The sequence below is a fragment of the Culex pipiens genome, chromosome 2, assembly GCF_016801865.2.
Source record: "Culex pipiens pallens isolate TS chromosome 2, TS_CPP_V2, whole genome shotgun sequence".
Lineage (NCBI taxonomy): Eukaryota > Metazoa > Arthropoda > Insecta > Diptera > Culicidae > Culex > Culex pipiens.
Window position 1 is genome coordinate 57,165,945 of NC_068938.1, and position 72,089 is coordinate 57,238,033.

General features: G+C 38.4%; 1 protein-coding gene and 1 pseudogene across 1 annotated transcript; one reads left to right on the plus strand and one right to left on the minus strand.

Moving 5' to 3' along the window:
* Positions 1–317: 317 nt before the first annotated feature.
* Positions 318–1,038, minus strand: LOC120421265 (proteasome subunit beta type-5-like; annotated as a pseudogene).
* Positions 1,039–2,052: 1,014 nt separating this feature from the next.
* LOC120421259 (poly(A) polymerase gamma-like) lies at positions 2,053–9,449 on the plus strand (the record flags this gene model as incomplete). Its single annotated transcript, XM_052706912.1, has 4 exons — positions 2,053–2,658; positions 7,340–7,468; positions 7,529–7,744; positions 8,366–9,449. Coding segments are annotated over 3 exons (915 nt in total), but the record flags the coding sequence as incomplete, so codon positions are not given.
* Between the last annotated feature and the right edge of the window lie 62,640 nt (positions 9,450–72,089).

Consider the following 72,089-nt stretch of genomic DNA (forward strand, 5'->3'; position numbering starts at 1 on the left):
GCTGGGCCGGATTGGCGTCGTTACCTGAGAAGAAGCTACGTTTAGCATCGGATTGATTAATGTTCTGACCGGCAATATGCTGTCGTGTAAAAAAGGTGTCAAACTAAAAAGTGACCCCGTTCGTTTGACAACAGTTGGTGTCAAACCATCGGGGTTTGAGTGTATATACAAGCACTGGTCCGCATTAAACGAGTTGACACAACCAGTCAGAAATCTTGCCCTGGAATTTGGGTTCCTACGTCCCAGAAGCAGAACCGTTTTCATTGCAACCGGAAACATCTTTTTTCCAACTTCGAAATAAAAAAAAAAAACAACCGAAAAATAAATATTTATTTCGCTTCATGTTGCTATTAGATACAATAATTACAAATGAACAAACTACTTTGCCCTCATTTACCAACAAAACTTCTAGTTTTTCTCGTCCTGGTCCTTGAAGTGCTGATCCATGCATTCCTGGTTGGAAATGTTGACCAACCCGGCTTGGTTTGATGTGGTAAACGCGCACGATGCCACCGGAGAACGCATTCCGCTTCGTCACTTGGTAGATGCCGCGCCGTGCCAGGTCCTGCCCATCCTTGTCTGGCAGGCCGCGGCAACCGAAATGCGTTCCTTGTTGAGCAGCTCGTAGATTTGGCACTCCTTGGCCAACACTCGATCCCAGTACACAAAATCGGCCGCAGAAACCGCCAACGTTTCCAACAGATTATCGACAACCTCATCGTCTGCGAACCGATGAACAGACCGCCGGTGGCAAGGGAATCCACCGCCAGAATAACCAACACCACCCTGGCACCGGAACCCGAGAGGAACCGCCAGCAACAAACTGTTTTCCAGGTTTTGACTGCCTAGTGCAATGTCCCGCTGGAAGGATTGATAGTCCACGGGGCCACCGGCCAGCAGCGAGCAGCTGGAGTGTTCGCAAACGTCGGCGAGAACCATTTTTCACCGAAATATCACAAAAAAAAATCAAATATTTCAGCTGCTGAACAACTTTTCCGGATTCGTCTTGCACACACACGGTTTGACAGTTTGCTCTGACAGAAGTTGTCAAAAAGTTGGAGAGAGCGAGAGAGAAACAAGAGAAAAATGAGCATAGAGTTATCTAAGGCCCATCTCACGCACACTAGCACCCCATTTGATTTGCTGGCGGGTACAAAATTTAACCTCAATCTTTTTCGTGTACATACACGCAATACATGCGCACGTAGATAACTCTATGATGGCAGCTGTCACGCGAGTGGTAAACTGCATTTAAAATGTATGGGGGAAATCATGAAAAATTAATTATTTAAATATCTATACTGCCCATGTTCGCATAAATGTCCCATATGCAAAAACAGCAAGCTGAGAAAAACGCATTTGAAGTTTGTCCCACACATAAGGCTACGTGTTAAGTTTTCACGGAAAAACTGGATTTCCTCCTGATTTATAGATCAAAGTACTGGATGTTATAGGCTTTTCGGAAAGAGCACACGATTTTAAACGAAACTGCATCATTAACTTAAAAGTGATGAAAATGCATATGGGACATTTATGCGATCAGGGGCAGTATATATATAAAAAATTTCGACGGTTTTGTTCGAACGCGAATCACTTCAGTACGGAGCGTCGGATCGAGGTGCTTTTTGTTGCGTTGGGTTCGTATAAGCCCAAGGAAGGTTCTTACGCCAAAAAGTTACAACTTTGGCCACTCTGGAACCGATTCCGGAAAATCTGCAGATTGTATGGGAAAAGTTACGTAAAATCAAATTTAGATCACAGGAGGCTGAAGAAGCAAAAAAGTTAAAAACGTCAACAAACGAAAAAAAAGGCAGAACGAAGTTTGTCGGGTAAGGCTTGTTTTGAATATAAATCAAAACTGAGGCTTGAAAAGTAGACGTAGTGATAGGTTATTTTTTTATCTACTTACCAGGAGAAATTTTACTCGTCTCCCTTGCATGGTTTCGGAGATTTTTGAAAAAAAAAAGCTGGCGCTGCGTTCGATCAAGCTGTGGGCGAAGAGTGAGTTGAGCTTTGGTTGGTATTTATCTTTTGGGGTTTTTGTTAATACATATTGGGGTGTTCTTCTTTTCACTGTTTTTTCTGTTTTCAGAGCATGGAATCTACTCCAACTCTTTGGGTTACTTTGGAGGTGTGTCGTGGGCTATGCTGGTGGCCAGGACGTGTCAGCTCCCGAATGTCGTCGCGGCCACGCAGGTGCACAAGTTCTTTCTGGTGTTTTCGCGCTGGAAGTGGCCCCAGCCGGTGTTCCTGAAGCGGCCGGACACCGTGAATCTGGGCTTTCAAGTGTGGGATCCGCGGGTGAACGTGCAGGACCGGTTCCACCTGATGCCGATCATCACGCCGGCATATCTGCAGCAAAACTCGACCTTCCACGTGTCTAGCTCGACGCGGAAGGTCATGCTGAACGAGTTCAACCGCGGCATGCAGATCACGGACGAAATCATGCTCGGCAAGGCCGGCTGGGACAAGCTGTTTGAGGCGCCGAGCTTCTTCTTCAAGTATCGCTACTTTATCGTACTGCTAGTGACCTCGAACAACACCGACGACCACCTCGAGTGGTGCGGACTGGTCGAGTCCAAGATCCGCTACCTAATCCAAAAACTGGAGCGAATCCTGCACATCAACCTGGCCCACGTCTGTCAGGATCTAACCCCTGTATGAAGACAACACAGGCAAGATAGATCAACTATAGTTCAGAGGTGGACGATGCAAGGGAAGACAGATCTGAGTTAGAGTGTAAGGCGGACGGACGCACGAGTGGTGGCGGCAATAAATGTAATTATTAGCCGCCAGTGAAATCTTTTATTTATATCCGTTTCTTCTCCCGACCAAGACTCTACATTGGCGACGAGGAGAAAAGTCAAGAAGTGTTTTGTGTGATTGTTTTGCGCCTTCAGGAATCAATCGAAATCGGTAAGACTACGGCATTTTTTACTGGAGGAGGAGGAGAAGTTGCAAAGTGACGGATGGTAAATATATTTATGTGTGTATGTGTTGGGTGTGCATATTGCAAGGTTGTGAACAAGAGATTGTATTCATAGGTGAGGGGCGACTTTCCTTATGGAGGTGTTAGTGGGAAGTATACAGAGACATAGGTGTAAGGTGAATGTAAACACCCAGTTGACGGAAGCGGTAAATTTCTTTTGTCCATGCACAGTTCTGCACACTCAGTCGTTTTTAGAAAAAGTTTATGAGCTGCTGCTGCTCTTCCCAGATTCACGACCTACACGCTGATGGGGAATCAATCAATCGTTGTTGTTTTTTGGTAGTGCTACTCAAATTAGGGTTTTGTCAAATAAGTCTGGCTTTAGTAATATAGTTCGCGGTATCTATTTTTTTTAACTAAGGGAGATTCGTAATATCTGGAACAACATGTGAAAAGGGGGCATGAGCATTTTTAGACAATTGTTGTATTTAATTGTTGGAGAGTTTTGAGGGGGATTTAGGTATGTTTTGTTATGTTACGAGTTGGCCGTTTGTTTCGTTCAAACCTTGGGGTTAACAGAAGCTTGAATGGAGTACCGGATTCGAGTTGTAAACAGACAGTTTTCCCATAAGGAATGTATTGTAGGAAAAAGAAAAATTGCTGGAATGTAATTGGTCCATTGGGTATATATTCGTCGCAGCACCAAACTAAAGTTCAGAACTCTTTTGTTACGCATTGGATGCGTAAGTATTTTGTCGAACAAAAGTGAGTAGTTTATAGTGCTGGATTTGGCTTTATTATGATTTTGGTCTGTTTTTCAATCAGATGTAAATCTTATATAAACATGATGGGTTAAGTAGATAGTAGTTGTTGGTAATTCTTAATTTCTGGCAGATTAAATGCGTGGTCGTTCGCTGTCCAGGCTAGGTAGATGGTAATGGTCATTTGGTCGTAATGGATGAAATTTATTGTTTTCAACGATCATCTAGTTTTGAAGGTTATGTTATTGCAGATTGGTTAAAGAACAGCACGATGGTTAGGATTCACATGTAGAAGACTCTCAGCAAACTATTTTATAATTAATCGATTGTGTTTGTTATGTTTCCTCTGTGAAAGTCATTGAGTGACAAGTAAATTGTGATTAGTGTGATATTAACCAGTTAGCTCATTACAGTTTATGATATGACACGTGTTTAGTGTTTAGTACCAATGAATGAACGAAAAGTGGATTAGTGTCACATATTAGTGTTCAAGCAGTGGTTCAAGTGTATAGTGTCTTAGGGTATTAGTGAGACGGTAATGAAATTACTGTCCAAACAAATTTCTATGAAAGGAGAAGGCTTGTGGATGTTCACTCATGCCTGGTGGAGAGATGGCTTGTGAATATCCACTGGAAGGCCTGTGGGGGAAGAGGCTTGGGAAGGTCCACTTTAAATGCTTGACGGAGAGATGGCTGTGGATGTTCCTTGGCCTGTTATAGAGAGGGCATGTGGATGTTCACTTATGCCTGGCGGAGAGACGGCCGTGAATGTCCACTGGAAGCCCTGAGGGGGAAGTGGCTTGTTAATGTCCACTCATGCCTGGCGGAGAGATGGCTTGTGGATATTCACTATACAGCCTGGGAAGGGGTTGGCTTAGTGCCGGGGTTGGCTTAGTGCCGAGGGAGGCTTAGTGCCGGGGGAGGCTTAGTGGCTTAGTGCCGGGGGAGGCTTAGTGCCGTTGGCTTAGTGCCGGGGGAGGCTTAGTGCCGAGGGAGGCTTAGTGCCGGGGGAGGCTTAGTGCCGTTGGCTTAGTGCCGAGGGAGGCTTAGTGCCGGGGGAGGCTTAGTGCCGGGGGAGGCTTAGTGCCGGGGGAGGCTTAGTGCCGAGGGAGGCTTAGTGCCGGGGGAGGCTTAGTGCCGGGGGAGGCTTAGTGCCGGGGGAGGCTTAGTGCCGTTCTCTTAGTGCCGAGGTTGGCTTAGTGCCGTTCGGCAAGATCGTATACACAATATATCGTATTAACAATAGAACTTGACTGTTACGAAATTCTAGTCCTGGATAAGTGTTTTACGAATGTTTCAGTGTCAAAAAAAAACAGAAGTGACGAAATTTCAGGAAAAAAGTGTGTTTGACAGGAAGAGTCTCAAGTGTTCAAGGGGGTGGTTGCCAAATTCTCATATGCAATGCGATATCAGTGGATCTTGTTCAAGATGGTGATAAGGAAATCTTTACTAAAATGTATGGCGTACGTATAAGGAAAAACGGAGATTGTGATTAATACAAGTGCGTGAAACGTCATAAAGCTCTAAAGAAAGGACGGTTTGCTACAGTTCTGTCTTGTTTGAGTAGGAGCTACTGGATACAATTCTGGATGTGTCGGTTTCTTTAAGGTTCGTTTCAACCTGGATGAACTTGATCAAAATGCAATCTGCTAGGGCTAGAGTCGTTGGCCGTTGTTGGGAGTTGGAAGGAGGAACCGTCGGCCGAGTGGAAGGAGGAGTTTTGCAATATGGATTTATGAACCAAGCAGATTGAGATTCAATTTGTATTGGTCTATCCACGATTATTTAGCTAGTGCGACGTTGTGGGAGTTTTGGTTGCTTTCTTGAATTATGTTTCATTACTCTCATGGATCTGTTTTGCAAAAATGGGGAAATCATCTTGCTCATAAATTCACCTAGGACGAAGTATGTATCCCTAAGAATTTTAACACGCGATGGCATCGTAGCAGGCGAGCTGAATTGTTAGTCAATCACTTTGAAAGGGGAGGATCATGGGTTCGATTTCCATCTGCTCTAGTCTTCCATCGGATGGAGAAATAAAATGTCGGTCCCGGTCGCAGTTGTTGTTGAAGAATTAGGCAGAGCAGTTTAACAAAAAGTCTTTATTCTTCGGAGGTTACAAGAAAAGAAAAAGATTTATCTGACAAACTAGAATGGCTTACTAAGATCTGTTTGTCGGTTGCCTAGAGCACCGTTAGCCGTAACTAGGGGCGTCCACTACACGGTTGCTTATCAACAGTTGTTGGGCCGCTAAGTCGTTCAGATGGAGGAGTCGTATCTCTGGTATAAGTACAGACAGCACACCAAACCAGACCTACTCCGGTTGGATCGCTGGTCGGTGGTTGGCCTCGCAATCCAAAGGGTCGTCAGGTCGAGTCGTGCTGTAGGTTCCTTGGAGTAAGTGAAGGTTTTGGGTGTTTTTCCGCATTCAAGCGAAGGCTCCTGATTTCAAACAGAAACTTGCAATAGAGATCACAAAAGACCTGTGGGTCGTTGTAGTAATTGTTTTTTCTTTCGCTGGATTCGCTGAAATGATCTATACTGGAAATTCGGAACTGGGACCCGTGTTGTAGGGGTAAGCGTGGTTGCCTCTCACCCAGTCGACCTGGGTTCGATCCCAGACGGTCTCGGTTTATCGGAAGAGATTTGACTGGCCACGCTTTCCGTCGGACGGGGAAGTAAATGTTGGCCCCGGTCTAACTTAGAGGTTAGGTCGTTAGCTCAGTCCAGGTGTAGGAGTCGTCTCCCTAGGTCCTGTCTCGGTGGAGTTGCTTGTAAGCAGTTGGACTCTCAATCCAAAGGTCGTCAGTTCGAATCCAGGGGTGGATGGAAGTTTAGGAAAAAAAAAAGGTTTGCAATAGTCTCAACAATCAAGCCTTCGGACACCTAGTTTCGAGTAGTTATCTCGCAATCGAGAACGCCAAGGCGGCAATGCTGTAGATCGAATAATTTGATTTATTGATTGGAAAATTCATTTATTGGCCTGTTGGAGGTCACTTTGAAATTATTTATTTCATTTAATAGATTGAAGGAGGGGTACATGGATCGGTCGGGAAAGTAAAGGATTCAGAGGATAAGGATGTGACCAGAATATGACGGCCAGCATAACTACAATGACAGGGGAGTATTCAATTCATGTTTCTGAGTTGTATGATTTCTTGTTATGTTTTCTTTTGTTTCAGTAAAATACAAATCACCAACGCCAATCAAAGGAGGAGCTAATGACATCTGGAGACTTATGTTTGGTTAATTTTAAAGTTAATGTTTCTATGTAATCAAAATTAATAACAGGAACAAAATCCACTCGTACGTTCCGATCCATGCAGAGTTAGGATAATTTCGATTTCTTATTGAATATTTTAGAAATAATATGTCAAACACTATTTTGAAGGAAGAGAGGGATGTCAGGATCTAACCCCTGTATGAAGACAACACAGGCAAGATAGATCAACTATAGTTCAGAGGTGGACGATGCAAGGGAAGACAGATCTGAGTTAGAGTGTAAGGCGGACGGACGCACGAGTGGTGGCGGCAATAAATGTAATTATTAGCCGCCAGTGAAATCTTTTATTTATATCCGTTTCTTCTCCCGACCAAGACTCTACAACGTCAACCCGAAGTGCTTCGAGCAGCATGAGTAAAACCAAAAGGACGACGGCGGCGAGTGCGCAGACAACACACTGCTCGCTCTAATTCATGGGGTCAGGAGGTCAGAGATCCTGAACGTGGACCTGACCGAAAGCATCCAGAACTTTACCGATGTTGTGCACAAACATGCGGTGCGTTGAGCGATTCTACAGCCAAAAAAACGCGTCTTTAACCGAGTTGTTTTCTGTCAGGTGCTCATCAAGGTCCTCGAGACGACACGCGACGGCACGAAGATCGAGGCGCGGCACGTCCGGCGGAAGCAGCTCAACCAGTACCTCGACTCGAACCTGCTCAAGCGGGAGCGCAAAATCAGCGACTCCTTCGCCGTCGCAAATGCGCAAACGACCTACTCAGAAGAAACTAGAAACTAGAGCGAAATTCGACGGGTTTTGATTCGCGGTGTTTCGGTGAGTGATCGTATCACTATGGCAGCGTTGGGTTTTTGGCCGCCGTGGATCTAGCAGTTTTGCTCCACAATGTTAACACATTATGGCCAGAACAGAACAGTGTTTCTAGACTGGTTGGACGAAATCACTGGTGTCGTGGCACCTGTGCCGATGTCGATTTCGACTCTCCGCTAGGTCAGCGACGAATGTCTCGAGTGTGACGAGCGGAAGTTATTAAATTCGTTTGGACCGCTCTCTACCATCGCACGTCGATCTTCACAGCGTCAGGTCAGTTAGATTGACCAGCGGAATTACGGTTCCGTTCTCTAGCATCAACGGAATCGGTGATGTGGAGGTGTAGTGGGATATTTTAAACAAATAGTGCGTTTTGTCCCGGCGAAATTAAGTTTCAGATCCTCTGCGAAAGTTATTCATTGTTTCGCATAATCTACACCAACCATCAAAGGAAACACAATCTTCAAAAAAGTTAGGGCTTGCTTTCTTTTGAATGCAGAATCTCTTTTTGCATTAAATTTCTAAATCAATTTATAAATAATTTATATTCAACGCAAAATAATATTTGCCTTGCGCGTTCTCTCTTTTCTCTTCTCTCGCTACGCTTCGTTACCTGCTCTCGCGCAGGCAAGCGCTTAGCGCAGGCAAAAACAGTCTGAAGTGAAACGTTTGTGCGGCTGGTCGTTGTTTACGTTTTGTGCGCAGGTATAATTTTCAAACAAATCATTTAATTTACCAGATACTTTGTTTATATTTTTCTTGTTGATCATTTCAGCGCCGTGGAGAACTTGATAAAAACGGAACAGCTGGTGCTGGAGAACTCGATCGGTGATCAAAAGAGATTTTGCCGCCGGCCGACAATATTGTTCCGCCGAGGATGCGACCAAGCGAACAAACGATTGGCATCAATCAATCTGCATAATCAGATAAGTACATATGATATTTTGAATATTATATTCAACTTGATACTTTGTGATTTTTTTCTTCTTACTTTTTCAGGTTTGGACGATTTTGGCAGTATGATCAACTAAACAGAATCAACATTCAACTAGAATTTAAGCCGCTAAAGTTCAAATATTATTGCTGTGAACCATCCGTCAAAAAGTGAACAATTCTGTAAAAAATAGGTAGGTAAAAAATGTAAGAAAAACTTTCAAAAACTATTTCAAAACTATTTCTCAAAAAGTGTAAATTTGTATGATAAACTTTAATTTAACATTTGAAAACTATTTCTGAAATAGTGAAACTGGGAAAAAATGTAGGATAAACCTTAAATAACCATATGAAAACTATTTCCAAAATAGTAGCGCTAGGTAAAAATAGCAAGAAAAACCCTAAAATACCATTTACACACCATTTCTGAAATAGTAGACGCAAGGTTAAAAATTGTAAGAAAAACCTTAAAATACTTTTTAAAAACCATTTCTCAAACAGTAAAAACCGAGAGAAAAAGGTCGCTTTTTCGCGAAAATTTACTTTATTTTTACCATTACACAAATGGTAATTTGACGAAACGTTGTTCGGGAATTTTTAAGGTTACCGTTGCTAACCACCCTCAATTCAGATGGTCGAACTTTATGAAAAATGGTAGGGTACCATTTCCGATATGGTATTTTTAAGGTTTTCCTACCATTTTTCAAATAGTGGTTACGATCTCTGAAATGGTGAGAAAACCATTTAACACAAAGTTTTTTTAAGGTTCTCGTTTATGCGGGTAAACATAAGAGGTTTGCTTATAAACAGGGTTACCAGGACAAAATTTGGAAAATCTGTCAAAGTATCGATCAAAAATCTAGAAAAATCTGGCAGACGAAAATCTAACAAATCTCAATGGTGAAGATGGGGGAGGATATGAATGATTTCAAAAGTTTGTAGAATTTAGATGTTTTAACTGTTTTAAGGCCTAAAAAAGGTATAATATACCGTTTATTAAAGAAAAACACATTTCAATATTATTGATTTTCAATCAAATTTGTTCATTTTTATCAAAAAGTTGTACAAAATGGGCATAAAGTGAAAAATCTGGCAAAATCTGTCAATATCTGGCACTGAGAAGGATAAATCTTTATTCTGGTTGAGACTTGAAAAATCTGGCATTCCCAGATTTATCTGGCAACCTGGCAACCCTGCTTATAAACATCACAAGTTATCGCGATTTTACGTTTTTCAAAACTTTTTTTCGTAAAATCGCGATTATTCGTGATGGTTATAAGCAAACCCCTTATGTTTATTTGTAATTTTTTTTTGTAATTGTCTGATCTACAACTTTGTAGAACATTGTTACACTCTGAAAAATAACCCTGCAAAGTTAGAAAAAACACGAAATTTTAAAATAAAAAAAATGTTCTAAATGAAAAAATGACCCTTCTGGGTCAATGTAGATTCGAAAAGTACATTAAATTTCCCTTAAAATGACATGTTCCAAAAAAAATTACAGTCGAGTAACGGAAAATGGCAGAGTTTTTAAAACTTTTTCAGTGTTTTTTTCGATGAAAAATACGTTTTTTCGGAATTCTGAGTACGCCATCAAATCGGGCGTCTAATTTTACATAAAAGTTCCTTTGACACCAAATTTCTATCTCATCACCGTTTCAGGCTACAAATTATTGAAAAACACCTCTTTTTTCGCATGTTCAAAAATGGAAGGGGTCGTACCGCCCCTCCGTCACAAGATATCAAAAAACGGACCTCGGATTCGTGATCAGGGACAAAAGTTACCCCTTAGGACAAAGTTTCACGCAAATCGAAGAGGGGTCGGGGCAACTGCTGTGGGAGTTGGCGGAGAGTTACCCATGGACAACTTTTTTTTTGTTTCATTATTTTCTCCGATACAGTTGTCCTCTTCTCTCTGTGTCGATACTAAAGGGACCGTTTTCCAATCTCTTATTTCTCGATAAACCTTACTGTTTCGAAGGGTTTGTAAGTCCATTCAACAGCATTCTTCGATAATATCATTCCATAACTTGATACCTTTCTGTCTCGACGGTCCCTTCTGTATCGCCGCAAAGAAGGAACTATTGCTTTTGAAGGAACTGACAGATCCAGTCAAAATGATCGAGGACTGTATTTACTTCTTTAAAAAATACTGAAGAATTGCAAAAAAACATGTTCAGGAATGCTCAGTTGTTTACACGTAAGTTTATAAGTTAGTCAGTGAATACAGTCCAAACTCAATTATTCAAAGATTCGATTATCCGAAGTTCGATTGTCCGATAAAAAATCGATTGCTTGAAGGTTGAAAGATTTACACCCAAAATTCAGAGTCGAGATAATCGTTCTCTCAAAATTTATTGAGGGCTCAGTGCCAAAATCGATAGAATAATGGTACCAACTCACACCATCATAACAAATGAGTTCATTCGTTAGTTGAATCAATAAATCTCCAACAAGTGTCATACATCGACTTCTGACTTCTCCTTGGTCACCAAGCTGTGGTGGCCGGGGCAGCTAAGTCATTGGATTGGTTTGTCAAAGGTCTCTGGTTCGATTCCCGTTGTCGACACTTTTGGTTTTTTGTTTGACGGATGAACTTTTTTTGCAAATGAACCTCGAGAGAATAGTTCTATCGCCCATCTCGAGCTGTGTTCTCTGCGTCCGTGAATGGTACCACTATTCTCTCGACTCGAGACCATCATTCTCTCGGACTAGCGCTGCCAGTTTTGGGTGTAGAATAATAAAAACATGAAAAAAAATGATTTCGTTTTTTTGTGTTGCTTTTAACATTCAATTCGAGTTTTGCGATTGCATTTTAGTCATAATTGAATAGTATATTGCCTATTAAGTTACAAAATGCATTTTTCAATATTAAATATTTCATCACTGCCATTTTGGATTTAAAAATTCACTTTATCTTAGTTTAAGGGTCCTTAGTCAAAATTAAGACAGCGAATTTTTTTTATCAGTTCGATTATCCGAAGATTCGTCCCCAGAAATTGTTCACTTTTTTGTAATAAAAATTAAAAATTGCTCTTAAAATAAATCATTTATCACAAATATCACCTTTTTTACTGTTTGATAAAAATACCTTAAATTGCTGAATAAGTCCGAAAAACTAAATAATTTTTTGTCCCTATTTCGGGTCTATCACTCCTAAGATCCGACCATCAATGTGCCTATTTGGTCGAAATTCCGAATCACGAAGCGATTTTTTTTGACGTACACGGCTCATATTCGCATTAATGTCCCATATACAAAAACATTAGACTGAGAAAACCGCAAGACAAGTTTGTCCCACACATAAGGCTACGTGTTAAGTTTTTACGAAACAACTGGGTTTCCTCGTGATTTATAGAATAAAGTCCTGGGTGTTTTAGACTTTTCTGAAAGAACACACGATCTTGAACCAAACTGCATCAATAACTCAAAAGCAGGCCCGTGATACCGACGTAGCTTGCTGAAGCCGCCACCAAATGTTAAGTGGCGCTGTTTCGGGATTAACATTTCAGAGGGTCACAAATCAAAATATAAACCCTATTTAATTTTTATTGAAAAAAATTCCTGTTGCTGCTCAGAATGATTCTTTTATGTCTAGCATCGGGTCTCAGGCAAAGCTTCCCAGCAGGTGTCTTTTTAAAATCCTCTGAAATGTCTTTCGCAAATTCTAATTTGGCCAATGAACTTACAGATCATCATAATGATAATTTAAATCTACAATTTGAGGCAGTTAAACCAATATGTGAGCTAAACCATGTTGTTGGGAAACCTTAAGAGCGAGTCCACGAACAGGGCATAGCCCATTGTTAGGGACGTCGTGGAGCTCTCCAATCTGCCTGGCATTCAGGGGTAGTTTAAACATATCTAACTAACATTTGGGCTAAATATGAGCACTACAACATTTGAACTTTGAAAAACCTAAAAAAAAAATTAAAAGAATCTGCGACTAAGGCAAATTTCAATTGAGCCTCAAAATTCTTAAACAGTGCTTAAAAAATGCTAAAAAATGAAGGGTGAAGCATCCCAATTGTTTAAATCTAACGGAAGTTATAAGTATTTTAGTGAAAAAATGCATTTTTCGACATTTAGACCTGGAGCTCATTGGCGACATGTAGGAATAGAAAAGTTGATTTTCAACCATTTATGCCTACTCTTTAAAAAATTAAAGTAAAAAAAATAAGAATCTGCTCTTGTCGGTTGCATTTGGATATGAACCTAATTTCCAATTAATGTGAATCGGCGATTTTTTTTTAAATTTTAGTTTAGTAAAGAATATAAATGAATAAATATAAACATTTTAATATATGTTATTCTGAAATTGGCTCAGGAATTCGAATTTGATATATCCATCTCCAAAAACTGGGATATCCGAGCAAAAATTTCCTCCTGAAACAATTCATTGTAACATTAAGTTTAGAGCTAGATAATACTCAAATCAACGTGCACTGAAAGCCCAACCATGGTTATTGCATCCATATTGTGGAGTTAAGTTGAGGCACGCACCGATGTATTTTGCTAAAAACAAACCGTACAAACTTGATTTGAATAAATTACGTTGTCAATTTTACGATGTCCAGTAGTGCATAGTAATTTTAACCCTCCAATACAGAAAAGATTATCATGATTTAGTATTCACTACCATGCAGTTACGAGGAAGCATGGTACATTTTACCACATTTGCGTTTTTTGAGTCAAACAAACCAACTTCTATGGTACCCCATGGTTTGAATGTGTTGGTAAATTTTCGATCAGAAAGCCTGCTATAAACAGCTGTTTTTAGACATAAAAGTTCAAATTTAGAAACTAATTTTGTTGTTTTGTGTCTATTCTAACTGAAACCAACAAAAAAATATCCAAATATTGTGCAAAAACATTGCTAAATTCACTTCCCAATTCGCCCCATGTGTCCCGATTGACCCCGGATAAAGGTACACATTTAACTTCATTTTAACTAACAAAACAAAAAATAAAGAAAAAAATAATTTTCGTCCTTTCGATTTTGCGCTCTTTTCGTTATGTTACTCCCCATCATTTTGACACTAGACACCAAAACTTTGGTACTTTTTAGGCTTCAGTGACATTGTATGCAGATGACAGCCGTAGCATCCCCGTGCTCAAAAGTGATGAAAATGCATATGGGACATTTATGCGATCAGGGGCAGTACAGTTCAGCCCTAAAAATTACGATCGCCAAACAGGATAAATCATTGCACAGTCCCATGACCTGGACCAGGACTAGGATAGTCCAGTAATCTTGGCATGTTGCGTTTCAATCGTCTTAATTTCCGCAGAGTAGGCTATTGCTAGTGTCCAATTAATGAAACAATCGATTCTGATCTGCCGTGACCGGTTTTAGGAGCCCCGGGGGAAGAATTTTCATCTTTGATCCAGTGAAAAGGGCATGATGCATGTCAAACTTAATGTTTTTCAAGTTATCCAAATTTTTCATTAAATTTTTATTTTTGCCTTAGGAATTGAGTCATGGAATACCCGTAATGTCGATTTTTTAGTGTCACCCTAATGTTTTATCATTTTCGTAATGAATGGCATAACATTTATGTGTTCTAAGAGTCTTCCATGTTCATAAATAAAACTAAAAATTGTGGATTTAATTTTCTGTTTTCGATGCTGTTTATAGCAGTTTTGCTGTCGGCCACGATTGTAGCTAATTATTTCACAATGCATCGACGTTGTTCAAGTTTTCCGTTGCCCCTCTTCCTTCTCTCTACAAAATATCTTTGTTTTCATTGTTGTGACCTTACCACCCCTAACCGCTGTGCGCTTGGCAAAGGAAAGGGAAACCAGCTAGAAAGGTCCTTTCAAAGTTTTTGTATGCTCAATTTTTGTATTGTTCCGCAATTCACAACTTCTCCCGGAACGGTCTGGGCCGTTTTGCAGTCGATGCATTTGAAGGTACACGCGGAAGTTTTTTTCTTCCCCCCTCCCCTGCAGGGCACAACTTTTCAGCTGGAAAATATAAGCTCAGCTCTCGGGGCTGTGTTTTCGTTTTAATGTTTCCGGTGCAATAGTTCAGCTTGCCGTGCCCTAGGTTGCAATCGCAATGCCAACATCATTGGCACATTTTTAGTCCTGGTTCAGGCCCTATGGGGTGAGTGGCTTTTTTTTATGCACAAATTTAGCGCCCATCAACGTTAGCCGGAAGTACCTGTTGGTAACGGCTGCTGATTTCAACGGCTAATGGTGAAACAGAGCGGTTTCGAGAAGCTATTTTTTGTTATGAATGGAGTGGAGTTGGTTTATTTAGAAGTTTGTTGGCATTGTTGAATTGTTTGCAGTTTATTTTGAGTTTTTTTTTCAATTTTTGTAAATTTCAACCCACATAATGTGTTTCAATGTTTTAATTAAATTCGATATGTTGTGTCCCTTGCAGATAATCCAATAAAACTTTCATGATCTTTTTTTTTTAAAATTGAGTAAAGGTCACAAAAAAGCTACATCGTCTTTTGCAATTTTAAATTTTATAAAAGTGATGTTACCGTGATGAAAAGAAGGGTCAATCATTCACTCTTTCAAATAACCGGATCAGCGGATATGGTACTAGTTCGATTACCGTCACGTTTCGTCAGTGTTGTCAGCATCCCAGGTTTACATGGAATGGGTTGGCGGCAAGATTCAAATCTACTGTGTACGTGTACAAAGCACTACAACGCCTGGCACACACAGACACACATTGTTGACTCGTCAAACATTCGCACGTACACTATAGGGTAGTGTGGGTGACATTGTTTAGATTAAAAAAAAATCAAGTTTGTATCAGTTTTGGGAAAATGGATTAGCAAGGATTTTTAAAATAAGTTTTTTTTTTAAACTCAAAATTGCATTTTTACTACATACCCCTATTTCAAAGGAGAAGGGTAGGTGCATTCAAGTGTTGCACAAAAAAGGAAGCATCACTAACATGTTAATCTCATCATCACCACGCGGCTTTCACACGACAGCTTGATCTCGTACCTCGAGTGACAAAATGTTTGTGATGCAGCATGGCAGCGACTGAAGCTGCTTGATATTTTACACTGCACCGGGGATGTGCAACAATGTGGAAAATGCATCGCAATGTAAAAGTGTTGCCTGCTCCACTTTTTTTTGCTCCTGGTCTATTTCTAGTTGTTGACACTTTATCTGCTCGGGGTGTAGGATGTATGATGCTCCTGTTTGTGATTAGTAACTTGTCAACGGTGATGATGAAGTTGTCAAAGCCAACAAAGAAACCATTTTATTGGAGTTTGATGGATTGCATTTGTCAAACAATGCTGTTAAAATTTTGTCTGAGCTTACTTTTTATTGCACTTTTTACTTGTTATTTAAGTTTAAGGAACCCATTGATAATCCTATTGTTTGATCATGCACGGAGATGTTTATTAAAGCAACTCGATCCATTATTGGCTAAATTTTTGTCCTGACCAATTATTTGGTTTGATAAGTTTGACAAACTGAAAAAATATCTGCAGAAGCTTCAATGCCAACTTCTACCTGGGTAATTCTCTACCAACTCACACGAAATCGGGAAAAGTTGCCCCGACCCCTCTTCGATTTGCGTGAAACTTTGTCCTAAGGGGTAACTTTTGTCCCTGATCACGAATCCGCGGTCCGTTTTTTTATATCTCGTGACGGAGGGGCGGTACGACCCCTTCCATTTTTGAACATGCGAAAAAAGAGGTGTTTTTCAATAATTTGCAGCATGAAACGGTGATGAGATAGAAATTTTGTGTCAAAGGGACTTTTATGTAAAATTAGACGCCCGATTTGATGGCGTACTCAGAATTCCGAAAAAACTTATTTTTCATCGAAAAAAACACTAAAAAAGCTTTAAAAATTCTCCCATTTTCCGTTACTCGACTGTAAAAATTTTTGGAACATGTCATTTTAAGGGAAATTTAATGTTCTTTTTGAATCTACATTGACTCAGAAGGGTCATTTTTCATTTAGAACAAAAATTTTCATTTTGAAGTTTCGTGTATTTTCTTACTTTGCAGGGTTATTTTTTAGAGTGTAACAATGTTCTACAAAGTTGTAGAGCAGACAATTACAAAAAAATTGATATATAGACATAAAAGGTTTGCTTATAAACATCACGAGTTATCGCGATTTTACGAAAAAAAGTTTTGAAAAAGTAACTTTTTGCGTTTCTCTTTGTTTCGTCGTCCGTGTCTGTCACGGGTGACCATGAACGGTCATGATCGATGACGACCAACTTTTTCTAAACTTTTTTTCGTAAAATCGCGATAACTCGTGATGTTTATAAGCAAACCTTTTATGTCTATATATCAATTTTTTTGTAATTGTCTGCTCTACAACTTTGTAGAACATTGTTACACTCTAAAAAATAACCCTGCAAAGTAAGAAAATACACGAAATTTCAAAATGAAAAATTTTGTTCTAAATGAAAAATGACCCTTCTGAGTCAATGTAGATTCAAAAAGAACATTAAATTTCCCTTAAAATGACATGTTCCAAAAATTTTTACAGTCGAGTAACGGAAAATGGGAGAATTTTTAAAGCTTTTTTAGTGTTTTTTTCGATGAAAAATAAGTTTTTTCGGAATTCTGAGTACGTCATCAAATCGGGCGTCTAATTTTACATAAAAGACCCTTTGACACAAAATTTATATCTCATCACCGTTTCAGGCTGCAAATTATTGAAAAACACCTCTTTTTTCGCATGTTCAAAAATGGAAGGGGTCGTACCGCCCCTCCGTCACGAGATATCAAAAAACGGACCGCGGATTCGTGATCAGGGACAAAAGTTACCCCTTAGGACAAAGTTTCACGCAAATCGAAGAGGGGTCGGGGCAACTGCTGTGTGAGTTGGCGGAGAATTACCCACCTATGACTTAAGAATTTTGAAAGTCAGGGACAAATGCTTTGAGTTATTTCATGTTTTCAAGTTACGTTCTAAAAATCAATCGACATTTAATATTTATATTTGTATGAAACTTAGTCCATTTTTTCCAAAAAATTGTCTAAATAAGCTATTCGCCATGCAAATGAAAGGCTTTGGATATAAAGTGCATATATATTTTTTAAATCTGTATTTTGAGTAGAGTTTTTTTTTTATCAACATCAAGTCTTTGGCAAAGTTGTAGGTTGTGATATGAACTTTTCAGAAAAAGGGTTTCTTAAAAACCCCTGATTTTTACCTTTATTTTTTACATAATAAGGCCGTTACACATATTTTTTGAAGTTTATGTACCTCTGACCAAAGTCGACGGGGGAGGGGGGCTAAAAAAAAAGAAAAGTACAAAAATTTAAATTGCGAGCCATGGTTTCAACATTTGAATGAAAAAAGTGTTTTAATAGTAGTTAATGCAACAAGTTGCAAAAAGAGGATTTTTTCAACACGGGTCGTACATTTATCCAACGAGGTTCACCGAGTTGGATAAGTAAGTTTTGCAACGAGTTGCTTACAACACTTTTTGCAATTCCGAAAAACACCCATTGAGTGAAATTTTAAGTCAAATTTCCATGTATTTTGTTCAACTTTTCAGCACCTATGTCAGTGCTGAAGAGTAGAACTTTTCAGCATTTATTTTGAAAAGTGTTACTATTCGATTCTGTTATTTTTGGAACAGAAAAGTAGGCTATTTCGTCGTTCAAGAATGACAGGAAAAGTAAGTAGTTTCACGACGGAATTGCAAAAAATGCATTATACACCTGTCCAGTTGTTTTGCAATCATTAGTTTTGATGAACAGTTTTGTTCTTTGAAATCTGAGTGTTGTAATTTGTATTTACCGGGAAAAAAGTGCGACAGGATCAACAGACGTTCTTATGTGCGCAATCACTGCCCTTTTTCTTACAATTTCAGCTTGCTTATTAGCTGCTTGTTGTATTTTGCTTTTATCTCAATTACAGGCAGTTTAAGGTAGATGTTTTGTATTTTTCCCAATCTGTGATAAAAATATTTTTAACAGGATGTCAAAAACTGGCCACGCTTGACTGAAAAAATGGAAAGTAAAAATTAAAACACTAACTGAAATAAATTCACAATTATTTGTTTGATTTTTGTCAAAAACAAATCAATCAATAAAACACCCTTTTGAAATGTTAGTTTTGATTTAAAAAAATGAATATATGGTATTCGAAAAGATCGGAAAATTTCACGAATGTTTAAAATTTTAATATTGAAAATCGGACCATTAGTTGCTGTTATATCTACATTAGGAAATAATAAATTTTCCTGTTTTTTAACCTTTGATTGGCAATATCTCAGCAACTAAGAGTCGTATCATCAAAATTTAATAAAGCAACATTTAGAGAATTTGCTCAGCTTTTCAAAAATATTTTTTTTTTCAAATGTGGGCAAACATGGGCACTAAATAAAAAAAAAAATGAAAAATGAATAACTGCGACTATTTTCAAAAAAGTTACCTAAAATGGCTATAACTTGAAAACGGTGCCCTTTATCAAAATTTCACTAAAGTACATTTTGATTGCAAATTCAATTTTGCATCGAAAAATGAAGTTGAAAATTTTGTGCGACCAATTTTTGAAAAAAACAGTATTCATTTAAAAATTCATAACTCAGTTAAAAATGTTTTGCTCATTCTGGAAATTTCTGAAAAGTTGATGTTTGATGTCCCTTAAAACATATCAGAAAATAAAAAAATAGTGTTTTTTTTTGCAAATCAAGCTTTAGTGGCAAAAAGTGAATTTAAAAATTCGCAATTCGCAATTTTCAGTGTAAGAACGGGCCTTGACCGATCTTATGCACCAGGTTCCCGACGAACACGCACTGCCCTTACACCTACATCTCACCCTTGCTCTGAGTCAGTACGAGCAACACGCTAGAACACGCTTTGAGTGTTCGTGCCAGGCATGCACACCTTCTTTTCCGGTTACGCATTTTAACTCGGCCGGGGGTGGTACATTACGTAGGGTTTGATGTAAGTATAAGCGCCTAACCATTCAAAGTGTGCCTATCAATTTTCATTAAAGCAAAAACTGTTTTATTTTTAGTTTGAATTCAAAAACAAATTGTTATTTTACTGTGTATTGTTTTCTCCTGAAATATTCCCTAATGTTGAGTCGTGTTAATCTGTTGCTATTTCTTTTGTCGCGGTGTTTTGTTACAATATTTTGGTCCTAAGCATTTTAGAAAAGTTTTTCAAAAGTACAATAGTAATATTTGTGTTAATCCTTTAATCATTCCATAAATTGAGTAAGGGCTCGAACCTCACTTGCTTAAGAAAAAGGTGAAGTTTCAAAACAATGAACAGTGAAGGAAATATACTATGTAAAGAAGCAATAGTAAAAGAAAGATAGTAATTTATGAAGTAGATCAAGAAATTAACAAACAAGCTAAGATTGTATTGAGGGCAATTTACAGGGAAGATGAGAAATTATTCAAATAGATAACTAAAGAAAAGAAAAGGCACATGATAAACAAAACAAAATTGACTTCGCTGCCAAATTAAGGGAAAGCAGACAGTTTGTTGCAGCAGCATCAATTGGTAAAATAGAGTGGAAAAGCGTTGAGAAATAGAGAATCAAATAAGTAAAATCGAAATCAAATGAAGGATAGTAAACAGAAGCCGATTTAGAAAATCAGTGAAACAAAATAAACAGAAGATAGCTGTTAGCTGAAATGAAAAGTAGAGAAACCCCGTTCTGCGATGCTCAGGTACATCCACAGCAGTTGACTCAACATACTGCGAATCAAAACAATACCGTCTACAATCACAAATTACTTCCCTTTCCCACATTGACGCGCCCCTTTCTTCTAGCCGTCTCTACTCTGACCCTCGCTGGTCAAAGGTTTACGAGTCGTTTCCACAGGCCACCAGCTAGGTTACACCTTAGGACACTTGCAAGGAACCAGAGCCATGCTGTTTTGTCCAAACAGCACTACGGATGTAGTTGGGCTCCTTCCGGGATGTTCCTCGCCTAGGTGTGTCAACCGACGAGTATCATCAGTATCATGCACCCCTGGCCTGCTAAAAAAAAAAAAAAAAAAAAAAAAGGGAATTTAAAAATCACCATAAAAAGTTTCTTGTAGCCTTTATCCATACTTACAACTTTGCTGAAAACACCAAATCGATTTAAAAAATTCCTTCAAAAGATACAGACTTTGAATTAAATATGTATCATTTTTGTATCGACTGCTGCCAACTTTGTATGGAAAATTATATGGACAAACTAATGATGCAAAATGGTTTTTTTGGGCTTACCGAAGGCACCAAAAAAGTTTGAGCCGGGTATAAAAAATCACTAAGCCTCTAAATTTTGAGTTGAATTTTCAATGAATTTATATTAGAGGCGAAATCAAGATTAATTTCATAATGTTTTGGATGCTTTTAAACATGATCAGTGTTCCAAGATTTGGGAAATATGTTTTTATTTCTGTTAGTTGATTGAAATGGACATAAATCTTAAGGGACCATCCACAAACCACGTGGACATCTTTTGGAAATCTCAACCCCCAACACCCATACAAAAAAAAAGTTGAATGGACAATCGCCATACCCCCCCCCCTTAAAGTGTCCACGTGGTTTATGGATGGTCCTTAAATAAAATAAAATGAATAAAATGAAAGGTTTGATGAATAATTAGTAAGGATTGTTTAGTTAGACTAAGAAAATAGTTTCGAATTGGTTTTCAATTCAAACATTCTTGAAAGTATGTTAATATTAATTAAAACGTAATATTATATAGTGACTTGACACAGTCAAGCAAAAACCGAATAAAAACCCAGGAATAATAAACCTTCCAACTAATTGACACCCTTCAAATTCCCCGGCGGAAATCGGAAACCACCAGAGACAACAACTCGCAACTCGAAAAGTTCTCGGGAGGACGACAAACGACACCAACAACCAGCACCGCCAGATCCCAACCAAATCGCGGGGATGATTCCTCTCCCGGGATTGAGTCGCATCATTGCGCGATGGCGGAAAAAGCTAATAAAATAAAGTGGAAGCGAGGGAGACGAACGGTGGCGCCACCTTGGCGGCATCAACATGGCAGCATCATTCCACCCTCTCTCTATCCAAAATTGCGTATAGCAGGTCGTAAAACTAGGTAAACTACTCTGGGTTGAATATCTCTGGGTTGAATCCTTATAAGGAGACTCCCAGGAAACGGTCGATTGGCAAGTTACAAAGGGGATGACACACTTTTTGCTGGCATTTCGATTTATTTTATTGGTGAAATTTTGATTCAGTCTAGTCGCTTGAAAGTTATGCGTAGTTGTTCTGTTGCTAAAAAAAGTGGATTTGTAAGTGAATATCTTTGCAAAAATGTTTCCAAGATCGTGTAAAAAAAAGTTGAAGTAAACTTTATGTAAAATAAATCAAAAAATTGTAACATTCTCGTCAAATTTAGTTGTGTTTTCATTTGCTGACACTCTCACAAAAAAAAAATAGAGAGGATTCACGTCATAAATTCGCACCCCGATAAAATAAATTCCAACTGATCGAAACAGGATCAAATTGCCGAAAAATAACAAGAATCAAAAGCTTTATTTCCGAATGAAGTTTTTTTTCCTGCTTCGCACGTTCACAGATGATTTTATCGAGCGAAGCATTCGTTCAAAAGTTGAAATACCGAAAAATTGAGTTCAATTGGAAAGCCAAAGTCAACCCGGGAAACTATCCAATCCGCTAGAACAAACTGTTCATTGTCCAACACCCCCACCTCCTCCAAATCCCCGCGTTTGGTGGTTAAAACGCGAAAACTAGTCACACATCCGCGGATTTTCACGTTTTCATCCCACGACACCGCAGGAAACTAGTATCTGTCCAGTTTCAGAGCGCGCATTTTTTTTTCTCTTGCGTTGATTTTCCCGCTTTTCCTAGTTCCACCCCGTGTGGGGCTGGATACAATGCAGTTCTAAATTATTGATAGGATCGTTCGCTGTTTGCGGTGCCAAGCTCCGGACCACCGATGAGGACACTCGTTCCGGGGAAAGTGTCCACCACGGTACCCCAAAGTGTCCCGTTTCCAGGTTGGGGAAGGTTTTTTTTGGGGCTTGTTTTTTGGCAGCTCCAATTTTCTCTCTTTTATAAACACTGAATAAAATAAATTTGATACAATAGCAAATTATTCGATCGGGGTGCAGATTTTTTTTGCCCCTAACCGCCACAAACAACCATTTCGTTGAAGTTGCATATGTTCTGGCTGCAGTTCAACAATATGCAATTGCTAGGGTAAAAGGACCTTATGTTGGAAAATGGTTGTCGCAGTAAAAATCACTTGGTCAAAAGTAGCACCTATTATTTCAGTCTTTTGTTGCACCGAAATTTCCAATCACTGAAAATTTTGTCTGTTTTATTTTTGTTAATGATGATTTTTTGTATCAATTTTGAAATCTAACAAATTCTTCAACAAACCATAAAATTTTAGAAAAAAGTCGCCACAAAAAGCTTCCCTTTTTACAATTTTCAGTGTGACAAGTGCCCAAACTATCGCACAGCCACTCCGGCTGGAGTACACAGCTTTTCGAACATGACTCTTGAACAAACCGAACTGATGGCTGGCACGATTCGAACGCCGAATCGCACGCGACCGGAACTTGAACTTAATTGGTTATTCAAATCGATTGTGTCGACAAATTAACATGCGTAGCAGCACCTACACGTACCTGCATATGGTTGGGGGTTTGGAAAAAAGAAATGCAATTTGATTAAACTTTTGAATAGAGATTTTAATTCTAAAATTTGTGGGCGTTTTTATCTGTAACTTCAAAATTTCAATTGATTTGGAAGTGCAATCAACTGAACACCATTTAGACTGCATTTACCTGCGATGATAATCATTGTTATCCTGTTAGTTTAAACATAATTTGAATTTTCGTGAAATTTCCGTGTATTTTCATTTTATATGCTTTTGTTCTACCTTCGCCCCTTCTCCCACCCTCACGACTTCTGCCACGGTCAAGGGACATACACTTTTTAATAGTACTTTATGTCACAAGTTGCAAAAAGAAGACTTTTCAGCACGAGTCGTACATTTAGTCAACGGGGTTTACCGAAAGAATCAAGTTTTGCATCGAGCTGCAAACAACATTTTTTGCAATTCTGAAAAACACCAATTGGATGGGATCTGAGTATAAAATAAATATAAAATTTTATAAAATGTTTACTTTTGAAAATGCACTTAAAAAGTAGCAATGAAACTCGAGTCTTCCAATTCAGAATGCTGAAAACACCGCTACAAACTTTTTTTTTGTTCGAACAATATTATTTATCATTTCAACAAAAAAATTAAACATAAACTTCCTTTCCAAACTATTTGAACAAAAATCAGGAAATCAAAGAAAGAAAACATTTTTTAAAAAGATGAGATTGAAGATTAGAGTCTTATAAACTTCTAAAATATTGCTAATTCCTTGATCATTTAATACAATAAAACTAAAACAATCATATTAAACTAATGAAAAGTATTTCTCCTTAAGCTTGCAACAGTAGTTTGCAGTTCAATTTCGAGTATTAAACATTAACATGCAACTGGGTAATGTTTGATTAAGGAAATATGATATTTATTCATAAAAATCTTGTAATACCCTATCGCTATCAATCTCAAACCTGTAAAAAAAATCGGTTGTATCAGATAATTCCAAGCTGGATCAGAGCAGACCGGTGTTATTTGTACACAACAATTATGTAATAATCTATTTGTTCTTGTAAAAATAATATTTTAATGCGGTTTTATGATTTTAATTTCTGAATAAATCCCACATATTCAAAAAAATCGGTTAAAACTTCATTTTCAAAATGTTAAGCGGTTTGCAACCTTTTACAAAGTTGTTTTTTGTCTTATTTTGCACATTTTGATGAGTAAATGACACATGAAACACATCATTTGACAAGTTTCCTGGACTGTTATTTAAAAGTTTTTAATAAATGATTAAGGATTTTAAAACAAAATACTTAAAATATAGATATCTCAGAAATTTCCCGATGAAACATTTTGCTCTTAGAAGCATTGGAAAGCTGAGAAAATTTCCTATAAGACACATTTGAAAGTAGCGATGACTATTTTTTCTCCTTAAGGTTTCCCAGAAAACACGCCGTGCATGAGTGACCATTTCTAGAAATATTTTTTTTGAAAAGTTCAGAAAATTTGCTATGAAATTGTCTAAGAGACATTGAAGATTGGACCTCGGGTTGCTGAGATAGAGCCGCTGTAAGGAAAAGAAACAGGAAAATTGAAGTTTTCTAAGTCTCACCAAAACAACCCGATACTTTTCGATTGGAAAATTCAATTTTACATAAAAAAATTACATCAAATTTGTTTTTGTATAAAATTTCGATTTTTTCCAAAAATCACTATTTTTTTCAAAAAGTCATAACTCGACGGCAGATTTTTTGACCATGTTTCTCTATGGCTCAAAAGTTGCGGGTTTCTGTCCCCTAAAACATATCAAAAAATCTCGAAAATCAAGAAAATACGTTTTTTGGGAAATTGAGTTTTTGTGAAAAAAAGTTGATTAAAAAATCTGCAATTTTTTTCCTATTTTTTTGTCAATAGTCCTCAACAATACCTACAACACAACTTTGCCGAAGACACCAAATTGATCTGAAAATTCACTCAAAAGATACAGCGGTTTGTATATGTACGTACCATTTTTGTATGGAGACTTGTATGGGTGAACCAATGACACAAAGAGCTTATTTGGTCATAGAAAAGGCCCCCACAAAGTTTGAGCCAAATCAAAAAATACAAAAAAATAAAAATGGTCGAAATCGGCCGATTTCGTAGAGAGTTGCTCAACTACGGGAACTTTCGATATCATTTTTTATGTATATCCTAAAATACTACCTACAAAATAATTGACGACAAAATTTGACTCCGTAAGTTTGAAAATTTTGAAATAAGAAGATTACAACTTGCTTGGTTGCTGTGCATCCTTAAGCCCTTTTATTGAATATTATTATTTTTCGATTCTATTTTTTTTGGTGACGAAAAGTAAGTCGTGATTATTCGAGAATTGTTTCACAACGGATTTGCAAAAAAGAAAATAGAAATAATTCAGTAAGTAAGATTCAGTGGTAAGATATAATAAGACTCATATTTTTAATAAGGAACAAAAAATGTAGAGCAAAAATGCCGGGAATAATGAAATAAAAAAAAATCTATGATAAAAAGTCTAATAAAAAGGTTTTTTACAGTGTAGCTATTTTATCTTAATAGTTCTTACCAAAACCTACGAGTTTGCTGAAGAAACCAAATCGATAAATCTTGCCTCAAGGCACAGAGTTTCGAACATAAAAATAAAGAAAAGTCGATTTGCGGAAACGTAGAGAATTTATGCAAGAGAATATCTGTGATACATAATATGTAAACGATTTTTTGACTACCCCCATTCTTTTAAGACCATCCTTATTGCCAAACATAATAAACACAGGTCTATTAACTTGGCCAAGGTCAAATATATGCCGAATTCAAGCACTTTTGATTTAGATTCTTCTGGAATGACGTAGACAATACGAAAATTATGGGTTAATTTGAGCAGTTTTAATTTTTTTTACAGGGCTTAAAGAGTTAAAAATTGAACAGTAAAGGATTGAAAATAAGCTGTTACTTTGAAGTTTTGCACCAAATCTTCAAAAAACTGCGTTGGTCATTTATGAAGAAATAAAATAATTTTCTACAGGTATATACATTTATTTTTAAACACAAAAGTTTGCTATAAAGTGACTCTCAAAAAATAACAAAATATAGCAATGAACAATGAACGTGATTTAAGCGGAAAAAAAAAACAGTGAAATCACGCATTTTGAGTTTTACTGAGGTGTTAAAACCTTAGAAAAAAAACTTAAATGAAAAAATAAATGTGAAAAAAATCTAACAGGCATTGTTTTTGAAATTATTGAATATAAAATAAGGTTTTAAAATGGTTAGTAACGGCTTAGTATGGTATAACTTTTGGCTCAAAGGTCCAACCACAGAGTAAGACAGAGTTACCACTGCCACTTGATTTATGGTTCCACTTTGTGGTACATCGCAGGTACATCGCACGCCTGCTACCAGCAAACCTTATGGAGGCAACTAATAAAATGACATATCTTCGGACTGCTCGCTCTGTGTTACTCTGTGCTCCAACATTATTTAAAATAAAAATAAAAACAACTATTTTTAGAACTCTTTTTTCTTAAAAACTTAACCCTGAGTTACTACGGGTCGTGTATTGTGTGCTGCGAGGAGAAGATTACCCTCTGAAAATGCAGCGTAATCAGTGCATAATTGGCAAAGGGAGCGCGTGGTCGTAAAAATATTCGGAGTGAAAAGTGATTTTTTTGTGATTTTCAAAGCCCTTCCTATATCATCGTTGATCGGAAGGCACGGCGTCGGGTGGATTGTGTTTAAATTTTTCGAATTAGGTTTTTTTTTGCGGTGAAAAAGCCATTTCTATAGAATGATCGAAAGACGCACTGAGAATTTGGATCGTTGAGTTAATAGTGGAGCATAATAACTGTGTGTGAGTGTGTGTCCATAGCGTCGTCGCTCGGGAGGCATCGAAAAGCCAATACCTTATCCTACTAACCAAAAAAATAATAGTAATAATCTCGTGATGCTTGAAGGAGATGCTGTGGATTCAACTGTCTCAAGCGGTGTCAATAGGTATAAAGCGGAAAACTATGTGCTTGATGAGTCCGCAACTTCAATTATATCGGACTAACATTCCTCCCTTTCGTTGAACTGCAGGCTTCTTGGGAGGGCGCCGGTATTGACTAATAAAGTAGGGATCTTCAGAGGTTAAACAGTGAACGAATGGTTGGCTCCCACTGATCATTTTTGATTCATTGTTTAACTTCAGCTGATCTGTCAATAACGGAGTAGCAGCTCATTGGCAGTCAACCATGCTCATGATCATGCTCATGCTCAAAAACTTAACCCTGAGTTACTACGTTCAATTCAATTCAATTAGTGTTTTTTTTTGTGTTTTCGTGGAGGTTGCTTGAATTGGTATGTCAAACAAATTTCTAAAAAAAACCCAAAAATATTCCTGGAAAGTATTCCATAAAACACTCGAATCGTGAATCACTCTCCCATTTGTAACTACTCTTCTAAAAAAAAGCTCTGAAAGTACACATTCTGAAAAATAAACACAATTTCCACTTTATTACGTGATCTGGACCACTGTGCCATTCAGTTTAAAAATGCCTATACATTTTTGAATTTGGATTTCGCAGGCAAAAAGTTAAAACAAAATATTTTAAAGTTTGCCTCCTTTCCGAACATAAATATTGAGAACGATAGTGGCATTTTTTTCCAAAATGTTCACGATTCCAAGATGTGACCAACGGAATATTAAAATAAAAGATTTTTTTGTGCAATGGCACGTAGCACAACAAACCAAAATGACACAAATAGAAAAGAGAAGACGTCCCAACTCTTTACCTATCTCCAAGCTGACTGCATTGTATATGAAAACACTTGGTCCCCTTTGGTTGCTCCCACCACCAAAAAGTCACTCTCCCCAAGCCTGGAAGCAACCCAAACGGCACGAACTCACAGCTGCACCGAAAACAAACCGGTGAGACCTGTTTGGGACACCCAGCCCGGCATGACCCCGATGGGTGGGGGGCACCACCCTGCTATCATTTTAACAAACTTTCATAAAAGTTAACAGAATATTTTGTGACATGCGGAGACACAAACAAGATATATTGCGCTTGCAATTGGGAAGAAATTTTCCAGGGAAAAGGGGGAGCAAAAGGACACTTTTCATCGGTTTGCAGCTGTTCAAGTGGAAGTGCATTTTTCTGGTGGTGCACCATCAGCTTCTTGGCCGCACTCCCACAGCAACGGCTGTCATCTGGCTTTTTTTCCTGGCTGCCTGAGAGGGTTTGAGAATGTGTGAATTTTTCCAGGGCATTTCACAAAAAAATTGAAAAAAAAAACTATTTCTGGTATTGTGTTTGTGTGTGAAAGAGAGGGCAAATATTTGGAGCTTTTCAATGTTGGCCCCTTTTTTAGTGAAGGAAAATGGAAACAGCTGCCACCGGTCGAAAGAGACTTGCGGGGAAAGCACGTGGTGACGACGATTTTTTTAAACTCATAAATCTGGCCTTTTGAGATGTGACACAATGTGGTAAAAGTGTAACGGCGGCAATTAGTAGCGAGTTTGTGTCAGGAATTTGTTTTTCGTTGTTTTATGAGGTGTTGAGTTTGGTGGTTTGCAGAATAGTTTCGTTAAATTGTCAGCACGATCTGTGAAAGTTTTGTTTGCACTCATAAATGTTTTTTCTACATTTAATTGTCATTAGATTGCATGAACGTATTGTTCAAAATTATGTTTGAAATTTTTAAAATTATTAAGTTTAATTAAAAATTGCTGAAATCTAATTTCATTGGACGATTAAATATATCAAAGAGAAAAAAAATCCAAGGTCACTTCTGTCTTAAATTGAAATCGGTTACGTCAAATGTATGGATCCACTTGCATCAGAACCGCACGTCGTCGTCGACGTGCTCTCATGTCGTGTATCATTAGGCGTAATTTTATGATTATTGCTGGTTAGCGAAATTTTATTTACCGTATAAATTTGCCGCCCATCCATTATTGTGCCGGTTGGCCAAACCGTCGTCGAAAGTACCTTCCAGTCCAACAATTGCCGCTGCAGTCCTTGGCCAAGGATCGAGAAAAAAAAACAAATCTGAATTATCGAATAAAAGCCAACATAAAGGTGGTTTTATGTCCTGCTGGTCTTCGCATTGAAGAAATCGAGAAATAGCAATGGCAGGGGCCAGAAAATATCGAATTTTCTATTTCTTTTGTCCATGCTCTAGCTCTAAATATGGGTTCGAAACTACCGAGCAGACGACGGCAATGTCGGTAATATGGCATTGCCCTATTGTTCGACATAGAGAGAGAGAGAGAGTTACACCGTCCCGAGAGCTATCCGCGGCTTCAAGTTGAAAATATATCTTATTTTAGTGTTTTCTATTGACATATCTGTTTCGATAACTGTGGTTCAACTGGAGATAGTTGGTTAAAATCATTTTTAACTTTAGCAAAAATCAAGAACTTCTAATTGTTCAGTATCGCATGTTGAACATTTGCCACCAAGTTTAGTGTTTTTGGATTGATAAACTGAAACTTCGTCGGAAAATCCGGCATCAGAACCGATCCATGTCCCATTAGTTCCTTTATGTGCCATATTTCGAAACTTTCGATTTTTAAACATTAAGGGTTTTTTAAAGTGCGTCCATCCCAAGATTTCCAGGTTTTTTTTTCAGATGCCAGGAATTCCCGAATACCAGGAAGTTTTATATTTTCTCCTGAAATTCCCGAAATTAAAAAAAAAAACAATTTTTGGTGTACAGTAGGGTGACAATAAAAAAACTAACTTAATCCACCTATGTGGTTGATGCCTTCCTCACTTTTTTCCAATAATGGGTAGTATGAGTGGTTTGGATACATATTTCAGCTATTTTTTTAGATTCAGAAAAATAAGTACACAGATATAACTTAAGTGGTCATAACTCGAGACAGGGTTGCCAGATTATCAATGTTGTGGACTCGTTGGAAAGGGTTTTCGATTACCTAACCAACGATGGGTCGGATGATGGATCCGGACATCGTTTGCATACATTTAATTGAGATCCGGCTTCAAAAAAGTACATAAATATCACTTAAGTGGTCATAACTCGAGACAGGGTTGCCAGATCTTCAATGTTGTGAGCTCGTTGGAAAGGTCTCTCGATTACCTAACCAACGATGGGTCGGATGATGGATCCGGACATCGTTTGCATACTTTTAATTGAGATCCGGCTTCAAAAAAGTACATAAATATCACTTAAGTGGTCATAACTCGAGACAGGGTTGCCAGATCTTCAATGTTGTGGACTCATTGGAAAGGTCTCTCGATTACCTAACCAACGATGGGTCGGATGATGGATCCGGACATCGTTTACATGCATATAAATGAGATCCGGATATATGTGAAAACACATTTTTATACATAACTTTTGAACTAGTTATCGAAACTTCAAACAATTCAATAGCGATGTATGGGACCCTATACCAAGTCGATTGCAACTGGTTTGGTCAAAATCGGTTCAGCCAGTGCTGAGAAAACTCAGTGAGAATTTTGGTCACAAACATACATACATATACACACACATACACACACACACATACACACACATACACACACACACACATACACACAGACATTTGTTCAGTTTTCGATTCTGAGTCGATATGTATACATGAAGGTGGGGCTCCGAGCTTTTAATAAAAGTTCATTTTTAGAGCAGGATTATAGCCTTACCTCAGTGAGGAAGGCAAAACGACATCAGGGATACCCCGTTATTTGATTCCTTAGGCAAAATTTAGTAGCTGTGAAAATTTTGAGCGAAATCGGTTTGGGACCATCCATAAACCACGTGGACACTTTTTTGGGAATCTGTTACCACCCCCACCCCCCTCTCGTGGACTATTGTCCATACAAAAAAAAACTTTTTTGTATGGATCGTGGACAATCGCCATACCCCCCCCCCCCCCTAAAGTGTCCACGTGGTTTATGGATGGTCCCTTTAGGGTTAAGGGTCGCTTATTATCGTTGAAGTTGGTGAAAAAAATCTTTTCATACAAAAACGTCTTCTTTAAATCGTTAATAACTCGTCAGGGTTAACTCGGATCGTTTTGCGGTCTTCGAAAAAGTTGTTTGTCATAAAATTTTACATAAGAATCTCACACTTGACAATGATCCGACACATTTAACGCCACCTTTTGGTGGAATTTTGAAATTTTTGCTTTTCTCCATACATTTTTTCGAATTTTCCCATACAAACTTCAACGATAAAAAGCGACCCTTAACCCTTAACCGATTTGACTCAAAATTGGCACAGTTACTTATTTTTACCTAAAGAATCGAGCCAGGGGGTATCTCGAACAATTTTACAAAATTTGAGTAATTTTATTTTTTTTCATGATTTTAAATCAAAAAGTAATACAATTTAAACTGCTTTTTACATTTAACTTGTTTTGTAAATCAGGACATAATGAATCAAATTAAGACAGCAGTTTTAGTCATTTTTTTTTGTATAGTGTTTTGATATTTTTGATTGATTTCGGTTAAAACAGGAACAGAACAAAACAATTAGTACACCGATTTCCATTTTTTTGTTCTAAAATCTACTGTACCAATTCAGACTGTAGTCCCGATTTTCCCCAGTTGGCGTTAGTGATTTAAAGGTAATTTGTTGCTTTTCTTGACATGTCATATTAAAATAATAATAAAAAAAACTCTTAGAGACTTATTTAATTTTAATCACATTGGATTAGAAATTTTGGAGAATTTCAAATCCAAAGCACGACAAAAAAAATCATGTTATCTATAAACTAATTTGTTTAGATTGATTGACCAATTAATAGTATTGAGCTATTCTATGATTTTAAGCTTGAAAAAACGAAACAAATATAATGAAAACATAGATTTTATCACTGTTTTTAAAGCTTCCCGGAATCGAGGGAATAAAAAGAAAAAAAATTTCCCGTTTCCCGGAAAATTCAAAACCCGGAAAAATTAGACGCCCTAGTTTTTTTAACATTCAGGCCACTAGTCAAGCTTTTATCTGATAAAATCGCCAAAAATCAATTTATCAGCTAATTTTTAATATTTAAAACCACATTGGACAAGACAATTTTAGGGTTAAACAGGCAACTTAAACAGGCTTGTATGGCCTACCTAAAACCTAAAATGTTACAACACACTTCCCTACAATTGACCGATAATATTATTAAATCCAGAACAGAGCATGCGAAAAGCATGCAAAATAATTAAAAAGTAACTGTAAAATATGACCTAACTAAATATCAAAAGAGCCAAATACTTTCAGAAGTAAACAATAACCAAACAAGATAAAGGCAAATAAAATAACTAAAAATAAAACAAAAAATACATAAAACAAGAGAAGTAAAGTTAATCGCAGAAAAAAACTCCTTAACAGGGGAAAAATAAGAAAAAAAATCGAAAAAATTGGGCAATAGAGATTTTATTAGGGATTTATTCAGGTATGCTAAGGATTTCCGATTAAAAAATAACCCGATTTATTAACAATAATCTATGTTATCGCCTGGTTAAAAAAGTAAAAAAAATAATGCAAAAAAAACTTGTATTTCCCCACTGTTCTTGGTAGCCACCCAACCCTGCGGGCTGCGCAGTAAACGTGTGCCTCCAATATATTAAATATAATACGGCAAATAACGTAACTGTGACTAGAAATCACGAACTCTTCGTCGTCCTGTTCAACCAAATACAGATCGATGCCTACCTCGCAGCTGCTTCCGTTTACCCCACCCGAAAAGCGCTCGCGCTTTCGATGGCACAAGAAAGCATTATTATTTATCGATATACCGAGGCTATTTTATCCTTGCCGTTACACACATACAACCCCACACACACTCACACATTCAGCGTCAAGTTTTATGGGCAAACTATAGCATCATCGCGCATACAAAACCGTCGACCGCACCTTTCCAATTTGTTGGATCATCCTCCCTGCTTTTTGATTGTTTGGCTGGCCTGAGGGGTCCGGGTCCGGGGGAAAAGGATAGCTCGGCGGTCGTCGGAATAACGAAATGATAATAGCCCAGACTCTCCGGGGCACGAGCCGGCAAAGGCCCATGAATCGAGTGAGCCCCACTGGGTCGAGGGGAGGACGGCAATAAATTATTTTCCAATTTATATATTATTCATTTCGCTGATTTAGAAAACCATTTGATCTATTCACGTAGAAAATCGTTAACATGCTATTAGCGATGATCAATTGACCCCCCCATATTAGTGCTGCTGCTGCTGGGAGCTGAATCGGCAATTGAAACGCGAAGCTAATCCCACTTGAAAGCACACTTTTTGGCTTGGGTGAGCTAAAGTATTGATCAAATTAACAACAAAATGCCAGCAGTACAATTATCCGATCCAACACGATAATAAAGTTAAGCTCCGTACTTTTCCAATTTTACACTTCAATAAACCAAAACTCCCCCCGTTTTCGTCCGTACAAAAAGAACAAAAAGTTTCGAGCTTGCATACAATGTAGTGTGGAATCGACCAAACCGACTCCGAAGCAACTTGGCAGCACTTTTGGGGCACGTCCCAAATCTTGGTGTGTCCTTTTGCCAAAAACGGACAAGATGGGTGCTGGCAGTATAGAGTAAAGTATTGAGAAGACAATTTGGACGAAAAGTTTGTTCTGGGTGGGTGTAGTGGATGTGCTACCTGAAATATTATCGAGCAAATCTAGGTATAATTTAATGATCAAGTCTTGTCAATAGATGGATTTGAAAGTTTTTATTCGATAATGAAAAATTGGGAGTTTTGTTCGGAGTTATACCGATTTGTTTTAATGCAGGACACATTAAAAATCATGACAATATTACATCTAGATATGGGTACATCTTTTATGTCTAGACTTACTAATGGAACGTTATAAAAAAAACCGTTACTTAATCCACCTTTAGGTGGTTGGTGCCTTCCTCTCATTTTTAGCGTGATTCCAACCCCCCTAAACTGTTCACATGGTTTATTTGAACAACGTGATCGCAGCACCAAAGAGGTCCTAATAATAATAAGTGATGAGTAAAAAAACTAGCTGCCTGCAGATATTGTCAAAATTGTACATACACCGCCGTGGGGAAATAGATTGAGGTTATGTAAATTCAGAGCATTTTTTAAATTGCTTGTAATTTCAGATAGGAAAGTCAGATCTTAAAAATTCTTAATCCACAAGAAAGGCAATTTCAAAACCTTTCTAAAAATATATAATATGACAGTTTTTAAAGTATAACTTTAGATGTGCTTTACTAAATCTTATAAATTTCAAAAGGGACTTATGGGACCCCAAGACCAATCGAATGAGGCCAAAACGGTCAAAATCGGCTCAGTCAGTGACGAGATATTCCAGTGACATTGATTCGGTACACATGTCTACATACAGCCAAACACACAGACATTTGCTTTGCTTTTTCGAGTGATTTGTAACCAGTGGTTAGGTTAGCTCCAAGAGTGGTGAGACTGTTGTTCCGCGACGCGTAAATTAGCATGCCGAAAGGGAACCCTGTGAAAGCTGGAGAGCGGAACATCCCCACTCGAGTAGCGGTCCAACGCCAATGGACGCTACCAACGCTGCACGCTGGAAGAGTTACGCTAGTCACCACCAGAAAGCGCCACGAGAAGGACAATGGATTCGCTAGGGCGAAATAGGATGAGAATGGGGCGAACGGGAAGGATGGATGAGGTTGAGGATCGCTGGAGAATCTGCGCCATTGGATCGGTCACTTGCCTGGTGATTTAAGAAGTAGACGGTCGAACCAGCTACGTTCGCCGTCAAGTGAAAGTGAAGTGGAACCGGTGCGGAAGACCGGAAGAAAAGGGTCCGTCGATCTGAAGGATAAAGGATGATTCCACTTTAACCCCGAAACAGCCAACCCATCTCCATCCCGCCATCTTCTAACGCTGCCCCATTGTGCCCTACAGACCCCTCGGTGTGTACGCTTCGCGTACCAGCCGGCCAGCCCAACCCTGGGTGCCGGAAGCCCGTGTGACCCACACGACACCCGCAGTGTCCCCTACGGCGATCGTCACGCCAGACGATCGCAACTCTACACCGTTCCGGTGAGGGAACTGCCGGTCGCGACGCCGCCATTTTGTTCCGAGGAACATCCCTGTCGCGACCATAACCGCCACCGAATCTGCCCACCGTTACAACCCGTCGACGCCGGAAACCAGGCAATCCGGTGGACTTGTCCACCGAAGTCCTGGGTCCGTCAACAAACCCAGGAGCGTCGAGGCAGAAGGCGAGGAGAGGGTCCGAGTACGTGCTGAAGCAGCTGACCGTCAAGCAGAGCAGAAGAAGGCGTTCCGCTCCGGTGGAGTGTGTCCCGGATGCGTGGAGGCGACAACGACGGCGAGTAGCGGAAGCCGGCGAGAACGAGCAGCGGCAGCAGTGACAGTTCCGGAAAGGGGCCCCAAGGAAGAAGGAAGAAGAGGACGTGTGAGGTAGGAGTAGATTAAGGAAGTGGGAAGGACAAGAAAGTGCAGCTTGAGTTTGCCGAATAAACTGTCTCGCGAGTACCGCAATAAAGTGGGTGTTTTGTTCAACGGTATTAGCAGGTGTTTCCCTTTTGTGCCGAATTCGGATTAACAGGCCGACCCTGAGGTATTTTAATAAGGGAGGTCTCATCATTGCTGGAGTTAGCCAGCCATTTGTTATAGATTTTATAGCCTTTCCTCAGTAAGGTGAGGAAGGAAAAACTATCTGTTTTGAGGGCATTAACATACATTATGTTGGGCACTACTTATTTTTGTGAAGAATCATGCGAAAAAATTAAAGTTTGAAAATGTACCGTAAACTGGCTTAACTTTGTTTTGAGATTTTTCCGGAAAATGAAGAGAACAAATCAAATACATACGCAACGGTATAACATCATATCGACCGTAGCAGAAAAGTGTTCAAAGTACTTTTAGAAGGTGTTTTCATAAAATTTTGATCATGAAAATAATAATAAATAGTAAATAAATCAATATTGGTGTCTACTCGTAATCGCTACTCTGTTGACCAGGACCTCCAAGAATTGCTCTATGGACCACAGATGCACAATCCTTAAAAATTTCGAAATGATTTCTATGAAAGGTTCCATAATACCTTTCTAAGTTAAAAAAAAACTAATTAAAAAAAAAGAATTTAGATCAGTTGGGCTTTTAAGACTTTTTAAAAACATAACTGAATACAGTTACAGATCAAATGAAAACTTTATTTGCTAAGCTCACAGCTGAAAATATTTTTCTATGATTTTTCAGGATGTTTAACGTAATCTATCTGAAAATGGTGATTATCCATTCACAGGATTCTGAAATATATTTTTTTTTAAATAACGGATTTTTCTAAATATACCATGCACCTCCATCGAAATGATTTTCCAGAACATTTTAATGGAGAGGAATGGTGCTATTCAATTAATGTTCCGAATTCGTATTTTTTTTAATTATACCTCAGAAGCCTGTTGATTAGGACATCAATTTTCCCGGGTTTAGAATTTCCGGGATACGGGAAAATATCTTTTGAATCCCAGGAATTCCCGGGAAATTTTCGAAGCAGTCGTTAAAATCTATGTTTTTTATTATATTTGTTATGTTTTCAAGCTAAAAATCATAAAATTTCTCAAAACCATTAATTGGTGATAATCTACATTTCAATCGAAAGAAGGACAGCAGTTTTAAAGATAGTTTATAAAAGGATTCGTTCTGCTTTGGATTTTGAATGAACCACAATTACTAATCCAATGTGTTTAAAATTAAATAAGTCTTTCATATTAATAATTTTGCTTTATTTGTTTGGATTTATATGACATGAATAGAAATGCTTATACAAATATTTGGAAATGTTAAAAAACAAGAAACGACAACAAAAAAAATTACACCAGTCAATATAATATTTTAGAATTTCATGTCGGGACTCGGGACTACAGTCTGAATAGGTACAGGAGATTTTAGAGCAATCAATTTGGAAATCGGAGTACTGATTTTTTTTGTGCTGTTCCTGTTTTAACCGAAATAAAAAAAAACCAAAATTTTATGCAAAAAAAATAAACTTGAACAGATTTCTTTATTCGTGATTGATAAAATATAATTAAGCATGATATTTTTTTCAAATTTAAAATCATAATATGCATAAATGTAACAACCAGTCTTTTGAAAATATACAAAACTAAAAATAAAAATATTGGCATTTATCGAATCTGTAAACTGAAACTTAAACAATTTTCGCTAACAAGCCAAAAGAATGCTGATATATGCTGATTATAATTTTTTATTGCTGTACATCTTTTATTGATTACTAAGTATTCAACTGTTCCCGGGACAAACTATATAACATCCCGGGATTCGCTGTTGATCCCTGTTGATGAATATTCACTATTCATTTTTGGATACGTTAGAAGAAGAAAAACACAATATCTACTAGTTTCATTGTATGAGAGATAGAGAGAGAGAGTGAGATATGGAAACATCCTTGGAATGATTTGAATTTGTTGCTTCCAGCCAAACCGCAAGGCCCCGTCGTCTGCGACCTTCTGGGGACACTTGTTTAACAGCGCAAAATATAGCGAAAGGAAAAAAAGAACAAAAAAAAAAAAGATATGTTACGTGAAACATCCTGAAAAATCATAAAAAATATTCTCGGCTGTGAGCTGAAATTGGTTCAGCCGCTCCAGAAATATGATTTTTTTTTTCATTTTTCTACACAGCAAAAAATCCGATGGTAAAATCGCATGCAAAAGCATGCACATCACTTTGGTCAAAATAAACACTTAAAATTACATTCCTGCGTGTACCCCTTTAAACGTGTAATATTACACAGATTATTATTTTCCCTCCTGGACAGATATCGAATTGGTTACTTCAGAAGTTAAATGTCAAATAATAAACACCAAGTTTTTCCGAAAAATGTTATATTTCATCATTCAACCAGAAAAATTACAAATACAATATGTTGATACCTGGTAAAAGACTGTCAGTTATTGTTTTGTTTGTGATGCTCCTCAATTTGATGTAAAAAAAAACGTAAAAAAAAAATAATATTACACAGATTATTATTTTCCCTCCTGGACAGATATCGAATTGGTTACTTCAGAAGTTAAATGTCAAATAATAAACACCAAGTTTTTCCGAAAAATGTTATATTTCATCATTCAACCAGAAAAATTACAAATACAATATGTTGATACCTGGTAAAAGACTGTCAGTTATTGTTTTGTTTGTGATGCTCCTCAATTTGATGTTTGCGCGAAATGAACTTGGTCAAAGGAACAATGTCGATGGCCATCTTGTACAGCAGCTCGAACATGGCTGGGTCTGGTTGCCGGTGATCAACGCCTCGCAATGTGATTTTCTCAGCTGTTGGATAGGTTCGCTCCAGCTTGCAAACGTGAACCTTGCCACAGTCGGTACAGAAACACAGGGAGCAGGTCAGGCCACACGGCCCAAGTGAATGAACAGGTGACGTTGCAGCAAATAGTTCCGAGTCGTAACTGATCAGGAGCACCCGGCCAGGAAGATTATCGAGTTATGAACAGATCGAGGATCGTGTCCGTGCTCATACTTCCACCTCCACCGCCAATGCCGATGCCGTCTGTGTTACCTTCGGGTGGTGATCTGCGGCGGGGACTTGACTGCCACGTAATCACCTTCGGCACACTTCCGATCTGCACCAACTGGTCGCGTTCTCTACGTAGATGACGTTCATGCAAAAAATAAAATATTAGTTTTCTTATTATCACACGAAATCATTTCTCAATCAAACTTACTCCTCGTCCTTGGACGTCATCCGTTTGCTGTTTGTGCGAGTTTCTGCAATTTCCGGTGACGCTGCAGGTGCTCGAGGTCGAAAGAGGCGGAGGCCGATCGAGACCGCTTTTTTTGCGCCGGAGTTTAGCTTACTGCAGCCGCTTCCTCTGCCAGAACTGGAGCTGGAAATCTCCTCACTTTTTTGTTTACTTCCGCCAACATCGGAATGACTACGGTTCCACTTGAGCAGGAGTTGGACGCCCGCCCGGGACAATGTCCAGTTGCTGCGACAAGTTAATCACAAACAGAGGTGATTTTGGAACCGATTCTGTTTGAAAACGAAAAAATTGTCGGGTGTGCGCGAACTTGCGAAGACGAAACTGACTGTTATGACATTTCGCCATCAACAACACTCTAAAGGATTATGCAGTGATTATTACACAAATTGGGTGTAAATGGTGTTAGGAAAAATAGCGAAGGGGAGTACTGCAAAAACCGTGTAATATCACATATATTTTTTTACATGCCCCTTCATTACATGCAGGCATTTTACTACCTTTTTTGCTGTGTACCGAAAATCTTTCAAAGATGTATTTTTTTGGACCACCCTTATCGCCAAATAAAAAATACGGGTTTATCTATGTTGGTCACGTTTTTGCACACCTGAGTGTAATTCTTGATTAAATTTTCAAAAGGCCCTATATGCATAGGAAACCCATGAGGGATAGGTTGTTTTGAAAATTTAATCTAGAATTGTTGTTATGGTTTCGTTTTTTTGACCTACGAAATATCCCAAAACACAAAAATTACGATTTTTGTGGGAAAAATGAAGTTTTAAATTTGCTTACGGTGCTTAACAGTTTATAAAAATACGAGCCATTTATTTAATGCAGAAGTTACTAATACAATGTCACCCCTGATGACGGTAATTATTTCCAATTTTCGCAAGCTGTATCGGTTTCCATTTCCAAACGGACAAACCTACCGGCTCTGCATGCATTGATTGCATTATTGTCTAAGCTGTGGAGTAATGAAAAATTTATGTAATTAGTGTGCCAATGCAAAACTATTAGCTCATTTCGCTTCCAGCAGTGCCATTTGTGACTGGTCCTGTTGTATTGTTAAAGTGGCTTTATTGCCACCGCACAATAATGGTTACAACAGAGCTGAAAATTTGCTTTGATGTTATTGGAAATGCTGAGTTTCAATGTTTATACTGAGTTCAAGATATTGGTTGAATGGTATTATTTTGTGAAAATCTATTATTTTATTATTGCATTTGGTGAACCATTTATTTTTTTACATTTAGTTTGAAACGGTTCTGACCAATTAGAAATAATACTATTTTATGTTATATTTTTTGCAAAAACAAGGCGTCGCTTGATAGGACGTGTAAAGCACACAAACGACCAAGGGTTAAGCTACTAAAATCTTACATGTTAAAGCAATCATCAATTCTCACCCTCAAGAGTCCTATCGAGTCCTTCCTTCGAAATGCGATGCAATCCAACTCTACCAACCGGCAGGCACTAAAGTCTCACTGTTATGCAATGTTAATGAATACGATACAATTCCATTGTAATGAATTCCGCCATCCATACATAATCATATTTGCTGCTAGGACACATTCATGAGAGCCTTTTTGGGTGGTGGAGAAGGGGGGCATTCGCTAATGTAATGGAATTTGAAGGCATTGACGCGTGAGGGAACACATGCCTGGGCCAGCTCAAACCAGCTCGAAAATAGGAAACACGAACCCCAACAAAAATTCCACTGCTGCTGCTGCTGCCACTACTGCTTCTTGCAACAAGCCACAACAATGCCGTAAAAGTTAAATGAAAATCGTAAACTATTTTCCGAACCATTTCGCTTCTTGCTTCAGCTGGACGAGCCAAACGAGAGGATGAGCACTTTTCCCTTGTACCGAAAAGCTGGCTTGTTTTCTGGGAGCGAAAAAAAAACCTTAAAAAATCTGCACGAAAAAGTTCCGTCAATAGCGTTCGATCGTTAACGAACATCCATTTTATCTTCTTTCGAGTTTTCAAGAAGTTTCCCTCCACCACTCGCCTTGGCCGGCCTCGAATTGAGCAGCAATTTGTGCAACAGCATATACACCTCTCGAAAGAAAGAAACCAGCAGCGGAAAACTTCACAAGAAGATGCTCCGGATATAGCAGAGAGCACCCACTAGTGTGGCACCTCGAAACTTGTTCTTCGGTGTTTCGGATTCGGAGCTGCTGCAGCCGTGGCTATCCGTTCAGCAAAATGGTGGGAAGTAATATAAAAGTCAATTATTTTATTAGAAAGCTCGTTAAAACAAACCGGGCGGAACGCCAGCTAGAACGGCGGTGAATTGGCGAATCCATTAATGATCCACCACGTGCTCGAGAGCCCGTTCGCTGTATCGGAAGTTGTGAGGAAATAGCGCGAACATGTGAGCTTTGGTGAGGAAATGAAGTTAGCTTCGATTAGCTTGGGTGCTTGTTTGGAGGGAAGCTGATGCATTGCAGATTTGGTGTGATGCAGTGTTTTTATGAAGATTTTTGTTTTACAGAAGAATGTATTTTTCTCAATAAATCTGAATTTGAAGTTTTATAATATTTTTGGTGGTAGTTGTTTCAAACCCGTTTACTCACACAGCAGATTCCCCGACTTCTATTCTATTTCCGTGAAACTTTGCTCTAAGAGATAGTTTTGGTAGCTGATCACGAATCCAAAGTTCTTTTTTCAATACCTCGAGACGGAGGGGTGGTACGACCTCTTCCATTTTTCTGGATTTTAGATAGAAATTTGGTGTCTAAAAGACTGTTGTGTTAAATTGAATGCCCGATGGCGTACTCGAAATTAAAGAAAAAAAAAATCATCAAAAAAGTTAAAAACATAGTTTAAAAATCGCTGCCATTTCCCGTTACTCAACTGTCAAAAATAGAAAGCAATTTATGGGAAACTTAATGAACTTTTAGAATCTGCAATAACCCGCAGAGGCGATTTTTTTTCATTTAGAACAAAAATTTTCATTTTAAATAACTTGTTTTTGTAGCTTTGCAGGGTTACTTTTAAGAGTGTACCAATGTTCTATAAAGTCACAGACAACATTTAGTGCAAAGCCATTTTGTGAACTGCCTTTCCTCTAAAAAACCTCTTCTTCAGATTTCCGATCAGATCTGCAAGAACTTTGCAACGCGTTTGCAGTGGATCGATCTTCAACGTTTTTAGTTAAGGTTTTAATAGAAATTTACAGATCTATATAAAAAAATATTTGCATTTATTTCGTTAAGTTTTTTTTTATACAAGATATTTATTGCTGAGATTTTTTGAAAGATTTTTACTGCCCATGTTTGCATAAATGTCCCATCTAATCTAATCTAATCTAATCAAACCCTAGCGCAGCCAATCTTTCGAAGGGATCCTGGAGAGTGCCTTAGGTTAGATAACGCATAGCACTCTTCTTGTCATTTATTAACCTCCATATTGCGCCATTGCATCGGAATGCATTGAAACATCACAGACGTTAAAGCGGCCAGGCCTACTGCGTAATGTCGTATCGCAGAGACATTATTCGATTGAAGTGGGTTGAGTTTGAGCACAGAGTGTTCGAACAACAACACAATTCTGAATCGACAGGGGAGGAAGAAGGGTGGGGGGGGGGGGGCGGACACACACCACCATACGCTCCGAAATTTTTGGTTGTATTCGTTGGGAGCACCATGCTAGGAAGGTTTGGTACTCCGGGACCCTCTGGGATGGGACATTGTATTTCCACGAATGCCCTGGACTCTATTTGCCGTGATTATAGCGCCACAACTCGCTCCCATGTTCGCATAAATGTCCCATATGCAAAAACAGCAAGTTGAGAAAAACGCATTTGAAGTTTGTCCCAAACATAAGGCTACGTGTTAAGTTTTCGCGAAAAAACTGGATTTCCTCTTGATTTCTAGAACAAAGTACTGGATGTCTTCTGAAAGAGCACACGATTTTGAACCAAACTTCATCAATAACTCAAAAACGATGAAAATGCATATGGGACATTAATGCAAACAGGGGTAGTTTTGTTCTTCAAACTTTGTTTCATCGGAAAGGTCTTTTGTGCATAACCATTGCATAAGCCATTGCATCATAAGTTTTTCCATACAAGTCTCCATTCAAAATTGGATGGTCATAGGATAAATTTCACTTTTCATCACTCTAACTGAATTCCCAAAATATCGTATTTTTTGCGAGATTTATCTTTGAGGGGACAAGCAAATGCATCTCTCAGAGTTCAGGATGGTACAAAATCTGATATTGCACGGATAGAAATCCGGCAACTCTTTGTTGTCGAGTTTGTAAAAATTGAAATGTTGAAATGAAATGATATCTTTCGATAATTCTTCGTTCGTGTTTAGAGAGTGTCCTGTAATCTTACTCCTCTTCCGTGTATGCCCATCCATATCTCTCTTATCTCGTCTCAAGGCGCTCTTACAAGTCCTATGTAGAGTCTTTTATCACTCAGATTGCATCAAATTTAGGGTATTGGAACCATTTGCTATTCCACTCGCATATGAGCGCATAGGGTTAAACCGCGCCCAGATTCGCGTTACTTTTGATCAGGTTTATCATATCGGTAATGCAGATGACTCGGGCCAGGCAATCCACGACTCCCTCGTCCAGTTCATGAGTATAATGAGATGGCCCTGGGCTGTTTTGAGACGGTGTTAGTAGTTATATAATGGTTTGATATGTTATACCTTGTGACATTATTTCGCCACTACGGATCAATTCAGATCTAGAGCAAAAACTCCATGATGGCCGACTGGTTAGCGTCCCAGACCATCAATCCAAAGGTGTGAGTTCGAATCCCACCTAATTCTTAATGGTTTTTTGTTCATATTCAAAGTTCAATTCCTGATTCCAAATTTTAAGGGAACCGACCGGGATATGATGCCTGAACCTACTGCTTTCGAGGCAGAAGCCGCAACCATTAAGCCACGGGGCCGGTTAATACGATAAGTAGTTCAAAAGTTATGTATAAAAATGTGGTTTCACAAATATATGGATGTTAGAAACGAGGTCGAACAACATTTCAAGTCTCAGTAAGCTGTACATAGTTAGTCAGGTAATCAAAGAATCTATCCAACGAGTCCAAAACATTGAAGATCTGGCAACCCTGCCTCAAGTTATGGCCACTTAAATGATATTTATGTCCTTTTTTGGAGCTGGTTCTCACTTAAATGTATGTGAACTATGTCCGGATCCATCATTCGACCCATCGTTTGTTAGATAATCTTAAATTTTCCAATGTGTCTAAAAGTTTGAAGATCTGGAAACCCTGCCTCAAGCATTAACCACTTTGTTGGTAAAGATCGAAGAAGGCATCAATCACATAGGTGGATTAAGTTAGTTTTTTTTTAATGTGTCGAAGAATTGGCCAATGAATCCTTTCTGTAGTAATATTGGTATTTTTGAAAAGTCGTTAAAGTGGTTTGATTTTTTTTCATGTTTTTTGTTTAACAGTTTTTTCACAATTCTTCTTAAACGAAAGGAAAATTTCAACCATTTCTCAGCAATTCACTTGTAACCATTTTTTTGTTTTTCTCCTGTTTTTCAACTTTAATTTTAGTTTCAAAACCATGGATTAATTTTAATATTTTTTAAAGATTATTTAAAAAAAAATTAGATCAAAAACTTTGGATGAACAGTCAGTCAGCTACTTCTATAAATAAAGCAATTTGCAGTATATTTTTCAGATGTTGATAAACTATTGATAAATATTCAATGTAGATTGCAAATTCAACAACCTGAAGTATCGATTTGCCTAATAAAGCTAAGTCATCAGAATTGTAAATTCAACACTAATCACCCAGCTTGTTTCCATTCAACACCACGGGGATCCATTCCATCAATCTAAATTCCCCATAAAACCACTCCAAAAGGATTCTCGCGTGGATTTCGGTTTATGCAGCCATGTTTTGAAATATTTTTTTATTGGAATTTTGCTCCTTCTTTTCTAGCTTTTTTTTTCTAGCTCTGCTGCCATGAATACTAGCTACTGCAAGGGTTATTGCATATTGCATGACTGATTGCCAGCCGGACGGCTCCCGCCGCAAATCCAGCTGTGTGTTTCATTAATTAAGTCATTTGCATGCAGCTGAAGCTGGTGAGATTTTTTTTACGGTTTGCTTTCTCTCTGCACTGTCACAGTTGGCAATTGGCTATCGTGGTGCCTCCTGCCAGGTTAAAATGCAATACATTCCGAACAGGTATTGGGGTCGGACGCGCTATTGGTTAGAGTTTTTGCTGAATTTATTGCTTAGATTTCCCTGGTGGGAAGGATTCCGAAATTGAAACCGGCTTAGAGTGGTGGAAATTGACCAATGTGTGGGGCAAATATTGCGTTTTTAATTTTTAAAGGTTGTTTTCTGGAGAGAAAGTTTTAGAAGTATATTTTCGATTTTTTCGATAATAACACTAGTAAAAAGTCAATCCGACAGCTCCATCCGGAAAGCGCAAAGAATTGTACGAAAATCCATCGAACTCAGCACGGCTCAATTAACAACAAAATGTGGTCGAAGGTACTTTCCAATCTCGTGTTTCAACTCTCCTGTGTACATTATTAGTAAATTATTGAGAATCGATACCCGAAGTCTGATTTTAACCATTCTCTACAACTGAGCTCTGGTCCAATGGCATCCTGGCCAGAACATTCAACTTTTCCCGAACTCAAAAACAAACTTAAGGACGTACACACAAACAAACACATCCCTGTTATGTTGAGGCTCCAAAGCAAAACCTGGGCCCTGGGAAACCACATCGGTTAGTGTAGGTAAATTTGCCAGAAACAAGAATTTTCCGTCTAGCCTCCGGGCTTAAACCAAACCAGTAGTATCAAAACATTGCTAGAGAGGGGGTGATGAGTGGTAGTTTCTAGTTTTTAAGCAATTAGCAAAAATGCCCAACTTGGTCCTGCAAGCCCCAATCTTTTTTCTTGCCTCTTTTCGGTTTTCTCTCTGGCTTTTGGGCGGAAAATAATTATAAAAACCTCAATCCGGTTAAAGTATTGCGAAACTATTTTAACAAGACCCGGGCTGATGTTGCTGCTGCTGCTGCTGCTGTGGGAAAACAACTTAATTTCATCATTTTGGAATTTACACCACCCGGCAGGCATAAGCAAATCAAGGGTGGCGGTGGGCTGAGGAAAAGTTTGTTCAGATTAGCTGGGAGGGATGTGGGTGAGGCTATGGTTACACTTTTGGGGCCTGCCCATGGAGCACATTAAGCGTATTGGAAACTTTGAGAAGCATGGTCTTGAGCTGGGCTGGGTTTGACGAGCGATGGTGGAGTGATAGGTGGGCTCAAAAAGATTTTCAAGAATATCTCACTGGGATTAAAGTTTTAAAACTTTTGATAAGTTATCAAATGAATAAAGTTTTGAGATTAATAATTAACAAATTTAACTTAATATTGATTATTTTTAGATTATTATATAGTACAAATGATTCATGTCATTTGAACAATTAATATTTTGAAATTTGGTCAAGTTGCAATCCCAAATAGAACAACACCAACGAAAGTGTATGCCCTTTGGTAGTCAAGGCATTCCCCAAAAAGTTCAACATGGGCCTAGGAATTTTTTGTTGCTGTGGTTTGTTACTTCCTGTTAGAGCCTTCCTCTCCAGATTTTTTTTAATCGTTGCACTGCTTTTGCTTCCTTTGATCAAATTAAGTACGCCTTTGTGATACTTTTCATCGTGCCAAAAACAATAAATAACAGGAAAATTTCAGGAAAAATGTAAAGACGTACTTCTCGAGTTGCAAGAAAATTTCACTTTTCCAAAAGAAAAACCACCCAAAGAGAACCCATAATCCCACCATCGCGAAATATGTCTCCGTTCAGAAACAAGCTCATTTTCTCACTATCTGAATTCTTTGTGGATGGTGTCGGCTTCACCACCACCACCGTGTTCCACCCACTACCCACAAAGCATGCACAATTTTCGTGCGCGACACCCCGGCACTCGGGCGCGCTGACATTTATGGCTAATAAAATTCATGACTTTATCTCGGCTCCCAGCCTGTCGACGGTGTGAAATTCAGCAGCTTTCACCCAGATTCAGCAGAATTTTGTAGCTTCTTCATCGCGCGATGGTGAAATTAGTGAACTTTGAGTGTCGAGTAGTTACTGTACTCGGGATTTATGGTGCTCAAATACTTTAGATTTTTAACTGTCTAATGAAGTATTAAAAAAGTAATCAATATTTTTAGAGCAATATAACTGAGCATTTGATGTTTTACAAATTATTAAGATAATTTCTCATTTTAGTAAAACATGGTTTACTTGATACACTGTTCAATTAACAATTACTATTTTAATCTTTATTTAGGCGAAATTTGAGTACATTAACTTGGGCTTCTTCTTCTTGGTATTTTCGTCTTAGTAGTCATTAAAATCATTCGCGTCATCAGGCTGATTGTTTTTAAATTGAAACCAAACAATTTTTTTTTCTTTAAATTTCCCGTTTTAAATAAGGCTTTACATTAAATTCTATAATAAAACTTTTTATCACAAGATTGAATAGCGTCAACGTTTGAGTAAAAATGTCACAACCTCCAGAAAAAAATAACAGTCTTAATAGTGTATTCGAAAAGACATAATAGCTATATTTAGGCTTAGTAATTTTTCACGATAAATAAACAAGGAGTGATTTAAAAATACTCAATTTCACGGAAACGTATTTTTTAAATCAAATTACTATGACAATCTAATATTCAAAGTACAGCTACACAGAAAAAAAAGTTGAATTTGGAAGGTTGATAATATTGTTGGTTGAATATTACCTCTTTTTTGTAAATGTGTGAAAAAGTAAAAGGTAAAATGTCTGTAGTAAAAAAAATATGAAAAAAAAACTTTTCAAAAATTCATAAAAAAAAGTATAAACATTAAAATCACAAGCCATGGTAATAACATTTGAATGAAAAAAGTGTTTTAAAATGCATTTTACACCTACCCTGTTATTTTGCAATCATTAGTTTTCGAATTATCTAAGCATTTCGCCGAAAAAAACTTTTTGCAGTACTTTACAACCGAATTTCACAAAAACTAAAAATATTTTTTAGACGAACTTAAACATGTATAAAATTTTAATAAGCGCATGGGAATGCATTTTTGTATATTTTCAGCTGATTGTACTCAAAATTTCGTAATATTTAAATACAAAAAATATTACATTGCATTTTATGTCAAAAATGACGATACAAATTTTATAACATTTGAATAAATTCAAACTTTACTTATTTAATTCGAAGAGAAATAATTTAGCTTAAATTTTAAAAACACATTTAAAATTCACTTCGTTCATAAATATTTTTGTTTATTTATATTCAACTCATTCGGCTATACCACTTCTCAGTCCTTGACGAACGTAAATCACAATATTGAAGACACTATCTCCCCTGAAAAGTCCACAAAATCAAACATGTTCGAAACACACGTCTTGCATAAATTGTTGGGTAATCATCTAAATAATCAAAAGCACTAGTTTTATCCACTTATCCCACCCTGCCTTTCTTCTACCCTCACTCTAACATGGCTTGGGGCCATCATGCATCTCTTCCCCAAGAAAATTTCCTGCTGATGCATGAACTCTGCTTTTCCATGTTTACTCTTGCAGCACATCGACTCTTAACATACGTTTAACACACTATCTGCCAAGTTCGACAGCCCCAAGTTTCCGTACTTCCTTTTCCCCAAAAATGCTTCAGTTTCCCTCCCTTGTTTCACCACCCCTAGCCTTCAGAGGCCAGAAGAGAAAAGAGTCCTTTTATCGAATATTTATGTAAATATACGACCGAATGAGAAGAGCAAATGAATCATTTCAATCTTGGCACACTCCACTTCATGCTTTTCTGGACGAATTTTCCCGACTCTCGGAAAAGTCTCCGGCACCACCACCACCAGGCTTTGCTTTTGGGGGGAAAAGCGAGGTCCCTTTTTCGTATTCTTGGCTCGTTTCCGGTCCCAAGTTTTTCCTCGGCTGAAGATGGCTAGCAAAAAAAAGGTCAACGAAGCCGGCTTTCGGGAGGGAACCATCAGCTCAAATCAGAAGGGGTCGATTGATTGATTTAGCCAAAGTGTATAACGAGATTTATTCATATTTCATCAAAGCCATGAATGCCACACCGAGCCTCGGGTTGACACCCGGAAGGAGGGGGGCCTTGAGGGCGGGGTTTGGGTTGAACGTGGGAACGTCGAGGCCGGATTTCGGAAACGAAGGCTTGTGTTTGATGAGAAGAGACATGACGACTAATTGGTTACAGTCGGGTTTTGCGGTGACTGTTTGGAAGTAATTCTCTTGATGAATGCAGATTGAGGAGTGATTTTTCGTTTGTTTGAGGTAATTGAAGCATGATGAAATTTTACTCTTCATTGTGGTTTTTGACAAGATTTTGATCACGCGTTTTTAAAGAAATTAAATTGTACATCTTTATAGAATAAGGATGTAGAATGTAACAAAATAATATTTTTTTAATCAAAATTTATAAAAATATACCTTATGCTGAAAATGAGGAAATACGAGAAAATCGTTAAACTTTTCATAGCATAACCTAGCTTGTTTACATGCACGTTTTCCGATTTTTATTTATAACTAGGTTTATTCAATTGGGCCTGTAATAACTTAAACAAATAATTACTTGCTCAAAAACTTAAAAAATCAAATTTTTGGTAAAAGAAACTTAAAGATATATTTAAAAAAATATACATTTTTTTGCAAAGGAAATTTTATTGTAAGGTTAAGCTGGCTGAGGTCTGCTGCACTAAGGTAGAAAAGTTACAAAATAACCTTCGAACAGTTTTCGTACTTTCGAAGTGTTTCCATATAGCCTTTATTTTCAACTTTTCATGCCTCGTCAGCTATCGGTCCGATTTTCAATGTTTATGATATCTCATTAAAGTAAGGCAGTTGCAAATTTTTTTTTGAAGTTTAGGTCCCTATCCTAAGATATCGTCAAGGGCTATAACTTGAAAATGGTAAATTTAATTAAAAAGGAGTTTTTTCAATGCAAATTTTACTTTACTTTTGAAATGTTTGGACAAATGTCAAAAAGATATGCAGAATTATGTTGAAAACCAATTATGCAATGAAAAATTGAGGCAAAAAACGGACTTAATTTATGCCAGTCAATAAGAACTTTCAACCAAGACTTTTCTTAAATGAAAAATTCCGTGGAATCGATTGGCGATGATGAGAATCTGCGGAAATTTGCGTTTGCGTTTAAGGGGTTACATAAATGTAGAAAATCACAAAATTTCATATTACAGAAAATTCACTTAATTCACTAAAAAGATGATTTTCAATCACTTCTGGAAGTTTCATGAAGATATTTCGTGACTGAACTGAGTAAGAGACGAATTAAGTTGTTTTTGCCATGCGCAAAGCGAACTGTCAAACTTTGTAAACGTTTTTCTCTAAACATCGAGTTGATTTACGGGTGCCACGATAGCTCGAAATGGGATGGACCAAATTGGCAGAAATTTTGAGTGATGACTCTCAAGACATATTCCGTGTGCATGGCGAAGCCCGATTTTGAAATTTTGCTTTTTAAAAAAATACAAAAATCAAAAACTGACGACTTTTTATATGAAAAACATAAAAATATTTTTATCTTTTTTTTAAGATTAAGTTTTTGAAAATCGGTCTTCATCATACACACAGGACCGGTTAAACGAGTCTTCACCAAAATTTTGAGCCAATTTGGTCAAAGCAATGTTGAGATATCGTGGCACCCGTTTTTTTGAAACTGCCAACTTAAAATAGTTATATCTCGGCAAAGGTATATCCAAATGTCTTCTTTTTTATTTTGTTAATACATGAAAATATATATTTTAATGCCCTGCAAAAAGATTTAAAAAATAGTTTAAATGTATGCTCATACCAACCTCTGACATTTTTGACGATTTACATATACGTAACCCCAAAAAAGTAACTTCAAAAAAAGAGCTGCCACCCTGCAAGTGACGAGCACATCACTTTCTACAGTGTCCCGAAACTAACAGTTTTTAAGGAGGAAAAACTGATTCGTGGTATTTGCAGTTACGTGAAAAGTGAAGATCACGAGGCGGAGGACAGGTGAACGTGTTATCTTGGATGCCGGTGTATGGACAGTGCAAGAATCTTGAGGGAAAAGTTCCTAATTTCCTGGTAAATATACTCCATTGGGAAGCGTAGTAAGACGTTACACTTACTCATAAGTTGTCAATAAGATGATAGCTTAAGTTCCAGAATTTTCGCTGATGCAGTACTAGTTCGCCGGTTATTACTGTCTGTCACTTATCGCTGCCCCCACTTGTTTGTAAAAAAAAAAAAAACATTCGGTGGAAATGTCTGCCGACCCGAGTATTTGCGCGGTGTGTAAAGTTGCCGAGCCCGAGGCAACCAAAATTGTCACCTGTGTCAACTGCTACAAAAGTGAACACACAGAATGCAAAGGAGTGTACGGGTCATCAGCTGCTGCGCTACGAGCGAAGCCCTACTTCTGCTCAGTGCAATGTTGTGAAATTCATCATCGCTGCCAGAATCCAACGCTGTTCAGCGGGATCGACGACAAAGTCATGAGCGAAATTCTCATCGAGGTACGCAAAACAAACACCGAGATGCATGATATCCAACAAACCATGGGGGAGCTGAAACGGTTCAACACCTACGTTGGGAACCAAATCGAGGTACTCGTCACGGAGATCAAGTCTGTAAAGCGGGACTACGTGAAGGTGAAACAGGACGTTGGGTACCTCCAGAGTGACCAGAAGCAAACCAACGAAACAATCAGCGACCTGCAGTTAAGCCTTGATCGGGTCAACAGAGCTGCGCTCATCAAAAACGCTGTTATTCTGGGCGTACCAACAACCCAAACTGAGGACACCAAACAACTCGTGCGCCAAATTGCAGCTGCCGTCAAATGTCAACTACCGCAGGATGCTATCGTTGAAGCTACTCGGTTGGTGTCGAAAGATCCTTCCCAGCGAACCAGTAAATCCGTGCCGATTCGAGTCGTCTTCGCAGAAGAACAACACAAGGAGGACCTCTTCGCAAAGAAGAAGAACCACGGTTTGCTGTTTACATCTGCTCTAGGTGCTGGTTCGGGCCCTGCGACGAACAGAATCATCATTCGCGACGAGATGACCAGCTTCGGTATGAAGTTACTGAAGGACGTCAGATCTCTCCAGGAACAAGCCGACATACAGTATGTCTGGCCAGGTCGAGACGGGGTAATTCTCACCAAAAAATCGTCAGACTCGAAGGTCGAGAAGGTCCGCAGCCTCCTGGATGTCCGCAAACTGCAGCAGTCTAAACGGTCGCGTGATGAGTCGCTCTTACACTCAACTGATCTCTCGATGTCGATCTTGGCCGAGCCGGACCCGAAACGTTGATGGTAGTGATCTGGTTGATCTAGCTGCTAAGCGATTTTTACTGTAAACTACTTAAATTATGTCTATGTATTGTAATATTGAGTTTGAATGTATGCAACAGTGGATTGTAAATAAATTTTGTACTGATGTTGTTTCTCTGAAAATTCTTCAACTAAATATACGGGGCATGAACGATCTGGCCAAGTTCGATGGTGTACGGGAGATGCTGCAGCAGTATGGAGAACGTATCGATGTGTTGGTGCTTGGTGAAACCTTCCTGAAGGCAGATCGAACTTGTATTTACAACTTGGATGGATACATCGCAACTTTTTCCTGTCGTAATGAATCGAGCGGAGGTTTGGCTGTGTTCGTGCGGAACGATATTGATATGGATGTACTCGAGAACCGAACAGCTGACGGATTTCATCACATACACTGCCAGCTACGTTCCTTAAACAAACGTATAGACTGCCATGCTGTGTACAGGCCACCGTCATTTGGTGCTACTCGGTTCCTCGACGAGATGGATCAAATCTTGTCGAAAACTAAAAATGGTCACGATTGTATCATAGTCGGTGACATGAACATTCCCGTAAACAAACCCTCGATCAATATTGTGCAGCAGTATTCTCACCTGTTATCATCGTACGGCATGGTGGTTACGAACACTTTTGTAACGAGACCGGCGAGTGGTAATATTCTGGACCATGTGATATGTGATGAGAAACTATCGTACTCGGTTACCAATGAAACAATTCCCTCTGACTTGAGTGACCATTGTGTGGTCCTTTCCACATTCAGAAGGGCTGAACCGATCCTGAAAAGAACTCTGGAGAAGTAGATCATTGATCACCGTCGTCTCAAAACTGTTCTTCGATCGCATTACAACGTTGCCGCAAACCTTAACAGCTGATCAGAAGCTTTCTCACGTAATTAACTGCTACAATACCCTACTGCCCCAATGTACGAGAACTGTCAAAGCCCAGGTCAATGTCAAAGGGCACTGTCCATGGATGACGCTCCACTTATGGAAGCTTATCCAAATAAAAGATAACACGTTGAAGCGGAAGAGGCGTAATCCGAATGATGCCCACCTGTCCGAACTGCTGGCGCATGTCTCCAAGAAACTTCAGAAGGAGAAGGCTGAATGCAAGCGGAACTACTACAGTAATCAGCTTTCCTCCGGTGATCAAAAGGCGTCGTGGAAGGTCATCAACGAAGCTATGGGGAAGAACAGCTCTCGCGCTTACCCAACCGAACTGCTGATCAACGGCAACAAGACAACGGATTCGAACCAGATAGCTCAACACTTCAACGATTTCTTCAGCAACGTGGGACCCAACCTTGCAGCAACTATCAACAGCGATCGTGAAGTCCACAAATTTGGAACCCTGTCTGCTTTACCTGAGGGAAACTCCCTGTTCCTGAGACCAGCATCAATCAACGAGACAATCGCCCTCATCAATGCATTGAATCCAAAAAAATCCCCCGGCCCAGATGGAATTCCCGCTTCCTTCTTGAAAGCAAACTTCGTTTTCTTCGCGCACCTGCTGACTGACGTATTCAACGAAATAGTTGAAAATGGAGTCTACCCTGCTGTCTTGAAAGTGGCCCGTGTTACACCTGTGCATAAGTCGGGTGACAAAAAGGAAGCAAACAACTATCGTCCGATATCCTGTCTCTCCATCTTGGACAAAGTCATTGAAAAATTGATTGTTTCGCGACTTGTAGACTTCATCACTCAGCACAAACTCCTTTACGCCCATCAATACGGCTTTAGGCAGGGTCTGAGCACACTATCCGCCTCGTGTAACCTAGTAGATGACATCTACGACTCGCTGGACAAAAGAGAACTCGTTGGAGCATTGTTCATCGACTTAAAGAAGGCGTTTGATACGATCGACCATAGACTCTTACTGGAAAAACTGGAAACCTACGGCATACGAGGTGTAGCCAAGGCAGTTATTGAGAGTTACTTGTCTGACCGACTCCAGTTTGTATCGCTCGGACAAGTACGCAGTACGCTCAGTCCTGTTGTAACTGGCGTCCCGCAAGGAAGCAACCTTGGACCGATTCTGTTTTTGCTCTTCATTAACGACATCGGGAAGCTGAAACTCAAGGGGACAACACGCCTGTTTGCCGACGACACCTCGGTCTTCTACCACGGGAAAGACTGTGCTCTGATTCAACGCCAGATTACCCAGGACTTGGAACTCCTTGACGACTATTTCCAAACAAACCTGCTCTCCATGAACCTGTCCAAGACAAAGTACATGTTGATTCGATCACCCCGGAAGCAGCTCCCAGCTCGCCAGCCTGTAGTCTTCAACGGCCAACAGATTGAAGAAGTTAACCAGTACCCGTTCCTTGGTCTTACCCTTGATGACACGATGAGCTGGTTAGCACACATCGACCTGTTGAAAAAGAAACTAGCTCCAATCTGCGGAATACTTTGGAAGCTGTCATCGTTCCTGCCTATTAGTTGCCTCAAAAAGTTATACTTCTCCCTTGTCCACTCCCGCCTAAACTACCTTGTCACGACCTGGGGACTTGCGTATGCTGTACACCTCCATGACCTGCAAGTGATACAGAACAGGTGTATCAAAGCCGTCTTTCGCAAGCCGTACCTGTACCCAACTAGCCTCTTGTATTCCAACCCGGCCGACTCACTCCTTCCTCTTCGAGCCCTCCAAAAACTCCAAATGCTGACCCACGTCCGAAAATGTCACCTGAGCACTACCACCGCTTCAACGTTTCCAATAAGAGAGCAAACCTCAGAAAATGGTCGAGCTACAAGACAACTAGGTGATTTCATCCTGCCCCTACCGAGAACCGAGTTCGGTATGAAAAGGGTCGCTTATGTTGGGTGCAAGCTGCACAACGAGTTGCCGACGGTTTGTAAAAATGCGAGTCAGGGTGCTTTCAAGCTGTCGTTACGGAACCACATCAAGTCAAAAATAATTGACTACCTTGTCTAAACACCCGCCACTAAAGAGTTTTCTTCTCTGCTTTCCGGTTGCCACCGCCCGCCGCCCACCGCCCGCCGCCCACCACCCGCCGCCCAACGCCACCCGCCGCACACCGCCCCCCCGCCGCCAACCGCAACCCGCCACCAACCGCCCACTACCAGCAACTGCGGCTTAAAACCCGCACCCATTGTTTTTATGATTTAGAATTTATCTATAGTTTTTAATTTATGTAATAGTTTGCACAGCCTTTAAAGAGAAACTTTTCTCACTGGCATACGTGCATAGCAGTCCGAGCCTAACCTTTAAAAAAAATAAAAGGTAGGTGAAATATTCCCAGCTTCTGCTGGGAAGTGCGTAATTCGGTATTGATAAAAAAAAAAAAAAAAAAAAAAAAAAACCCTTAAGGTCGATTTACCCTATTTTGCTGTTTTTATTAGTTTTAAATATGTTGACCGGCATTTTTCCCACTAATCACTGTTCTGGTTAAGAAAATCTTCTGTCAATATTTTGGCCTAATTTTTAGCATAAAAAAATCAAATTTTTACTACAATTTTATGCTTTCATTCAACTATGATTTGTTCATAAATTAATTTGGTTATTATTTGATATTTTAACAATGGGTTTGGCAAGAGAATAATATTTGGAACTCATATTTAAAAAAGTCTGTTTGGAAAGAAATTTTCAACTTATTTTTTTACATTTCAATGATCCAGTTAAAATTATTTAATTTGACCAAGAGTTGTTTTTCAAAAACTTGTTTTAGAAATTTTCTGTTCTAATTTTAATAATATTTGTAATCTACTGAGCATGGGTAAATAACAAGAGAAATGCGTAATAATACTGGTATCAATACAAAATTTTTGTATTCCTGGACCCTTTAAAATTTGTCTTAAGGATTATGCAAGAGCAAAATGTGGTATCATACCTATTTAAGGTATTGTTTTGATATTGCAAAATTGCAGAATTTTTCAATGGTCGAACACCACATTTTGGTATTCTTTTGGTATTACAGTATTTTATCAAATTCCACTGAAACTTTGGGAAAATTTTGACCAATTTTGACAAAATAATTGATTTTGCGCTAAAATGATGTCTCAAAGCGAATGCTTTCATTGAAAACCGGAAATTTCAAACTTGATTTTAAACATTTTTGATATACCCCCTAAAGAAATGACTTGAAATTTAGGAAAATTTTCTAAGTCAGGATGGCACATTTTGGTATTGAAGTGTTTTATCAAATTCCTCTGAAACTATGGGAATTTTTTTATAAATTTTGACGAGATAATTAATTTTGCGGTAAAACGACTTAAACCCAAAAATGTTAAAGCTAATTTTCATTTTTTTTATATTTCTTTAGGTCGGGATAACCAAATACTTTGAAAAACGAGTCAATCTACAGATTATTGAATTTCGGTGAATTTCAATCCAGTTTCATTTTAATAACACTTATTTTTCAATCTTGTTATTTTTCAGAAGCTTCAAGAACTTCAAGCACAGGCCGTTCATCAATGACAAATGCATTCGATGTGGTGAAGAATATCACTAAGATCAACATGGAATCATCAGGTGAGTAGATTTGGCTGTTGCATATGGATCATTTCCGTTTTTTCTCTAACTACAACTGCTACACTAAGAAATGTTATGAAAATACCAAATTTTGGTATTAATTGTGCAAAAACCAGCGACCAAGATGTGCCCTTGGTTGCCCAGTAATAGATGGTAAAATTCTATGAAATCATACCAAAATCATGTATGTGGAAGACCACAGGAATACCAAAATATGATTTTCCAAGGGCGCGGGAATACCTAAAAATAAAACCATGGCAATACCAAGTTTTGGTATTCAAGCAATGTTCAAAAATCCAGAAGATTTCAACTTAGTATTGAAATGGTTTTATTTTGAGGTATTATTTTACCCTTGGAATAACATGGTTTGGTATTGTTGTGCCCTTCCACATACAAGACTTTGAAATGATTTATGGTATTTTACCTTCTATTACTGGGCAACCAAGGGCACATTTTGGTCCCTGTTATTTGCCCAAGTAATACCAAAATTTGGTAATCCCGTGTTGTTTACCCCTGCTCAGGTAGTTCTTCCGAAAAAGGTTTAAAATTTCTTTAAAACAATCATCCATTACACAGATAAAACCGGTGTTGATTGAGGGGTAAATCACGCGCGCTTCCCCGAAGAAGTGATTTTGTTTTCAACAAATCAACCCACGCCGCGCGTTCGATGCCAAATTGGATTGGGGCTGCTTGTAATTCGATTTCGAGGGAGTCGCACGTGGCAGCAGCATTCGAAATTTCATGACGGCATTGTTTTTCTCAGATTTTGGAATGCGAGTTGTTTTTTCCCTTTTTTTTGCTGCAGATTTATGTTACTTGGTACACTTTTCGGCAATCGATTTGTTCAAGCAGTGGCTTACTTCCATGTAAACTTTCCACAAAACTACTGCTTGAAGCAATCAATTTGTAGTTTTTCACTGGTGTTTGCGAAAGTTCAGCGCACTTGGATTTTCTCAATCTGATTTATTGATTTGAACCCTCTGTTTGAACTCTACCTCCGGTAAAAACAATTGGATGCACCTGTGTTTTACCAAAAAGTGCAGCACCACGTGTTCTTCGGGAAGTTCAACTTGTGTTTTTGGTTGCGCAAAAAAATTCCAGCATCATGCTCAACCAAGCGAATGACTAAGAACTTTCACGCAACAGATCGACATATTAAATCACTTTGCCACCCCATTAACGCCATGACTATATGTCCAATGTTGGCACAGAATAAATTGTCACCTTTCCGGCTGGAAGCCCGCATTCATGGCAAACGACCACAGCCCATTAACCTTACCGCTGGCCAAAAACGTGTGCTGACCCAGCCAACGACGAAAAAAAAGCGCGATTGGATCAAACTTCATTCATCAAAGAAACAATGATTTGTGGGGTGTTAAGTGGACGTTGCACGTGGAACCTCCACGTGGGAAGGTGGAATATTTGTCGCCGCCGCCGTCGTCATTTGCGTGGGAAAGGGGTTCGGTTACATAAATTATGAGGGTGACCACTCGTGGAGGGTTGTGGGTGGTTTTGAGGAGGTGAAAACGGTGTTTATTTTAACCCTGAATTGATGATTTAGTGAGCCAAGAATGGCTCATGCAGGCGTATACATTTCTAATTGAAATCAACAATCAGCTAAATGTTCGATTATTCAAATTTGAATCAGCGGTTTCTTGTAGCTGCTGCATTCAAGTGAACCATTGAAATATTCATAAACGCTTTATTAGTCGTAAAACAAACTGCACAATATTGAAAGGGTTCCTTACAATGAGTGAATTGCAAATTTAGCTGATTTGAATATAATACGGGTTTTATTGCACTGACTTTTATGAATGAGTAATTCTTTAAGTTTTCTCAAATCCTTTCCTGCTTCATAAGTTTAAAGTTAACATATTTTTTTTTATTTGGCCATTGAGCAACCGAACCCGGAAATGGATTTTACTTACATTTTTTTATTTGGCTCAAACTTTGTGGGGGCCTTTCCTATTACCAAAGAAGCCATTTTGTGTCATTGGTTCACCCATACAAATCTCCGTACAATTTTGGCAGTTGAAAAAATGGTACGTAAATTTTCGAAAAAATCTGTAACTTTTCAAGGATTTTTTTAATTATTTGGTGTCTTGGGAAAAGTTGTAGGAATCTTTGAGGACTATTCAGTAAAAAATAGGCACACAGAAAAAAAATGTGATTTTCAAATTAGCTTGTTTTCACAAAAATCAATTTTCCCAAAATCCGTATTATTGATTTTTGAAGTTTTTTATATGTTTTAGGGGACAAAACCCTGCATTTTTTAGGCCATTCATAAATATGGACCAAAATTTTGCTGACGAGTTATACTTTTTTTTAAATAGTGATTTTTGTAAAAAATTGAAATCTTGTACATAACATTTTTGACCACATTTAAATTTGTAAAATACTTTTCGATTGCAAATTCGATTTTACATAAAAATTTATGTAAAATCGAATTTGCAATCGAAAAGTACTTTAATTTTTTTATTATTAAGAGTACCGAAAAATTCCGGTTTACTTTTTAATTTTTTAAAATAGTGCCCATGATTGTCCATTCCTGAAAATATTTTTTTCGAAAAGTTCAGAAATTTTCCTACAATTTCGTTGCGGAAACATTGATGTTTGGACCACTGGATGCTGAGATACAGCGGATAAATGAAAAAGAAACAGGACAATTGATTTTTTTAAGTCTCGCCCAAACAACCCTCCGTTTTCTAATGTCGATATCTCAGTAACTAATGGTCCGATTTTCAACGTCAGAAAATGAAGCATTCGTGAAATTATTCGATCTTTTCGATAAATATATTTTGAATTTTACCTACCGTCATCAGGGGTGACTTTGGGTCTGGGGGGTGAGATTGGGTCATACACAAATGCTTAAATTTGTATGACCCAATCTCACCCCTCAAACCCAATGTCACCCCTAATGACGGTACTACTAACTATTTAAGAAAAAATTAACCCGTCGGCAATTTTTTTTCCATACTTCTGAATAGCGGGATTTGATCCATAATAAATTTAAAAAAATCAAAAATTAAAAAATACAGATTTTGTGAAATGGATTTTTTTGAGAAGAAAAGTTAATTAAAAAATCACTAAATTTTTTCCGAGTACCTATTTTATCTGAATGGTCCTAAATACCTACAACTTTACCGAAGACAACAAATCAATCAAAAAATTCATTGAAAAGTTCCATATTTTCAAATATTTACGTACCATTTTTGAATGAACAGCTGGCAAAATTGTTTGTAGTTTTTTTTCATTAATTTTACAATTGATCTATTTTTTCAATACGTGCTTAATGATTAATAATTTAAAAGATTCAAAAGCAAACAGTACGCATGTCCAAGCAATAATTCAGAGCAAACACAGTGAAAAAGTTGAATTTTGGAAGGTTGAAAATTTAATGTTTGAATATTACTTCTTTTTCTGTGTAATTTTACCACAATTTATGTGGAGTGCGTGAAATTACGCGTAGGAAGATGTAAATTTACATATTTTTTTCTGACGCAAAATCTGTCCACATTTCGAGATATTTTTTATTGTTCGAAAGTGTGAGATTTTATAAAGTAAGAATTTGTCAAATTTGGTTAAGAAAGTATCTTAAAAATAGGTAAACGATTAAAAACGTCTGGTTGTTATGTTGTACAATAAGTACTCAAATTTACGTTCCTCAACCCTGTTTGTGCGCTTTTTAGCAGTTGAAAATCTGCAAAACAGGCAAACGTATTTTCGCGTCGCTCAACATCAAAGCGGCAAATCAAATTATGCAAATTACACAGAATGAGTGAAAGCCAACTCCAGCGAAGAGAGCCACACGCACAGATACCGTTTGGGATGGTGGAATAAAATCGGGAAATTCAAAATTGCAGCATTCAAAAAGCATCAAGTTCGTCGCATTGAAAAAAAAAATGCTTTTCAATATCAAGACCGCGGGCAGTTTTTCAAACTTTTTTGCTACGGCGACTTTTCCATGGAACTCGTCACGTTTCGGAAACGAGCTGTAATTTACTGTTTTTTTAGGCGGGGCTTGTTTTTGTCGGGTTTTGGATTTAGGTAAAAAAAGTAAATCTTTCCCAGTTCCTGAGGGGAACACCCTTGAAGAGTATCGGGGCCGGCATTTACAAAGCGGATTCAGTGGCAGTTTCATTCTCAACTTAATGTTAACATGTTAAGGTTAATGTTAACATTCCATAGGTCGCCTCCCTAAGGTGTCGTGATAAGGTCCAGTTTGTGACGATACACTACCTTCCCTTTACTAAGCAATCGATTCCAGAAGGGAAAAGATCACCAGTTGTGTTGGTCCGAGCCGGGATTTGAACCCCGATCTACCGCTTACGAGGCGGAAGCGTTACCACTGGGCTACGTGGCTCGGTGGATTTAGGGCTTCTGGAATACTACTGCAGGCTACCTAGTGAGAGAGATAGTAAAAACTCAGACTTTTATTAGATTTTATCGGATGTAAATCTTTATTTGACTCCTCTGAGTTACTAGAAATGGAATGGAATGTTTTCCAATAATATTTTCAAAAAAAAAAAAGAACAGTTAAAATGCTAAGCTATTGGTTAAAATTTTAGGGACACATTCATGCTTAATTGGAATCCATTTGAAAGATGTACAAATAAATGATCCGATGCCAGTAGATTGTTTTTGTGAAGAATAAACAACATTCTTTTTGTGAAAACATTGGATTTACAGAATTTGATTAAAATTAAACGGTTGGTTTTAATTTATTATTTTCTCATTTTCACTCCTAAACAACCCACAAAGCTCTTTTTCTCAATTGTGCATCCCGGTCTCAAACGAGCCAGTTCCTCAACGGATCAATTTTCCTGGGAACTGATTGAGCGGAATGAGCAGATTACTTCCGGTTGATTGTTTTTTGCTCCTCCACCACACCAACTTCGAGACGAAAAAAAGGAACCTGTTCTTCCTTCTGCCAAAGGAGAGCAGCTCTTCTTGCGGTAAGTCACATCCCGTACGGGATAGGGCAAAATCGTTCTCCCATAATGACGACAGAATGTGCTCCGTCGTTCTCCGTCGGAACTTGTGGGGGAGTGTAATCCATCAGGAAATCAATGATTGCCTGCCTGATAGATTCCAGCACAGCACTGGTTGGTGGCTTAGAATTAATGCGACGATGATGTGGCTGATTTCCCACATGACGAGAATATTATGCTAAACTTTTGTTGTTGTTTGTGATGAGGAAAGTTGGAGCTATTCAATCTTTATGGAGACGCATGGTGCTTCATGGAGTGCAGCAAGAGTTGATACAATTAAAGTTCACTTTACAAACAAACCGTTGCAGTTTTCCATGTCAACTGGGTGGGCTCGATGTGGCCATGTCACAGCATTTAAAACTTCCAACTCTCTCTCACTCTAGCCTGACACATACGGCTTCCGGCTTTGCGCCCAGAGCGATTCCCCTTGGTCCAGTGGAAACATTCCAGGAGGGGGTGATGCTGGTGGGTCACTTTGCTCAACTCATTGTAGCTGGTGGTGTTGCATATGCCTGCATCGTTCCATATTCATGATGGAAAAGACTAGACCAGAGTGGAAAAATATTCATATTCCTCGTAGGCGAGGATTGTGGGCAGACACAAAAAAGGACAGCAACCCTAAAGCTGAGGAAATGTATTCTGTGAGAGTGTCCTTTCCGAAAAACCCCGCCCAGCTGGGTCGTGAAGCTTTCAGGGGTTTGCTTTTTAGATTGGATTACACTTTCAGCGAAATGTTATGTAAGTAGAGTCCAAAATTCATCGGAACGCAACATTCCAGGACACCCTACCCTTGAACTAACTTTGCTGACTCTTTCCACAAAACTGTCCCGTTGACAAAAATAATTTGCAGATGGGAGAGTGGAACTATTGTTTTTGGGCGTCATCATCCTTGGGGACTGAGTGACTTTATGAAATTCGTCGGGCCTCTGCCTGTCAGTCATCTCGCTGCTTAGTGCTGTTGAATTTGCAATTGTGGTTCACATAGCTGGTTACAAGACTAGTGTTAGGGAGCAGTTAGTGGGATCTGAACAGTTCTGGAAGCATTTGGAGTGGACAAAGTTTAGAAATGCTGTTGGATATGTTTTGAGAAGACATTTGCTGTCATTTGTGACGGTGACACTTTTGAGGATACTTCTAATGAGAAAGGAATGAGTTCTTTCCAGCGTGAGCAAACACAAACGTACGTCCAGGGAGTACCCCTCGTAACTCATCTCGTCACCAAATTACGCTCGCACCTGTCAAACACTTCAAAGAAAACTCCACCAAAGTGTGGTTTTCTCAGCACAAATTCGGTGCTTCTCCGAAGTGGATAACCGTCTCCAATTTGCAACACCTCACCGGAGATCCACTCTACGTGGCTTCCAAGAATGGAGTTTGTGAGTAGAACACGGATTCGCGTACAGAGTCAAGTTTGTTTTGTTGCATCATGTAAACCCCCGTACTCCCTTGGGGGTCACCCCAAGCTTCATGGCCGGAAACTTTGGCTAGCCATCCCTAGTTGTATTCATGCTCTCTTGGCACATTTTTCATGATTTTCTCATAAATTACGTATTTGGTTATTATTTGTCCAAATTTGTATTGATGACATACTTTGCAAATTGAATAAAAAATTAACTTCGTAAGGGCCATTTGAGCACTACGAAAAACGACAAACACCACGTGTGATGCCACCCAAGGGCATGACTCCAGGTGTGTGGTGATGCGTGCTTCAAGAGGTGGTGTTTGCACAAAGTTTATGTTTTAATTATGGCCCTCAACTGTGCTGCTTCACCGACGAACGCGGACCAGCGCCTCTGAGGGTGCATCGTTATGAGTTGCATATTGCAGCAGCATGACGCTGCCACGTTCCACGTATGAATGAGTTATGCACTGCAAATTCCTGAGGTGCATCGTTAGCTCGGTAGTAGGCAGCTGAAGATTAGTTCGGGACAAGTTTGACTCGAAAGGGGCCACTTCAATTACGTGAAATGAGCATGGCGCATGATGTATTATTCTGATGGAGTGTAGCTTAAGAATTGCAACAAATTTGTAAGGAAATTCATCTTTGAATAGGTGTTGGTTCCTTTTTAGAACACCACATTACATTTTTTTTTGTGTGAACAAGGAGTTTCAGAACGCTATAAAAATGGCCTTGAATTAATTTGTGGGACATTTGTGGACAAGTTCATTGATCTTCATGAAAACTAATTTTAGGAATGTTACATTTAAGTTAGTATTAATAACGAGCCTTTTGATGCTGTTCGAGTTTTCTTACAATCTAACCCATTTAGAATTTAAGGTCAGTACACCCATACAATTGAGCCATGCAATAAAAAAAAGTAAATCTTTCCCTGTTCCTGAGGGGAAGACCCGTGAAGAGTATCGGGGCCGGCATTTACAAAGCGGATTTAGTGACAGTTTATTAATCAACGTAATGTTAACATGTTAAGGTTAATGTTAACATTCCATAGGTTGTCTTCCTAAGGTGTCATGATAAGGTCCAGTTTGTGGCGATACACTACCTTTCCTTTACTAAGCAATCTAATTCAGAAGGGAAAAGATCACCAGTTGTGTTGGTCCGAGCCGGGATTTGAACCCCGATCTACCGCTTACGAGGCGGAAGCGTTACCACTGAGCTACGTGGTTCGGTCAATGGCAATGGAAGGCGAAAAACAAATTTGAACCGGTCTTAAATTTGTGGATACTAAAAATTAACAATACAGCTCAAAAATTCTGAAGTTGATGTCAGTCAAAACTTCAGTTTCGTCATGGTATGACAAATTTGACGCTAAAATTTGTGTTCAAAGTCTTCCCTGCCAATAAATAAAATTGTAAAGTTTTATGCTTTGGAATCATCTTAAGCAACCATGCGAACCCTCTTAAAAGCAATGCGTACCTTTTATTTTTGCTACCCCCCCCCCCCCCCCCCAAACTTGGTTAATTTTATTTACACAACTCGACATTTTTGAAGTTGATGTCAGTAAACGCCTCAGTTTCGTCAAGGTATGATAGATTTGGGCTCCCTGAACACGCTCCAATCGACAGAATTGAATTTTAGTGAATTCCCTGCAAATAAATAAAATTGTAAATTTGCGTAAAAATGCTATGGAATCATGTTAAACAACCATGCGTTCCCTCATATAAGCAACCATGCGCACACCCTTAATTTTGCTACCCCCATAAATAAACGTGGGTGCGCATGGTTGCGTAATTCCACAGAATTTGTACCCAAATTTACAATTTTATTTATTGGCAGGGAATTCACTAAAATTCAATTCTGTCGATTGGAGCGTGTTCAGGGAGCCCAAATCTATCATACCTTGACAAAACTGAAGCGTTTACTGACATCAACTTCAAAAATGTCGAGTTGTGTTATTGGCCGGGAATTCATTAAAATGTAAATCTGTCGATTGGAGTGTGTTCAGGGAGCTCAAATCTATCATACCTTAAATTAAAGCGTTTACTGATATCAACTTCAAAAAGTCGAGTTATGTAATTTTGCCAACAATTTTGATTTGAACATTATGTGTTGTGTTGTAACTATGCTTATATGACCGTGTGCTCTCTTGTACTTTCTAGATAGGAGTTCCAACAAGCTTAGTGTAAGTGAGTACGCGGACATCGAATTATAATAAGAAGCCTCCATAAAATTGCACTCAGGTGCTGCTTTCTCATTAAACACGAAAGAAGTTCATGCTTTCGGTTGACTTTTTTCTAAATTTGAAATGTCAACATAACGTAACAATCATTATCGTGGCAAATTGCATATTTTCCCTCTTCAACCCGGCAATCACAATTCAGCACAGTGACGCAGATGCACGAAAATAACCATCATTTGTGCAGTTTATTACTGCAAACTGTGACCACCATCACCAACTGGAAGACGTGACGTGTTGAAAGCGTTTCCCGGTGCGAACATCAACTTACAAATTGCTTCCGCTTTATGGAAATTTGCACTCTTTAATTTTCCACGAAAGAAACCCCGCTCTCTCTCTCTCACCCACCCAACACTCTCCGGTCATGAATAACAACTTGAGGCACTTTGACGCCCCGAAGAACCCCCCCCCCCCGTTCCTCCACGTGGATCCCCACTTGGGTGTATTAAAATATAAAGCACCCGACATTTAATTGCATAGATTATCATGGGATTAACGTACAACCGTCCGGCCAACGGTTTACGCTGGGTCCAACGATGATCAACGGCCAGACTGCAGGGCCAGAATGGCCAGATGATAATCAGCCGGGGCAATAATGGCGAATGAAAGTGCAATATTTTCCGGATTCCAGCTCGTAACTCGGTTTTTTTGTTCGGCTGTTATTATAATATTTTTTTTTTACTCCGAGTATTACACAAATGCATTCTGACTGCTGCCGCTGCTGCTGGGGTTTGCTCCATGGTCAATAAATGAACTCAATTTAAATACGGAAAAGCGCACCCAGATCGTGGCTGGCATAAATCATGGAAATGCAAATTTTATTAAGGTTTTTCCTCTCGCCGCCGCGGTGCAGTCTATTTGGGAAATATACACGCGCGCGGGGTGGCGTTCGATTCGCGCAAGCAAACAGTTTATGTGATGTTGAGGTGCATTTTTTGGTGGGATGAAATCGAACTTTTTTTTTATTTTTTTTTGGGTAATTCTCCGCTAATTCACACAGCAGTTGCCCCGACCCCCCTTCGATTTGCGTGAAACTTTGTCCTAAGAGGTAACTTTTGTCCCTGATCACGAATCCGAGGTCCGTTTTTTGATAACTCGTAACGGAGTGGAGGTACGACCCCTTTAATTTTTGAGCATGCGAAAAAAGAGGTGTTTTTCAATAATTTGCATCCTGAAACGGTGATGAGATAGAAATTTGGTGTCAAAGGGACTTTTATGTAAAATTAAACGCCCGATTTGATGGCGTACTCAAAAATCCGAAAAAACGTTTTTTTCATCGAAAAAACACTAAAAAAGTTTTAAAAACTCATTTGTCATTTTATGGGAACTTTAATGTACTTTTTGAATCTTAATTGCCCCAGAAGGGTCATTTTTTCATTTAGAACAAAATTTTTCATTTTAAAATTTCGTGTTTTTCTAACTTTGCAGAGTTATTTTTTAGAGTGTTAAAATGTTCTACAAAGTTGTAGAGCAGACAATTGATTACTAACATAAGGGGTTTGCTTATATACATCACGAGTTATCGCGATTTTACGAAAAAAAGTTTTGAAAAAGTTGGTCGTCGTTGATCATGGCCGTTCATCGTCACCCGCGACAGACACGGACGACGAAACAAAGAGAAATGCAAAAAGTAACAACACCCTGCAAAGTTAGAAAAAAACACGAAATTTTAAAATGAAAAATTTTGTTCTAAATGAAAAAATGACCCTTCTGGGTCAATGTAGATTCGAAAAGTACATTAAATTTCCCATAAAATGACATGTTCCAAAAAAATTTACAGTTGAGTAACGGAAAATGGCAGAGTTTTTAAAACTTTTTTAGTGTTTTTTTCGATGAAAAATACGTTTTTTCGGAATTTTGAGTACGCCATCAAATCAGGCGTCTAATTTTACATAAAAGTCCCTTTGACACCAAATTTATATCTCATCACCGTTTCAGGCTGCAAATTAGTGAAAAAAAACCTCTTTTTTCGCATGCTCAAAAATTAAAGGGGTCGTACCGCCCTCCGTCACGAGATATCAAAAAACGTACCTAGGATTCGTGATCAGGGACAGAAGTTACCCCTTAGGACTAAGTTTCACGCAAATCGAAGAGGGGTCGGAGCAACTTTTCCCGATTTCGTGTGAGTTGGTAGAGAATTACCCATTTGTCATGAAAATGTAAAATCAGAGAAAAGTTGCGAAATACTAGCTTATATATTAGTTTTAAAATGTTTTTAGAATACGAAGAAATTATTTCAAGATATTCGTTCGTGGTAGGTTTTCATTTCGTCACTTGTGTGCTCTCTTATGCTAACTAGATAAGAAAACCATCAGACTTGGTACAAGAGAGCACATAGGCATCGTTATGTTTACAAAGCTGAATACAGTTTTTTAGTTGATCGGGGAATATCTCATAAGGCTTCATCCATAAAGTACGTCACGCTAAAATCAGCCAAAATTTACCCCCGCTCCCCCCCTTTGTCACGCTTTTCCTATACTTATAACATGCAATGTCAGAAGCCCCCCCTACCCCCCCCCCCCCCCTAGAGCGTGACATACTTTATGGATGACGCATAACAGCCCTTAAAAAAATAAAAACTCTGAATTTCCTATGCAAAACTAGTTGCGCAAGTGTAGGCCTAGAGATTATTTTTGTACATGAAATTCAGTTTTTTTTTTAATTTTTAGAAAGTTGTTTCTCAGCAATGTTTTTGTTTTGTTTGAGATATGCACTGATTTTTATTTAAAATTGTCTGGGAAACACGATTGTGATCAAATAAAAAATATATAAAAATATGGAATGTGTGAAAATTACGTTTTAAACCATAAACTGCAAAGAAACAATACCGCAAGGCATTTGAGGATTGATATTTTATTTTTAATGACTTCTTTGGACAATTTTCTATTAAAATTAAATGAGAAGAATGTCTACTGGTCTAATAGTAGGAAAGTTACGAGTAAAAGAATAATACGTTTTTTAGAAAATCGTTATAAAAGAGGGCGGTACCAAAGAAAGATGGATGGTCCAATCGGCACCAAACATGGGATTTCTGTTAACTATCGATAGATGAACATTCCAAACCAAAAGTGTACCCAGTTGACCTGGAATGACTCATATGTTTGACAGGTTATTTAATTGGTTCTATTATTAATTATTACGCAAACAATTTGACATTAATATGGCTGTAGGGCGTCCAATTTTCCCGGGTTTAAACTTTCCCGGGATACGGGAAAAATATTTTTGAAATCCCAGGAAATTTTTAAAACAGTCATAAAATCTATGTTTTCGATATATTTGTTTTGTTTTTCATTAAAATGAGAGGATTAGTACAATATTATTGATTCGTGGTAATTTTAAGTTCAATCTAAACTAGGACGGCGGATTTAAGATATCTTAAAAGAAATTAAAAATCGTTTTTGTTCTTTGTGGTGCTTTGGATTCTGTCAATGCGCTATACATTTTGCCGATCTATAAATTAAAATTTTAACAATTTTCCCTAGCAAGCCAAATTTTTGCTGATATATCCCGAACGCAATTTTTAACGCTTTAAATTTTGTATCGATTTAATACTAAATATTCAGCTATTTAGACAACAAAATTTGAATTTCCTGATCAAAATAGTTTTTTTAATTTCGGGAATTCCCGGGACAAATTATATAAATTCCTGGGATTCGGGAAATCCCAGTTTGGGAAAAATCCCGGGAATTTTGTCCCGGGAATTCCCGGGATGGACGCACTATATGGCTGCAAACTTTCTATAAACTTATTTTAGCTTGATTTCAGTAGAAGACTTTTTTTGTTGTAAATAGTGGTCAATGTGTAGATTAGAAGACAAAATAAGAAGTTGACTTTATAGCTAATACCAGTTTCTAGTGTCTTCCTTTAATTAAAAGGACTTCGCCACCCAGGGCTCCAGTATTTCAGTACGGCACGAAGCGACGGCGCCGGATAGCCAGAATTTAGAATTTAGAGCGCCCACCGCGGGATTCAAACCAGCAACCTTTGGATTGTGAGTTCAGTGCGCGGTTCGATTGATCCACTTGGGTGAGACAAGGCTACAAAATAATACGTAATAATTTGAAAATCTGTACCTTTTGAAGGAATTTTGCAAGATTATTTTCCAAAATCGATGCTCTTTTTTATTTTTTTAAATTTTTTGATTTGTTTAAAGGGACAATCGCACACGTTTTGAGCCATCGGACCAAAATTTTGCCGCCTAGTTATAAGTTTTTGATAATATGGTTATTTTCCGAAAAAATACTGATTTTTTTGTGTTGAGTTTAGTTTGCATTTTAAATGCAATCAAAATGTACTTTGCAGATTTTTTTTTTAAACTGCACGACTCTGTAGGCGATTTTATCACATGTTTTATTTATAAGATCAAAAATGATGCAGGTATTCAGATTTTTGAGTCATTTTAAAAGTAAGAGTAAAGATATAAAATCAAATCTTTAAAAAAAACTAAGCAGCATCTATTTTTTGCAACAATAGATTTTACTTGAAATTGATAAAATTTATTTTGATCAGCTGGTGGGCCACAACTGGCTCTCGGTTTCGAGTAGGAATATCGCTAACTGTAGAGCAAATAATTTAATTTTTTGAAAAAATTGGAAATTCAGTTTTGAAAAAAAGTTAAAGTAAGAATCAATTTTTTTAGGGTGTGGCTATATTGTTCTGAATAGTCTGAATAGTTCTGAATAGTTGTGGATTATAAATAAGACTATTCAGAACAATATAGCCACACCCTAAAAAAAAAACCCAGGACAAAAAATCATTTTTTTTCATAAATCCAAAAAAATACTGCAGCATCTTGGCAGCATCATAAATTGCTCACTCAAAACTACCTATTTGTCAGTGCGCCACTAAATTCGATACCGTGATTGGGCAAAAGACATCAACCGGCCCCGATACGGTTGACGAGTTCATGACTCCATCAATTCATATCGAATTTTTCGATTAGAACACGATTCGACGAAGCCCGACGGTAAGACAATGGCACTTCATTTGTGTTTTCGTTGCATCGAAAACCACTTTCTATCAGCGGGTATGCGGAGGCGGGGATCGAAAATCCCAAAACAGAATGCACTTTTTAGCCGAGGGATTGCTTTTCGAAGTTTAGATTTTTTCCTTTTGCTCGCTATGAAACACCTGTCCGGTGTTTTTTTTTTAGGGTGCAAGTAGTTGGGTGAAAGCTATCTTCGAACGATCTATCCTCGTTTTCAACACCATGGACGATTTCCAGTGCCCGGCTGAGCCCGGTTCAATTTCCAGTTTCCAAGTCAGCGGCAAGACACGTGTACGATAGGGAAGAAGAGGCGAGGGGGTTTGGCTTTGGGAGGACAACTTCTACCGTTGATATATTCAAACGAATGCAAAGGAGAAGCGTATCCTGGGTGCTGGCCAGAAGCGGTCAGCGATTGTCTCTGAACGCGGTGTTGAAGTTGAAGATGTTTTACAAGAAAAGTTTCATATAAAATTAAATTGGCGGAAAGGTTGATTAGCTCTGAAGAATTGTTGAATTTAATTAAATTACCTTTCAAGTAATAAAAAACTGAAAGGTGTTTTAAAATAAAATGGTATGATAGTCATGTATGCAAGCAATTTTCAAATAAATCCACCCCGTCCTGCACCGCCATATCCCACTTAAGGTATCGCCCGGTGTCGTCTGCCCGGGTATGGCAACATTCAGTCTCGGCTTACGGGCAGAGCACCATCAGAGAGTGCGGGACAGTTATTGGAAGCCACCGCTTCTCGAGAGTGTCCGGTCCGGTTAGACCTTCTTCCGAAGCCATTGCGACACAAGGGGGAGAAATATGCAATCAAAAACAAAAACAAGATAACGCTCTAATAAACCCAATGTCCTTCTCCCGTGTGTTTGCAGGTGCCCCCTACTCTGTCCCCCTTCACCGCCCTGGTTCAGGTGCGAAGCCCGAGCAGACAAGGACATTCAACGACGACGACGCCGGTGCAAGAAAACCCAATTGCCAGTGCAAGCATTCATAATTGAATTATTTCTATACGAAAGATTCCGGTTGTCATGTTTTTTGTCACCCATCTTCGAAAATGAAAATGGGGTAGGAAATTTTAATCACTGTCATTTGGTTTTTTTTCGGGGGGTGCAAAATAGGAAAGACAGAGAAATGTCCCAATTTTAGGCTGAACAAATGCCGGCAATCTTTAATGGGACAATAGTCTCTCATTTTGGAACCTATTCTGGAAATTTGCCTTTGGGAAGCAATCAACCGAATGCTCATTAGAGCCTTGGTTTGGCACAGGTACAGTTACTGTTGTTGTCGTCCTTGTGGAAAGGTTTTTTTTTGTGAAACTTGTCGTTTCAGATCACGTCGATTACCTTTTTGGTTGGGTTGTTCCGAAGAGAGATGTTCAGCAATAAAACGATTATTGGAAGCGAATCGTTCCTACTGAGGAGTAAGCACAAGCAAGGTCAGGTCCAATGCTCCAGCATTGGAAATTTCTACCAGAATGGTTCTTTGATTTTGTGTCGAAAATACAAGAAAGGACAACATCAGATTTTATTGTTCTTTTCAACGAACACCTGCAATTTGCTGCATTTAACTGAGCATATTATTTTCTCTATGACAATATGTCTATTACACAGCGTAACAAAAAATTTTTTTTTG